The sequence below is a fragment of the Mercenaria mercenaria genome, chromosome 7, assembly GCF_021730395.1.
Source record: "Mercenaria mercenaria strain notata chromosome 7, MADL_Memer_1, whole genome shotgun sequence".
Classification (NCBI taxonomy): Eukaryota; Metazoa; Mollusca; class Bivalvia; order Venerida; family Veneridae; genus Mercenaria; species Mercenaria mercenaria.
In genome coordinates, this window is record NC_069367.1 from 72,856,020 (window position 1) to 72,928,108 (window position 72,089).

The window sequence follows — 72,089 nt, forward strand, 5'->3', positions numbered from 1 at the left end:
GTGCAGTGTGCTTCCAGGAAATCTACCCTTACCTTTTATCTGTTTTAGTAAAATATGTATCAGACTGCATTGGGTATGCAAAATCATTTGTGACGTACATTATTTACTAAATTGAATGATTCTGTTGCCTGTCCTCATTTGGGGCCATCAAACATATTCTTGCATCGCAGTCATATATAAGGGAAAATACACACACCTAATGACAGTTTTGGGTAATGTGGGGATGAAGATGAATAAGTATTTTTATATTGGATAAAATTAGCTTCCTTTAAAGGCAAAGAAAATCTCCTATATAAGTGACCCCACCTAAATGCCAGACATCTTAATCCCCAATATACAGGATCCTGCCTGGTCCAGTCTGATAAGGGTCCATAAAACCCTGTAGACTTGACATGTAGTCATAAATTTTATTGATATGTACAGATAATTGGTTATTTATATGTTTTGCATGTTATTGATTAAAATGCAGCTTTTTTTCAGAATATACACAAAATTATATTAATTGATAATATACTAATTGTAATTGCTCAGTCATGTTGAATTAAATTATAACTCTTACAGCACTTTTAGAAAACTCTCACCTTTATTTAACAAAAAATAAAATAATTATTTAAAACTGATTAAGAGAAATGACAAGTATTTTTATTCAATTATTATGATCCTGATCACTATGAAATGTGTTATGTGAACTGAGTTATAAGTAAACTTTATCAATGTCAGAAAATTCTGATTATAGTATGAGAACTGTGATTTTGGAATTTATCCCCTGTGTGGCCTAAATGCATTTTCTTTGATCAAAATAAAATCCGGCAATCAAGATATATCAATGTTTACTGATTTATTATTTACAAAAGGTGCCTGAATGCATTTTCTTTCTTTTTTTTAAAATAAAAATCAAGCAATAATGAGATATTATCGTAATAAAACTTGATTTATTAAAAAAAAATACTGTTGTATTTTATCACTTTGTTTGTTTAGCCCTAATTTAATCAGGCTTTCTAAACTTGTAATAAAGGTGAATACTGGTTTGATATAAAAGGTGAGAAATATCATATGCACAGTAGCTATACAGTAGCTTATTATGATAAACAGAAGCAAGTCTATCAATCGTCCAGTCTTGTATATTGGCTCTCACCGCCAATACGCAGACCATAGGCCACATACCTTGCATACCAGAATCAATGTCTTTAAGAGACCGTAATACTTTTATAAAGCGTAGATCTGATCAAAACTGGTTGAAATATGAACAGTTAAGACACAGAGCGTCAAATTAAAAGACCTTCTATTAGACATTATTTTCTGGAAAGATAACGTGAAGGGCCTAAATTCACGGACTTCTCGTCAGCTATAAAACCTTGTTTGTCAAACAATAGATCAAAAGAACAAATGGAATTATACAACAGAATGACAATGTATTGATCAAGATGTTTACAATGAACTAAATATCTCAATGTAAATATATCGTAAACATTGCGATAATTGAAAATACACCTATTGATGATCAGCATCCTAGTTTATTTACAACTAAACAGGAACACGAAAGTATTTCCACCTGTCACAGAAGATGATGTAAAAAATATAAAATGTTATTAAATGACAAGAACACTATAGGATCTGACACTCGTATACCTCCCAAAATGTTGCAATGTGCTGCTCTAACCATATGAATATATCAGAATGTTATGTGATGACACCTTCACAGAGAACCTTAAAGCAGCCCAAGTTGCACTAACTTTAAAAAAGAAGATGATTCTTTCGTAAAAAAGAATTACTGGCCCGTCAGCATTTTATCTTCCGTATCTAAACAATTTGTAAAAATCAACAATGATCAACTTTTATCTCATTTTTAGGGTATTTTCCATATTTTCCATGATTTCCTCGCTGCATTTAGACCTAACTATTAGGCGAAGGAGACCGTATGGCGGTTGTTTTAATGGAATTGTACATAACTTGCCACATGATCTTATAATCCTTGAATTGAGGGCACGGGTTATTTGAAAATACCTGTTTGCTGGAGACAGCTATTTTTCCTGCAGGTAACAAGGCTCAATCCTTGTTTCTCTTATTTAAAACATCTTAATGAATGATATATTTCAGTTCGTAGAAAAAATCCAATTACACAAATATGTAGATGACAATACTTAAACATGTAAAAACAGAAATATCACAGCTGAAAAATCCTTAAAAACAATGTTTGTCATACTAATACCAAATATGAATACTCTGTAAAACGTCTTTCGGTAGAATTTTATTTTATGTTGAATGCTCATAAAATCTGCATTGTAGAGGAAATGTGTTTTAAGAATGGTATTATTAATGGTTCCATATTTGTCCTTTTTGTCGTAATGCTCGGTGTAAGAATGTATGCAGCGTCTAGTTAGAAAAGATGTTCCACTGTCTTCTGTACACATAAGCCACTGCTTGACATTCCTTAGAAAAGGTGTTTGCCGACAGAAATCATTATCACTGGCTGTATATGCCTGCAGTTAGATAAAAAATGAGAATACTTTATTTTAAAACTCACAAAATACTTAGTTCCAAACTTTCGTTTCAGAAAAGAAGTTTTTAATGGGATAGCATAGATAGTGAGAATTTTATACATGTGTATTTTATTTTTTTCAATAAGTGCGTGATGTGTCGAGCTTCAGAAAATGACGCTTTTTACACAGTCAACCCATAGTCTCAAATCGAATAATTTTAATAGAGGTTATTAAATTTTGCAAAAATATATTAGTAGAATTTTAAACGGGTCACTCCGAACGTTCATCAGGACTTATACGTCCATATGCATTGATTAATTCATTCTTGTTATTTGTATGTAAATATTTTTAATAATATAATTTTACTTATTTGTACTCATTAACAGTGATCTAACATGATGCTTTCTTTTGAGATACTTGAAGCATAACAGGCACAGGTCTTTGATCAGACTGGGCCAGTCATCGTCGACTTCCTTACTCATTCGTTAAATGTCCTAGAAAGTCCAATGTGCATGACATAGTTCAACAGTATTTTGTTTATTATCATCCGCTGAATTTTACATGTAATCTGACCCATGTTCATGAAATCGGTTTGCACATATATATACCAACGAATTTAAATAATCAGTTCCGTTCTTTCCTTTATGGTAGTCCAAGTATTTACTACAGCTGTTAGTTTCTATACAACGTGAATTATGTCATGTGAAGTCCGATTTTTATAACGACCGAAAATAGATCTTCGTATGTTTCCACCACTCCTACGGAACCACACGAACATTAACGTGCGCGTTGATGTACCATGCGGGGAAATGGCAAAAGACCATTTGTCGAACTGTCGAACATTATTCCTAATGACACAAAATACAAAGATTTACAGTATAATGAATTCGTTATACAGTTAGTTTTTTGTATAATTATGGAACAAATTGTACAGAACAACAATAAAAAACATGGAACGACATTTTTCTATTTTAAGAAAAAAAAAAACAACTGAAACTCCAATGAAAATATGCCTAATTAGATTGTGTTCGACAATAACTTGTTTTTTCAAAAGTTACAATATTAAGGCTTTGCATTTGTACTGACATGGGATTGAATTAGAGAAACTCCTTATCTGACGCAAGTTTGACGCTAACAATATCGAGGCAAAATTTTAAGCGCTGGCTGTATGACAACGATCTTTATGAAGTATTGCAAACAAAAAACGAAAAAATTCGTGTAAAACGTAAAACAAAATGTAAGCTAAGAAAAACAAAAACAAAATTCAACAGGGAATGGCATGATGAAACAAAATTATACTTTTCTTCTGTTTGTGGTAAATTGTCTATATATGTCCGTGTGATCACAAAACGGTATTACCTTGGACTGCCCTTAAAGCTTCGTTTTCTTTTATTTTTTTCTTTGCTGAAATTTTCGAAACATGAATCACGTCCTGACTGCTGTCTTTTAGTGTGTCACTAAAACATGCAAGGATTTTATATTTGATAGTGTGGGATAGCATAGCTAGTGAGAATTTTATACATGTATATTTTACTTTTTTCAGTAAGTGCTTGATGTGTCGAGCTACAGAAAATAACGTTTTTACACAGTTAACCTATAGCCTCAAAAAGAATAATTTTAATAGAGGCTTATCAACTTTTGCAAATATTAATAAAATTTTAACCGGATCACTACGAACGTTCATCACCAACGGTCAGCAGCACTTATACATGCATATACATTAATTATTTCATTCTTGTTATTTGTATGTACATATTTTCAATAATATATTTACTTATTTTTATTCATTAACAATGATCTAGCATGATGCTTTCTTTTGAGATACTTGAATTTGTTTGTTATCCTTCGCTGAATATTACATGACCTACTTTCATGAAATCGGTATGCACATACATATACTGACGAATTTAAATCATTTTTTCTGTTTTTTTCGGCGTTATCTGAATAACATGGATTTTGATCTAGATTCTGTAGTAATCGGGACACGGGACAGGTGCGCGCTGAAAAGATAAACCATTTATTATGTCTTAAATGACATTGAATATCAGAAGGTACATATTAAATGGAAGATATTAAGTAGCTTTTTACCCAAAACTAAAATGATTTATTCTAATTTTAAAGTTTTTAGTAATTTATCACCGCAAGAGAAATCGAAAGTAAACTTCTCTCCCCGTTGCGTACCTCACTGGCAGATGAATGAGTAGTGGCTGGTTGTACATGTAACTGTAGAGTCAGTGTACCCAGTTTCGGACTTTACGCGGTTTCGCACACACGGTAAATTCATGTTCTTCGTGAAAATAAAGAAAATTTAACAATTCTTTGTTATTATTTCACGAAACTGAGTTATTCCCTACATAATTTGACACCAGGGGTCATCCAGACGAAAACAATAACAAAACCAATGGAGGCCAGTAGGTCAGCTGAAAAATCTTAAATTTCATGAACATACTGACTATGCAAACAACAACAATGTGCAAATTAAATTTAAAAATGACTATTCCATCATATATTACGTATGTATTTACCTATTACTTTACCGAAATAAAAAATATTTCAACATTTATTGAAGGTCTCACAATCTGCAAATGTTTGATTTTTTGCTTTAAGTTTTTTTTAAATTTAAACTGATAACTTAATCAAGTTATTAGAGTTCTGGGGGTCACTATTGATTTAGAAGGGTTTTATTTTCATTTCAGATATTCAACTGCTTTAGCCTTTTCCAGTCCAACTAATTGTATGTTGGTCGACATATTGTGCTAGTGGGTTACTTATGGAGGATTCTTACTCAACATGAAATTATTTCAGAATCAGCCCAGACGTCAAATCATTTTGGCCTTCTATCACTGAAAGGGTTTCTATTGATCGTTTAAATTTGCTGCTTAGTTGAAATATTTGAAAATGAATAATGTTTTCGTATATGCGTAAAATTATCCAAATCTTTCCGTTTAATTCTGATTTTTTTCATGCGCCAAACATTATTACCTCTACGCCGTTTGTCTTTCTAAAGACATTTCTCGTTTCCTTTACTGCAGTCCAAGTATTTACTGCAGAAGCACAAAACTAGATGATAGTTTCTATATAACGTTTATTATTTCATGTGAAGTCTGATTTTTATAGCGACACCGACACTGGATCACTCCTACGGAACCACACGAACATTAACGTGCGCGTTGATGTACTATGCGGGGAAATGGCAAAACTATCGAAAATTATTCCTAATGAGACAAAATACAAAGATTAACAGTATTATGAATTCGTTATACAGTTAGTTTTTGTATAATTATGGAACAAATTGTACGGAACAACAAAAAAAAACATTGAACGATATAAATGACATTTTTCTATTTTAAGAAAAAAACAACAGAAACTCCAATCAAAATATGCCAAATTAGATTTTGTTCGACAATAATTTCGGGAAAAGTGTATGATATCTTGTAGTACAGTAATTTACAAAAAGAAAACCCCAGAACAGTTGCCTATCGAGAAAAAAAAAACGTCTTGTAGCCGAAATATTTCGCATTGATGAAATAAAGTAACAAGAAAACCATGATTTTTTTCAAAAGTTGCAATATTAAGGCTTGGCATTTTTTTACTGACTGGGATTGAATTAGAGAAAATCCTTATCTGACGAAAGTTTGATGCTGACATTATCGTGGCAAAATTTTCAGCGCTGGCTGTATGACAACGATCTTTATGAAATATTAAAGACAGAAACAAAACAAAAACTAATGTAAAACGTAAAAGAAAATGTAAGCTAAGAAAAACTAAAAACAAAAACTATTTGTAAAATAATAAACAAGAATATTGAGGACGTGTCTCGTTGGGTAACGGTCAGCAATATAATCGATCTTCAGAACTAAGTAACAGTGTAGCGGCCTGTCAAATCAATAGCAATTAACAATAGCAAGTTGTGGGACAAACGCAAGTCAAAATTGCAAATGGTTAGATATGGAACATAGATATGACTACAGGCTCTATGCGATAGCCGTGATGGACGTGTACCAAGTAGACGAGGGTATCTCATATGCTAGATGCGGAAATACCAAATTTGGCGTTTGAATATGGTTATTTTTATTATTATTATCATTATTATACCGGATTTATATAGCGCCATTTTCATGATAAACACGTTCAAAGGAAGGCAAACGCAACAACTCAGGGCGCGAAATTCATCCCCTACTAGTGCAGACACAGAGCGATCTGACTAGAGAGGACAGAGCGAGATAAAGCAGCCCCCCAGAACAGAGAGAGAGAGAGAGAGAAAGAAATCCTTTTTAGATATAGGCCTGTCCGGCTAACTTGGTCTAGCTCTTTGCGAATAGACAGTCTGGTTTTGTAACGTGACTGGTGTATAGCCCCGATATACGCGAAGCCGTCGTTGCTGGGAAGAACCAGTTAGTTAGTTAGTTGCCTCTTAGTTAGGTGGGAGACACTCAAGAGCATCTCAGAAATTTCCGGTGCCTAGACCGGGATTCGAACCCCGGACCTCTTGATTGACAGTCAAGCGTGTTACCACTACACCACCAGACCACCTGATTCATGAGGCAGTGAGTTGTGCAGTATCCCTTTCGCTCACTATAACCTACTTCAGCTAAACGGTGCTATATCTTCATCATTTGAGTCTAAAAACTTTCAGAAAAGCTTGTAATCTTAACTGCGATCATCATTTTTGGATTTGGTAATGTGTTCAATAATTCATCAATAATCATTGCGCTAAAACCTTCTGTCCTGTAAACTTTCATTAAAATGATCAATGAGAGATCAGATTAACGATGATGATGGTTCTCCCTAGCTGCTACTAAATTTTGCACTCTCCTTTAAGCACTTTCATTTAAAATCTTTTATGAATAATGCAGCGGTGATTGCATTCTTAGCCTACTGCATGCAGGTGCTGCTGTGTATCCAAAGATTGATACGACCTTGACAACGAGACGTACGGTGGCCCAAGCTGAGGTTTATTAGGTATTATCTTACTTGTTATGTGGACAAGAAGCAGAGTGTAAACGAATCAGAACTACGAGACATATATTTATTGTAAGATCAATACCAAGTGTATTTTAATGTAGTATCAAGCATGCCCTGATATTGTATACTCGTACATAATGAAGAATCAATGAGAATATTGTCGGTGACACGAGCACTGAATTATGTACTACAAATTGTTCGAAGAACATCAGAATCGGACAACCTATCGCCGAGTAACACTACTATTTAACAGATTGATTGTGACACACAAAGATGTCGAATATCACTGTTGTCAAATTTTGTCACAGGTTCCTCTAGTAAAAGTATACATAATAATTTTCTAAAACGAAGACAAAGTCCAGGAAACGTAAAGCATTGTGCAATTCTCTAGAGCAAGTAAACGAACTAATTGTGATAAAAAGAAATCATATTGTCGTTGACGAAACTGAGGTGGTGGCACGTGGTTACGAAATATTTAACAATCAAAAATTGTCAACGGAACACCGCTATAAAACAGCTTCCAAAATGTTTAATACCCTAATTTCTGTCGGCTTTCTATGAAATCTCGCCATTTAGAACCAATTTAAGCTTGCTTTCATTTCCGGTGACTGTCACGTTATACTTGGGCTTGCTGTTAGATTCTCTTACGCAGATATCAACTGGAAAAGGTGTCAATATAATAAAACATTAATCATTCGGTTGACTACAAGGTCTCCAAAGCGTGATTCTTGTTACTTAAATTGCTGCACGTCTATAAAAGTGAATGAGTTGGAACTTACGGCGAATCGACACAAAAACGTCTGGCGTACAGGCATTTGATTTTGTTTTGAGACGAGTACCTCATACAAATGGCATCATTTTCTTAACCACCTTCTGCAGACTCTGTTGTTATACTATGATATCATACATTTTAACGTAATTCTATGATTGTCAAGATTGTGTATAATTAAAATATATTCAGTTAATACAAAAGGGCACTGATAGAAAGTGAAACTGTAATTTACTGATAAATTGCTATTTAACCAAATATACTTAGAAGAAATCAAATTAGATCTAACAAGTGTGACAAGGCTAAACAACAAAATATCGGTAAAACCAATGGATGCTCCCCGAAAGGTGATTATTGCATATTAAAAGAACAAAGATGGCATTCACTGACTGGGCACATATAGTTTACTGATGTTGAATAATCAAAAGGCAATATATCATTGAAAAATCAACTCACTATTAAGATAATGTGCGCACCTCCTCTTAAAAGTGAAGCCTCCCTTGAAGTTTCGCTGAATTTCAGCCAGTAGTTGCTGAGAAATACTCGTGACTAGGATAACACTATAGTTTACTACTGTTAAATATAATCAAAGACAATGGCTTAGTGAAAATCATCTGACCGGAACATGAAGATAATATGCACATCTCCGCTTGGGAGCGAAGATTCTTATGAAGTTTGATGAATTCCAGCAAGTGGTTGATGAGGAAAACTACGGACAAGAAATGGTACAATAGCATCCTAACGTTGAATATTCAAAGGGCAATAACTCAGTGAAAAATCTTCAGTCCGAAACATGAAGCCAATGTGCGTATCTCTTCTTCATAGTGAAGTTTCCTAAGGACGAACGGACGGACGGAAGGAGGGACGAAGCGGCAACGATATGCTTCTCCATCGTGCAGCATATTAAACACTACGTTATCATGTCCATACTACATTTTCAAACATTTTTCGAGTTCATAAGTTCTAAAATACTTCTTTAATTATTATCATATATACATGTAATAACAAATAATTCAGAGGACTTCTGAAAAAGATCTGTTATGTTATAGTAGTGTTAGCATTCGTTTAGATGTTAATATGTACAAATACTTTCCCTTGAAAATCCGAATGTCTTCAATGACTGAGTTATATATTCTGACCAGTGATGTCTATAGTATTTACCTTTGTAGAGATTTGCAGATTATAAAGGAGCTCAAGCTTAATACAATTGCAGAAGATGATATAGTTGAAATGTCCCTTAATCTATTAAATGAGATGTAATACTTGAAATTACATTGGAGCGAATGTACTTTAACTTAGCGGTGCTGATTAGCGGACAACTTGAAGAATTTACCAACACTGAGTTAAGTTGTTGCCAGTACCTAAATGAGGTCATCATGCAACTTTCGCAACTGTAGAGATATTTTGAATGAGCCTTTACATAGTATGATATTGTAACGTTATCTATTAAATGCTTGTGGAGCTGGAAACGAGACTATCCTATCATTACATCTTAACCACTTCGTAGGGTCTGCGTCAAACCGGATTAATTCCTTGTGAAATAATTCGACATAGTGAGGCAAAGACTTAACGTATGACTACCTCTGTCAATTAGTGGCATGAAACTGATTACAAGTATGTCAAGGCGGCGTGATATTTATCGCCATGTGTGTATCGTGAAATAGTGCTTCAACATTGGATATGATGAAAACAACGCAAATCCATTTTATTTCTTGTGTAATACTCCATGTATGACATTTGTCATATATGCACGTGGAGCTCTTTTATAGTTAATAAGCCTTCGGCCCGTGAAACTCTTATTCGGATGAAATTTATTCGGATATACAGAAACTTGATCGTCGACAAGGAATAACAAACATCCGTAAAGGCCGTATCACCGTTAAATGATTAATAAACAGACCAAGATGTTAAACAGTAAAACTGCCTAGACGAATATACACATTCCAAGTAATATGCTGTGCAAAATGATTCATTCATTTGCGCACAGTTGGGACTGTTCCGGTCCTGCGTGTAGAAAAATGGAACGTGACGACCAACTGTTAGGCGATCTAAAATTTACAAGAAGCACATAGTACAAGGGAAAGAATACATAACAGAACCGTATTTAAACATCATAGGTAAATACGTGGAAGAGAAGCTTGTGGTGCTACGGTAGCAGTTGGTAGGGTCAAAATTTGTCATTAGAGATAAAACCTTGAAGTAAAGTCTGTTTTGATGTTTGAAATATTTCTTGATGTGAATGTTTGATTGACAAATTTAAGAACTGTATGTTGCAAAAATTCTAGCAGATGCGAATGTAAGCTTAATGACATTATTTTCGTATAACTGCTTGAAATGCATATATACCGCTATCAGCATTCAGCTTCACGTGTACTGCCGAATATCAGTGAGATATCACACAGTTGAAAATACTGAAAAAAGTAATCAGTTGACAGGTATTTTGCTCAGTTCTGCAAGTAATACTTGAAACTGAGTACAGAATGCAAGCAGCCATTTGCCTCTATCTTTTCCTCTAAGATTTTAAGGCCGCTAGGAAAATGGCTAATTTGGGCTGAAATGTCATGTGTTTTCGCGGGCTAAAGTTCTCTCTCAGGTGGCTTGTGGATTGAAGAATATATGTTTTGTAAGAAGTTTACTATGTATTTTACTTCTTCTTCGAGTAAGATGTAAACAGTTGTCTTTTTATTTTAAGGTATGTATCTTTTAAGAAAACAGAAGCCGTCTGGCAGGGCAATATCCCTCGGACGTCCGATGTACCAGAAAAACCGGCATCTGCTACCTATGTTCTCGTGTAATATTTGCTCTGGCGTATAACCTTGTCATTGTGTTTACAAATATTTAGCAGCGGTTTTCCTATGTATTATTTCCAAAATAAACTTTTGTGTGTTTTGATAAGGCCAATTAATAAAATAATACTGTTTGATCTAGATTTATATAAACGTAATTTATCATTTAGTATCGTTTGGTATTAACCTTTCTTAAAGAGTGTTTCTGATATAGACTTATCTGTGTAATAATAATAATAATAATAATAATAATAATTTCATATGTACATTTCAAGGAGAAGACTTCTATAAGATACGTCTTTCATTCTTATCCTTTCCTTAATATCATGTTAACTTGTTGTTGTAAATATACATACTATGTTATGTACTCTTGGGAATTAATATGTTTAAACTACATTGTAAAACAGTTGTTTATTCTATTATACTTATATTCTCACAACAGTAATTAAAATATCAACTGCACATCTCATGGCTGACATTGTAACTAGCGATACTATATACGGTTATCTTAATTGTATCTTGGAAAGATATATGATCAACAACACGTGATCAGTCTAAGATTATGTCATTTTTTCACGGAAATGTTAATGGAGCCACTAAAAGCTTTGGCAAGAAAATGACATAAAGTTAATGGACCTATATTTATTAGCCGGATATATTCATGTTATCTATATATTACCGGGTATCAATGTGACAGTCCTGTCAGTAGATGGATGGCTCTAGATATTCATCCTCAAGGGGATAACCTTATTAGAACCTGCCACCTCAATGTATTCAGTTAGACAATTAAACACAAATATAACTAATGAACAAGCAAAACGTTTTCATGAATCCTAACATTCAGCGTTTGACCTGAAATTGTTCCAACAATGTTTTGTGATCCTCTATTGGTCCATACTGTTATGTTATCAGGCATCCCTGTAAAACGTGACAATACATAATATAAATCGAAGCAAAAATGTCTTTCTTCTTCGGCTTTCTCTTGAAAGGTGGATAAAAGCCGTTCAAACCATTTGACCCTTTTCTACTGGGAAAACTTAAGGGTTTGAATATGGGAGACGTGTATTTCTCAACGGAACCTCCTAAATCTAAAACTCTACAGCAGTGTATGTATGGATGTGTATATAAATTCTATGTACACGTGCACACACACACACACACAAACTAAAGCAAAAATGCAACGAGGATCAAAACAGAATAACTTGCTTTTTTTATTTCACGATTTGCAAAATTGATCCAAATTGTTGATCAATCGACGAAACAGTCGAATAAATTACATTTTACCAGTCTTTCCGTAATTGGACCCACTGCTATTTTATTGCCTGGCACTTTTGGATAATGGAGCCCATTCTACATAAGAATACTGTATCATTTTCGTTGAAGCTGGTCTAGGTGTTGTTGCCAGTGTATAGTCATATGGACTTTGTTAACTTTCATGCAATCAATCTAGAGTAGTTAGAAACATGATGTTTTTGGCATTTTGACCCTACTTGACCTTTTGACCCTTGGTCAGGACTGGTCAATGCCGGACAATTTAAAATCCACAGGTTTTAAACCAACTAAGAAGTTTTAAATACATATGATATAGATGAGTTTACAAAATAAAATATATTGTTTGAAAGAAAGAAGATTTACTGATAATATAAACCCCCATTATGTTATAACAAAAAATGGGAGAAAAATGATAAAAGCTACCTGTTCGTCTTGTGGGAAAATGAAAGCAAAATTTGTTAAAAGTACTATCAAAGCAGGTAATTTAGATATTCATAAAGCAATGTTACCTTTATTACCTAAAAAAGGTTTAACAATTCCAGGTTATAACTATTGTGGACCAGGAAATCCTTTAGATAACGGACCTCCTGTCAACGAACTGGATGCAGTATGTATGGACCATGACTTTTGCTATGACAGTGGTGTAAAAAAGAGTACATGTGATAAGCAAATGCTTTCCAATTTTTAAATAACCCCTAAATCCAAAAACATTTGGAGAAAAGATTGCAAAACATTTAGTTGTAAAACCAGCTATCAAAACGAATACAAACTTGGTGGGACAAAAACGAAAGTCAAAAAAACGGGAAAAGGGGTAGAGTATACCCCCGGAATCCCCATGGAGTGATGAATTAGCAGAAGAATTACACAAACCAATTAAAAGGAAATTTAGGAAACGAAGGGTAATAGTTAATTACATGATGAATATTTGGGTCAGCTGTTTTAAGTTGACATGCAAGCTTTTTCAAATACAATAAAGGAGTAAAGTACTTGTTAACCGTTATTGATATATTTAGTAAGTATGTTTGGGGTTATTCCATTAAAGAATAAAACTGGGGGAATCTGTTACTGAAGCTTTTGAAAAAATAATTTTAGAAGGACGATTACCAGTAAATTTATGGTGGGATGAAGGAAAAAAATTTTTTTAAATAAAAAGTTTGAATCATTTTTGAATAAAAATAAAATTAACATGTACCATACATTTAATGAAGGAAAGGCTGTAGTTATTGAAAGATTAAATAGAAGTTTAAAAAGAATAATGTGGAAATATTTTACAGCAAATAATATTTAAATACTTATTTAGATAATTTGCGGGATAGGGTTTGATAAATATAAAAAAACAAAACATTCTAGTATAAAAAATGACCCCAAACCGAAGCTAGTAAAAACTTAAAAAAAGGTATGTTTACTTTAATTTATACGGTGATTTAAAGATACCAAAGAGTAAAGCAAAATTAAAATTGGTGATCGAGTCCGCTTAAGAAAACTGAAAAGACTTTTTGAAAAAGGATATACACCAAACTGGACAGAGGAAATTTTTATAATTTAAAAAATTAATAATACAATCCCAGAACATACACTATTAAAGATTTAAATGATGAAATAATTCAAGGTTCATTTTATGAACAAGAATTTTTACCTACTACAAAAGAGGTTTTTAGAATAGAAAAAGTTATTAGACGAGACTATAAGAAAAAACAAGCTTTAGTAAAATGGAAAGGTTACAATGAAAAATTTAATAGTTGGGTACCATTTAGTAAATTTGGAAGAAATTTAATTTAGAAAAAAAAAAGTTTAATTATATAAATGAGTAATAAAAATCTAATTTCTAATAATAATGGAATAGAAACAATAGTTTAAATTTAAATTTTATTCATTTAACTAACTAGCTGCTGCTTACAGAAAAAGTTATAAATTTTGTGGGAGAGTAAGTACTGGATTATATTTTACAGCAGGTGTCTTGGTTGTTCAGCTGCATTAGCACTGTTCCAGCTATTCCAATTATTTGTAGCAGTTGCTGGTGCTGTTCCATCAGTAATTACCAATTTACTAACAGACTAAAACTTGACGACAAGAAATTTATTTAAAAGCACATCATCACAAAATAAAACAACTTATAACAAAAGCACGGATTGGAAAAGTAAATAAAGAAGATCCAAATAAAGTTATTCAGGATATTTTTACAATACTATTAGAAATGCAGAAAAAAAAAAATTATTCAACACCTCTTGAAATGCATAGAAGGAATTTAAACTTAACGGATAAAAAAAAGCAAAAAAGAAGAGTTGTATTAAAAGATTATTAAAGATTATTAAAGATTATTAAAAGATTTTTTCTATAAGTATTCTATATAAATGAGAAAAATTATATCAGTTGAAGGTAATATTGCTCAGGAAAAAGTACGTTTAGATATTATTAAAGAATATAATCCTAATTTTAATATATTCCAGAACCAATTCACGAATGGCAAAATGTTATGGATCCACGTGCAACCGAAGTTCCAGTTTCGAAAGTTATAATTTAAAATAATCTTTTTGAATTGCTGCTCAAGAACCTTCCAAATATTTATTTCCTTTTCAGCTAACACTTTAAACAGTCATATAAAATGTTATCTTCTGCTAAACAGTTTGATGGTGTTTCTGTTCTTGAACGTTGTTATTTAAACTAACAGTAACGTTTTTACAAAACAACATCACGACAACGGTGTTATAAATGACCCCGGTGGGCAGTTACCAATCTTTTCTTAATGTCATATTATTAAACCATATGGAAAAAACCCAATTGATGGATTTGTTTATGTTAAAACCGACCCAGAAATATGTTTTTAAAAGACTTCAAAAAAGAAATAGAACGGAAGAAAACAAATTTGGGTTTTAGATTATTTAGAAAAACTACACAAATTACACGAAGAATGGTTTTTAAACAGAATGTTTCAAGAAGGTATTAAATTTTAACAGTTGATAACAATTTAGAAAAAATGACTTTAAACTCTTATTAAAAAGATATAGATAATATAAACAAATTTCTCAAATCAATATAATTTCATTAGGGGGCTTTTTTAAAAAGTTTTTTTTTCTATAAGTATATTATATATAGATGGTTAATAGAAAGGTAGATAAATGATTATGCCAAAATTATCTAGCACTTTAGGAAGAAATAATGAATCCAGACAAAAATTCATATAAGAAAGTTTTTAAAAAAGAAGAAATGTTATTAAATCAAAACTTGATCAAATAGTTAGCGATGAATATAAAAATCACGTTATTGATAAATTACAAAATGTTATAGACCCCTTATCTTTTAAAAAATAATTTATTTGAATGGAACTGTGGTTGTCTATTAACTGAAAAGAAAATGCTGAAAGATTTTGTGATTGTCCCAGACCAAATAATATTAGAAAAAACCCCTAAAAAAGTTATTGTAACCGACTGTGATACTAATGAAGAAAAAACATATAAAAGCAATTAGCAGCGTCTAAAGCCCTTTGGTATTAATTCGGGGTTTTAATAACAATGTGCTGCAAAGGAGAAAACCGAGTAAAATGTGGAATATCAAAAACTAATGGAAAAAGATATAAGTTTAAAATTTTAATTCTTTTTAAAGATAATTTAAAACTTTATTTATTTTATTATTTTTTAATTATTTTTTTAATTATTTTTTTAATCCTTTTTTGCTTAACAAATTTTTTTTTCTAAATATAAATATAGATGGAAATCGAGAGATTACAAAACAATATTATAAGAAATTTGAAATTACAATTACGTATAGACAAGATCCAAAGAATCAATTATATTTAACTATAAACGACTCTTATGAAATACTTAAATCTGAATTTAAAAACTTTAAAAGTATAAAAAATAAACGTTGTTTTAAAAATAACTTTTGTAAAAAAGGGAAAATTAAACTGATACAATATAAAAAATCAGCTTATTTTCATCAAAGGCTTTAGAAATTATTAACACAAATGAAATAAAAAAAATTTACGTCAAGCTTTTGGGTGAAATAATAAATAGAATTGGTAATTGGATTTCTGAAGGAAGCGGGTGGAGAATAGAGTCAGTTGATGCTCATTATATAAATAGATATAAGTATATCCATTGGCTGCTTCAAATTATTTAGAATTACCAAAACCATTACAACATCCAATGAAAGGATTAATAAATATAAAGAATGATGATAACGAATGTTTTAGATGGTGTCATTTAGCTTACAAATTTCCTGTTGAAAAAAAAACTCAAAAAGTTTCAAAATATAAAAATCATATAAACGATCTTGATTATACTGGAATTAAATTCCTGTAACATTAAATCAAATACCTAAAATAGAAGTTTTAAATGAAATATCATTTAATATTTTTGGTTATGAAGAACCTACAGGTATTTATCCATTGTACATATCAAAATATCAATACGAAGAACACTGTGACATGTTGCTAATTACTAATGATAAAATAACTGATGATGACTGTAAGAGAACTAAAGCCACTGTAGTCCAACATTATGTTTGGATAAAAGACTTTTAAAAGATTAATGTTTAAAAAAAACAAAACATGCAAATAAAAAACACTTCTGTAAAAGCTGTCTGCAACATTTTTTTTCAAGAAAGAATATTAAATGAACATATTCCAAATTGTTTAGCTATTAATGGTATCCAAGGTGTAAAAATGCCAAAAGAGGGAAGTAAAGTACAATTTAAAAATTATCAAAAAGGTTTTTGCATACCTTTTGTAATTTGTGCTGACTTTGAATCAATAACTAAAAAAGTTTTAACTGCTTTACCATCAACTGAATCTTCATTTACTGAACCATATCAAAATCATATAGATTGTGGTTACGGCTATAGAGTTGTATGTTGTTATGATAACAGTTATACTAAACCAACCCCGATTTAATAGAGGTCCTAATGCAGTTTATAAGTTTATTGAAAAAATGCTTGAGGAAGAGGATATTGTAAAGAAAATATTTAAAGAAATTTTTTTAAAAAAGATTTGAGAATGTCTACAAAAGATGAAAGTGAATTTAAAAAACAAAAGTTTTGTCATATCTGTGAAAAAGAATATATAGAAAGGTGAAGTGCCAGTACCCTGATCATTGTCATATAACAGGAAATTCAGAGGAAATTTCTCATCAGAAGTAATATAATTTTAGACAACACACAAAATTTCCTGTTATTTTTCATAATCTAAGAGGTTATGACGGTCTTTTTTTTATGCAACAAAAAGGAAAATTCAAAAAAGAAATTAATGTTATTCCTAACAATATGGAAAGATATATGGCATTTAAAGATTTCTGACTTGGTCTTTATTGATTCATTCCAGTTTATGTCTCAATCATTGATAACTTAGTAAAAAATATTCCAGAATTTGAATACACTTCAACTGAATTTGATTACATAGAAAATTTTTAAAAACAAAAGGTGTTTATCCATATGATTACATGGATTCATTTAAAAATTCAAAGAAAACAAAATTACCTTCTAAAAAAAGATTTTATTCAATTTTAAAAAGAAACCACATATCTGACAACGAATATGAACATGCTAAAAATATCTGGAAAAAATTTTAAAAATTAAAAAAGGGAGAAATCATGATTATATTAAAAACTGACGTATTACTTTTAGCTGATGTATTCGAAAGTTTTAGAAAATTATGTTTGGAGTACTACAAATTAGATCCTTTTCATTATTTTAGTAGTCCTGGGTTAGCTTGGGATGCAATGTTAAAAATGACTGGAATTAAATTAGATTAATAACAATATTGATAGTATCTTTTTATTGAAAAAGGACTGAGAGGAGGAATAAGTTATATTTCAAACAGATACAGTAAAGCAAACAAATAAATATATGAAAGATTATGAAACCTAAATTGACAGCAAATCATTATGTACTCGACCCCAATAACCATTACGGTGGGGCCATGTGTCAACCTTTACCCTCTGGAAACTTTAAATTTATATCCGAAAAACAATTCAAGAAATTAATTGCAAAAGGTTTAAAAATAACTTTATAGTTGAATTTGATCTTGAATATCCAAAGAATTACATAAAACCCACAACGATAAACCTTTAGCTCTGAAAAAATTAAAATACCCGACGAATGGCTTTCCAATTATAGTAAAAATTTAAACCCAAAATTGAAATAGGGAAAATAATGTAAAAAATTAGTTCCAACTTTAATGAAAAACAAAAAATTTTGTTGTTCTTATAAAATCTTGAACTATATACACAATTAGGGTTAAAAGTAACAAAAATACACAAAATATTAACTTTTGACGAAAGTCCTTTGGTTAAAAAGTATATTGATTTTAAAACTCAAAAAAGATCTAAAGCAAAAAAATTTATTTTAAAAGGACTTTTTTAAATTAATGAACAACTCTGTATTCGGTAAGACGTGGAGAATTACGCAAGAGGATTAATATTAAATTACTCATGATGAAAACCTTTTATTAAAATATATAGCCAAACCTTCATTTGTTAGTTCAACGATGTTTACAAGAATTTGTTTGGAATTCATAGAATAAAAGAAAGTTTTTATTAAAAAGACCTTGTTATGTTGGAATGTGCATTGAGATTTATCAAAATATTTAATGTATGATTTCATTATAATTACATTAAGGAAAAGTACGAGGGTAAATTTTAAATTACAATTCACTGACACTGATTCATTATGTTATGAAATAAAAACCAAAGATGCATATGAGGATTTTTATAAGGACAAAGATTATTTGATAATAGTGATTAGATTGTAATTCAAAATTTTTTCGCAATAATAAAAAAGTAATTGGAAAAATTTTAAAAATGAAGCTGCCGGCATTCCCATTGTTGAATTGTCGGGTTAAGAAGTAAATTATTCATATTTATTAGAAAAAGAAGTTAATATTAAAAAATGTAAAGGAATTAAAAAACTTGTTGTTAAGAAAACAATAGTTCATAAAAATTATAAAGATACTTTGTTTAATTCAACCCAAACTAATCACACCTTTAAAGCTATTCGTTCTGATAAATACAATCTTTCCAGTTATGTTATAAATAAAACATCTTTCTCATGTTATGACGATAAAAGATATATTCTTGATAATGGTATTGATACATTAGCTTATTCTTAAATTAATTCTTAAATAAGCTCTTAAATTAACTCTTAAATTAACTCTTCAATTATAGAACCATAAATTGTTAACTGAATATTCTTAACATTTAAAGAATTAATAGAAATAACATCATTTATTTTAAATTTATTAGCATAATTAATAGAAATAGATTCATTTTTTCTGTTATTTTTTACATCGTAACTTTGAAGAATTACATTTTCTTTATTTTTTAGTTGTAATTTAGCTTCTCCTTTATCTAATTTAATTGCATCAACAAGAATAATTAAAATGCAATTAAAACTAATTCTTACATTATTGCCATTTTGAACTAAACCAAGACTAGCATTTACAGTTTTCCATTGAAATAATCCACTATCAGTATCTTGGGTATAACATGTTAAAAACAATGGAGGTTTTCTTATTAATTGTCTTTCTATTTGTCTTTCTATTTTATTTACTTTTTCATTTATATTATTAAATATTCCCATTATATTAGTTATTCCAGTTAAATAAAAACACAGTTTTAATAAGTTTTAATTAAACCGGAAGAAAAATTTAATGTCCTTATTGGTTTAAATAATTTTAATAGTTTGTTCATTTTGTTTTTACATTATTAATTTTTAGTATTTTTACAATAAATCATACAACGGTATTTTATCTTGTAACATTTTAATGAAAAATAAACAATAATATCCGCAAAGCATACTTTTTTGTCTTGATATTGAACATTGTTGTATTTACATTTGGTATATACTTAATTACTTCTTTCGGCGGAGGAAGTCCAAATGGATCGAAATACAAAGCATTTCTCAGAAACCTCTGGTTTTATCGAAGTAATATTATTTAAGTAACAAACCCAATGTGTTCCAGTCCAGGGAGAGTCATCTAAAATTTATTATTCCACACTCGTCCTTTACTTTTAATTTTAGTAAATTATTTCTACTAAACACACCCCTAAAGTTTTTAATTTTTAATTGTTTTACCCATTGTTCAATTTCAAAGTTAGAAATTGGTTTGTTTATAAATTTTATTTTTTTTTTTACTATAGGAATTCGTCTGTAAGGTCTTTTCTGAGAATCAATCTGTAGACCAAAACCTTTGGTTCCTGGGGAATTTATAATTCCACCCTGGCCATGTCCCTTACCACTTAACAAAGATGTAATCAAAGGTATTCCTAGACTAGCAGCCAACATACCTAAAAAACCGCCATTTTGTTTTTTGTTTTTGTGTTAATTTAATCACTCCAGATCCTACTAGTTGCTTTCATTGATTAGGTGTAAGATATGATGATATCATTTTTTTCCTATCATTGCTACGAAAGTCTTCCCCCGGGGAGAAGAGAGGACCCCTTTGGTCCGACAACCTTCCCAGTAATTTCTGACCCCAGACTGGCCATCCAAAAAAGGGGCCCAATGCCTAGAGGGCTAATATTTTTGGAGCTTTTTTTGCTCCATTGTTTTTCCAAAAAACCACCAAAGCTCCAAAAAAAAGTGTTAATACATCCAAACCAACAACATAACTTATTTTTATCTAAAATTAAAAAACGACTAAATCTTTTGTAAAATCACCGAGTTTTTTTATATCTTTAACTGTTTCAGAACTTAATACATTTTTTGTTCCATTTAATTTTCAAGAAAAAATTTTTTTATTAACATTTCATTTTTGTTCGGTAAGAGTAAATTTCTTTTTAAAAATTTGATTTACTACCCAATACCTTTTTTTTTTAATTCTTCATTATTATTCCTCATCAATCAAACCCACAAATTTAACTCCAACTCATTAACCAATTTCTTCGGGATTCAGGACAAACTCATAACCTTGCCCTCAATTTTATTTTTTAAATTTTTCATAGACTTTTTTTGATAGGAAACCCAATTTTCGTTAAATTTTTTAAATTTTTTCTGAATAAATTTGAATTTTTTATTATTGTTATATCTTTTATTAAAAAAATCAATCAAATCATTATCACTTCAGTTTTAATTACTTTTTTTCCCTTCTTTGACCTTAGAAATTAATTTGTTGTGACCAAAAGTTTTTTTAATTAATAATTAAATTACCATATTTCCCCTTTTGGTGAAATTTTTAAAAGGGGGAATGATTCTTTTTTCCCTTTTTCCCCTATACTTTTTTCCTTGTTTAAAAAATATAAATGTTTACGTCCTATTTTTTTTAAAATTTTTCCCGACTTGCTAAATTTTTCCCTTTTTGCTTCAGATCAAATTTTTTTTTTTTGTTTTTCTTTCTAGTTATTGCCCCCAATTTCTTCCCAAATTTTTTTATCCTTTGATGCCTTTTCTATGATATTTTCATTCCTAGTCTTTTTTCATCGATTTTTAATTTGCTGTGAAAAAAAAAAACCATTTCTTGCGTGTATAATATTGTTTTTAAATCTAAAAGATCAAAATAAATATTTTTATTAAAATTAACGTAAATTCTTTGGTCTGCCCCCCAATTTTTTTTCCCAAATTTTCTTCGATTCTTCAGGAAATTCTCTTCCCTTAAAACTCATCATCTTCATCATCCAAACCCATATGATCTTTCGGGGGTAAAATCGAGGGGTTTTTGAAAGCTTTTCCAACCCTTTTAGTTTTTCCTTCTTGTATCTTACACAAACTTTTCTGGAATTTAATGCCAGTTGTTTTTTTTAATTTCCCATAATGTTTTTTAACGACTTATAATTTTCTTTTTGACTTTCTATTCCTTCATAATTGGCTTAAAATTTAGTATACATACCCCGATTTAGTTTTTTAATTTTTCTCTCATTATTTCTTCTCAAAGGGGCTCCATTTTTTTGCCCGACAAAATTTTTTTTTATTCTTATTTCATTAATTTTGATTGCATTTATAAAATAACATAAGATAATTAAATAACAAAAATTAAGATAAGTATTAATATTATAATGGAAAATTCCCAAATTATGATACAGAAGTGAAAAACCCAATAACTTACACAATTTTATCCTTTTGCCAATTCATGTTTTAAAATTTTTAAATAGTGGATCGCCTGATCGGGAAAAAAATACTTAAATATACCCCGAAAACCTCTTATTTTTATGTTTTAAATTATACTTATATCTAAAAACCTGAAAAATCAAATATCAAGTTTTAAATTAACCAATTAAGTAAAAATTCAAAAAAAATAAAAAAAATCCAATGAAATACTTGAATATTCGTGATCCCAACCAAATTAAACCCTTGTGAGAACTTGAATCAAAAAACAAAAAGTAAAAATTTTTGAGTTTTTTGTAGGAAATAAAAAAGTTCAAAATGAAATAACAAAATATTTTATTAAAGGGACGCACAAAAACTGTTTGTTTTTTATTTAAGTCTCTTAAAAAAACCCCAAAAATATCCGTTTTAACTGTTCACATTTTTTTTAAATTTAAAAAGTCCAGTAAACGAGAAAATGATATATTTGTATAAACAAAATTTAAACCCAAATCTTTTGCAAGCAAAAAATAAAAAAATTATTTCTTATATTTTGACAAACCCAAAAGTTTTTTTAAAAAAATTACGGTAATAAAAAATTATAAATGGATTTTAAATAATAAGAACAAATAAGGAACCGGGCAATAAGTAAATTTAAATTTGATTTTGATTTAAAGTGTTTATGCTACTAAAAACAATTTAAAAAAAATTTAAAAAGGAAGGGAATCGATCTTCAAAAAAATAAGGAACTTGATAACACAATAAACAACATTGATAGGGGAGGTAATGAAATAATCAACCGGGTGATCCAATAAACCAAACGTGCAGTTTCAGACTTTTTATGTTTAAAAAAGTTCAAAGTGTAAAGATAACAAATCTGAAGACATCAAATCTAAAAAACAACATTAAAAAGAAGTAAAGAATATTAAAGAATTAAAAAAAATTTTAAAAAAAGAATTCATTTTTTAAATATTAAATTTACAAGTAAATTGAAAAGAAAATAAAAGCATGGTTGTTTCTATTAAAGAACTTGAAGAGAAATCTGATTTGACGACAAAAACCTAAAAGAAAAATTTTTGTTCGATTTTTTTAAAAACATTTTTCACTAAAATTTCAAAAATTTAAAAGATAGTATGATTAAACTAAGAACTAAAGAAAAGATTATTGAGGCTGGAAAAGTTACAAAATATGATCAGTTAAAATCAAACAAAATAAATAACTAAATACTGAAACTGAAAATAAGCATAAAAATTTATTAGAATTAAATTTTTAAAAAAACTTTCAGAATAAAATCTAAAATGGAAAAGGCAGCTTCACAAAGAGTGATGATATGACCAGCATTAGATAACCTTAAAAAAAAGCTCAATTCAAAATAGAGACTTAAAAAACAATTCGAGTTTGGATTAGACTTTTACAACCGTTATAATTTTAAAAATTTCAGCTTAAGTAAATTTTTACAAGAAAATTACAAATGATATTAATAATTTAATGCTAAAGTTGAAAAACATAAAAATGAACTGGGGTTTTTATTGAAAAATCAGTTTAAAAAAGGAAATCAATCACTGCTAAAGCTAAAACAATTAAAACAATTAATGATCACTAGAAATTTTAAGAAAAAATTCAAAACTGATATACTTTGAACAGGTCACAATTAAAGTACGCAGACTTTAATAAACTTTCAGGGTTTATTTTAAAAAGATATTAAAGAAATTTAAAGATAAATTTTTTGATAAAATAAAAAAATAATAAATGATCTGGGCTCTGTAGTTGAAATACAGCTAAACAAGGGGAAAACGATCACTGCTAACACCCAAGTAATTTCTACAAACCCAAAAATTACAAAAATAAAAAAAACTTTCTAAAACAAAAAACACAATTAGCTAAACAAAAAGGCTTTTGACAAATTTTCTGCTTTTGAATTGCTACAAAAAAACGACCCTTATGAATTAGCTGAAATAATTCTTCAACTTAAAAAAAAAAGAAAAAAAAATAAAGGGAAAAATTGGAAAAAGAAAAAGAAAAAGTAAAACAAAGTGTTTCTTTTTTAATATAACATTTTATGAAAAAAATCCAATGTTTGGATAAAAATTTTTTTTTAATACATAAAAAGAAAAAATATTTAACCGTCAGGTATCTGGGTAATTCAAATAGAAGATATTGGCCGGGCTAGCTATTTGAACACTTCAATTTAAAATCTGGGAAATTTCCGTAGATTTTTAAAAATTTTAACACATAAAACCCAAAAATATAAAAAAACTGTACCAGATGTGCTTTTGAGGGGGGTTTTATAGTCGAAAAAACCGAATTTTTATAATAATATTAAAATTTTTTTTAAAGGGGGGCCCAAACCCAAGGTGAACCGAAAACCGTTAAAACCCAAAATCAATTTTTTTATTTAGGTGTGGAAGATAATGAAGACCATTTCTTATAATTTTTATAAGTAAATTAAACCGCTGAGGACTTTTCACTGTCTTTATACTATTATAAAAAAAAAATAAGATTATTTAACACAAGGGAAAGTTTACATTCATCCTTAGACGATTCAACATCTACAGAATAACTTTACGCTTTGACTGAAGTTACACAGATTCTACATTTCGGATGAACCTATATTTATATAGAAACATACTTTTTTAGTTAATCTTTATTTTTTTTTTAAAAAATTTTTTATTATGTTTTTATTAACTGGAATAATTAATATAATGGGAAAAACTCAACCACTCCAAAGCGTATTTCAATCATGCATACCATGCATACTCAACGGTTTAGTGATTTTTTATAACAAAAAGTATTTTGATATTTAAACATGCAAACCTATGCATACTCAAACGTTGAGTGATTTTATTGTTTGTACTTAAAACTTTTAATACTTGTTTAAAAAGTTTTTAAAAAAATGCAAAAGCCGTGTTCTGTACATTATTTAACCCCGACGCCCGGTAGAATTTATTACGTGCACACCCGACCCGGGGGAACCATTATCTTTTCCCAAGAGACCTCACGTAGGGTCACCATACAGCGGTTTTTTCCCAAATCATCAAACCTGCCCGGTTTTGCAGCCAGAATCACCTTCAACCCCATTGTTGTTCCTCCCGAAACCTTCAAAAGAACAAGAACGAAGTAAGGCAATTCTGCTATTACAACAGACGGAAAAATTCTTTATGTCACAAAAAGTCAATGTCATAACCAGGGTGTAACCGAAAAAAACAAGGCGACCCAACACAAAACCCTACTGCAGCACCTTAAACAACAAGGAACGCAATCGACTTCCGAACAAAACGTAACACAAACGACTCAATGATATAAAAGTTTAAACCGGTTTATATATGTAAATTCTTTATTTTAATATTTATGTTTTAAATTATCATAATTTTTTTTTTCATGTGTTTAATTTATTCAATACTTTTTGTTTTTTAAAAAATAAAAACTCCTAAAGTAATTTTATTTTTCCAAAATTTTAAAAAAATTTGTATGAATTTCAAAGGGGATATTACTTGTTTTTTTTAATTTTAATTATTAAAAAGGGGGGAGATTTGTAAATAACCTACCTTGGGTTTTAATTTTTTATATTTGCATTTGGTTTTTCCCCGGGCTGTGTTTTTTTTAGTTTGAAATTTTCTTGTTTTTATGGAAATCATTATGTATTCATTGTATTGGTACATTTTTTGCATTTCTAATTTTTTTAACAGTTGTTTTATCTATGTAGAAGGATTTCAAAACAAGAAATAAAAAAGGATTTAAAAAAGAAAATAAATTAGTCTAAAAACAACCACATTAATTTTACTTCCTGTATTAATTAGGTCAAACTTATTCTACATTTTGTTCCCCGGGGAGTGTTTTAAAGTTTTTAAGTGGAAACTTTTTTTAAAAAAAGACATATGTTTTCTTCATTTTAAATCATCTTTAATTAAATCACTTTATTTAAAACAAGGGTTTTTTCTGGGGTTAAAACCTGTGGGTTTTAAATTGTCCGGGATTGACCAGTCCGACCAAGGGGCAAAAGGTCAATGGGGGCAAAAAGCCAAAAAAATCAGTTTCTAACTACTATCTATTTTTTGTACCCCTGCGAAAAAAAGTTAATATACGGGAGTGTATGGATTCCGTAAATTACCAAAATACGGGAAGAAATACGGGGAAAAAAAAACACGGGGGGGGTACGGGGTCGTAATTTGAAAGTCCGTAACAAAAAAATACGGATTTCTTATACTATAAAATACGGAAATTTTTATATCATACCCCGCATTTATTTAAAACGGGAAATTTTAAAAAAGGGATTTTGCCGTAACAACACCGAATTTCCCCTATATTTTGGGGTACGGGAATAATTAAATCGTGATTTCGGAAATACGGGATGAATATTTCCCGTATATGCTTCGTATACAACTTCGTATATTTCCTGTATATGCCAGAAATACGGGATATAAATAATTTGTATATTACGAAAATACGGGACGTATATATTTCCCGTATATGTTTCGTATGCAACCCGGTATATTTCCCGTACATTCTGGAAATACGGGATTTAAATAATTTGTATATTTCGAAAATGCGGGACTTATATTTCCCGTATATTCTTCGTATATAACTCCGTATATACATGTATGCTGGAAATACGGGATTTAAACAATTCGTATATTTCGAAAATACGGGACGTACATTTCCCGTATACACAGGAAAAAGTGTCTCATGCTCAAGGCGTATGCTTTTTTATGGCGTATGAAATGCATGCGCCATTCTTACGCTTTCCATGTGAAAATTTTTGCGCATGAAATCCATACGCCAAAAAAAACGTATGCATTTCATACGTTTTTTGGCGTACGCAATTTTTTGGCGCATGGATTGCATACGCTAACCTTTTCCGGCGTACGCATTTTGCATGCCACCAAAAAGCGTACGCTGCGCATATGCAATAAACTTACTGAAAGTCTTGCGCTTTCCATATGCCTTATAGCATAAGACTATTGGATTTAAGTTCTTTCTGAATAAGTTTTTCTTTAATTGATAAATTTAGGCCTATAACATATTGATAATTCATGAAATTAGTGTTTATTTCTGATTATTCATTTTTATGTTGGATCTGCAGATGTGTTGTCTTCCAACCTTGATAATTATCACTATCAGAAAATTGTTTTTTCTACAAAAAAAATCAATATTTCATGTTTTTGTTCAATGAAACTTTCTGCTTTCCAACTTTCTGCTGCCTGTGAACTTCTGATGCTATTTCACCTTTCTCTAAGTCAAAAGTCTGTCTGATATCAGACAACAAAGTTATTAATCAAAGGGAGATTAATATGCCTTTGATTTCAATTTTTTTTTGTTTAAGGGTAGGCAGTTCATCAAGTCACTACTGATTAGCACACATATTTATGTATTCTAATACACCGCGTTTACTGGGTAAATATAAGAACATTTAAAGAACAGCTAGATCACATTCAAATTCAATTTATTCATTTTTATTTTAATCACAAACCACACACACAGACAAAAACTATCAGTGTGAGAATGATTTTGTCCGAGACCACTATTTCCTTAGATTGTTTGTTTGGAAGAAATTTTAAAATTTTAAAATGAGTTCTTTTTTCTTAAAATGTTTCTTATATCTTTATGATTTTTATAATGCCTAAAATTCGTAATAAATTCAATGTCTATGCAATACTATGTATAAAATAATACTAGAAATAAAATTAATGCCTTGTGTCATGCAATTTTCTATACCGGCTGAACCTTCCATGTTCAAAATGCATGTAGAAGCTGTTCCAGAAGATTTGCATGTTTATAATACGTGGCTTATCAGTTACCAAATTTATGGTCGTCTGAACAGAGATTTCCATAATGCATAATTTGAACAATCTTGGTAGAGGACCACCTCTTAATGCCACATACCAAATATCAAAGGCCTAGGTCTTGAGGTTTCAGACAAGAAGATCTTTCCCCCCATACACGTCTTTGTAAAACTTGTTACTCCCTGTTAGGGCATTTTTTCACCCAAATGACATAATTTGAACAATCTTGGTAGAGGACCAAAAGGTTATACTAGATACCAAATATCAAAGGCCTAGGTCTTGTAGTTTTAGATAAGAAGATTTGTAAATTTTTTCCTATACAAGTCCATGTATAAGTTGTGACCCCGCTGCGGGCGGGGCCTCTTTTCACCCCAGGGGCATAATTTAAACAACCATTATAGAGGACTATTAGGTAAGGATACATACCAAATATCAAAGGCCCAGGACTTGTAGTTTCAGATAAGAAGATATTTAAAAAAATTTCCAACCAAAGTCCATGTAAAACTTTTGACCCACTGGGCGGGGCCTCTTTTGATCTGAGAGGCATAACTTGAACAATCTTGGTAGAGAGCCACTAGGTCATGCTACATACCAAATATCAAAGGCCTAGGCACTGTATTTTCAGACAAGAAGACTTTTAAAGGTTTCAATAAAAAATCTATTTTTAGCTCATGTGACCTAGGTGTACAACAGACCGGAACCATTTGAACAACTTTGAGAGGACCACCTAAGGATCAATCCTGTGAGGTCTGGTCAAAACCCAGTCTATGGTTTAGGAGGAGATGTCGAAAGAAATTGTTGACAACGGACAAACGCATGCACATACGACAGACACTGAGCATTCACAACAGCTCACCCTGAGCACTTACTGCTCAGGTGAGCTAAAAAAAATATACTCTGATTATATTTTCCATATCAAATGCACATTTGATCAAATTCATGTACAACCTTTAAAGACATTCACTGAAACTTTCAACACAAATTGAAATTATTTATAATAAAGCAATTATAGTTGCTATGTTTGATTCTCTTAATTTTCGTCTCGATGGTCTCTTGTTCAACCTTCTTAACCTTGTCCTCTTCAATTGTTCTGCAATTTCCAGTCAAACAGTCATGGAAGACTTGAACACTAGATACGACTGATGTAGCATCTACATATATACTTTCCTCCCCCCGTTCAATAGTAATGCATCCCAAAACCTTCTCTTCTCTGACAGTTCCTTTTATTATTTTGATCTTATTTATTCCACCAGCTGTATTCTCTAAAATGATTCCTTCGATGAATTCTCCATAGCATTCCTGTAAGTAACCATAATGCTCCCATAGGTTTTTAACATTTTTGCAGGGAAATAACATTAATCACCAAGTACTTTTTCATAAAGTACATGTACATTTGGATTATTACAGAAATGTGAGGTTTGTCGTCAGTTTTGTGCCTTTACCTCCGAAATACAATATTAATGCACTTGAAAGACATCTTGTATTTTTTTTCTATTTATGCAAGTCTGTCACGTATACTTTTCCTATTCAGATGTGTTTGTTATCTGGAATGGTTTTCAAATATCTCCATTTATTATTGAAATTTTGGGTTCAACAGTACACTAACCTCATTTTCAGTCGTATATTTAAGCCATTGTCCATTGTTGATTAGCTCACCGTTTTTGGCTGTCACAGCTGTTCCTTTGACTACATTGTAGTTTCCATCCAGACCTGAAGTAAATAAAAGTTATTTTTTTTATATTTAAAAGAAGCGTTTTGCATAGAAAATATGTTTAATGCATCACATATTTCTGATACCATTGCTCACTCGTTTTTATCAACATTGAAATTATAAATGGAAACTAGAGCTATCACTGAAAGTGATTAATACCCCCACCAGGTACTGGATACAGGAAGGTTTTTTCTTTTCTTTTATTTTTTTAAGTTTGAATCGGATCCATTTAGTAATAACAGAGATATAGTGAAAATGCATCAAAATTAACCTTAAATTCTAAGTGAAAGGGGGCATAATTCAAATAAAGTTGGTGTCAGAGTTATGCACCTTGTGTCACATGATGTGGTTGATAAGGTGGAACATCTATTTTAAGTTTGAATCAAATCCATTTAGTATTAAGTGAGACATAGTGAAAATGCATCAAAATTAACCTTAAATTCTCAGTAAAAGGGGGCATAATTCATGTGAAGTTGGTGTCAGAGTTATGCACCTTGTGTCATTTGACGTGGTTGATAAGGTGGAACATCTATTGTAAGTTTGAATCAAATCCATTCATTAATAACTGAGATATAGTGAAAATACATCAAAATTAACCTTAAATTCTAAGTAAAAAGGGGCATAACTCATGAAAAGTTGGTGTCAGAGTTATGCACCTTCGGTCACATGATGTGGTTGATAAGGTGAAACATCTACTTTAAGTTTGAATCAAATCCATTTAGTAATAACTGAGATATAGTGAAATGCATCCAAATTTACCTCAAATTCTAAGTAAAAGGGGGCATAACTCATGAAAAGTTGGTGTCAGAGTTATGCACCTTGTGTGACATGATGTGGTTGATAAAATGGAACATCTATTTTAAGTTTGAATCAAATCCATTTAGTAATAACTGAGATATAGTGAAAATGCATCAAAATTAACCTTAAATTCTAAGTGAAAGGGGGCATAACTTATGAAAAGTTGGTGTCAGAGTTATGCATCTTGTGTCACATGATGTGGTTGATAAGGTGGATCATTTATTTTAAGTTTGAATCAAATCCATTTAGTAATAACTGAGATAATACATTTCGCGACGGGACGGGACGCGACAAAACTGACTCCTATATACCCCCCAACCCCAAAAAAAATTTTGGTGGGGGTATAATAATATACAGGGATCACACAATTTTGTCTTGATGACAATCCAGGACCTTCAAGCCGACCTAGCCTTTGTTCGCATTTTTTTCCTGTACCATTCTCATCAATCTAAAGGTTATAACAGAATTTCAAGATCTTTCTTTTACATATCCATTGACTTACAGATGCAATTAAAAGGTTCTAACAATATGTTCGATAAATTTCTTTCTAAAATATGCCCTTTCTAAAATTACTTTGCTCAACTGAATCAAAGGGGAAAAAAATGTTTGCACAAAATGTTGTCCTTTTTGAAAAATCTAAATCAACTTTAGTGAAATTATTGATGAAATTACATGTACAACTGACATGGTTGCAATTTTACAAATTAAAGGACTTTTCCTGGATAATTTCGCTGTAAAAGTGTGATGATTGTATAAATCAGCATATTCATTTAGAGTAAGTTATTTTGCAAAAGTAAAAGTAACAGAGGAAAGGATCTCGGTTATACAAAATAGTAAGATAAATACTGTGTTATTAGATAGCCAGAAATTGTCAAAAATGCTTTGCCACTTTTCGGCATTTTTAAAATGTAATATTTTAGAAAATAACATTGAATTTTGACACATGCTATATGACCACAGCAACAAAATAATACAGCAAAAAATCTTGAAAAATTATTTTCAGTCATCTTGTCAAACTACCTCATTAGAGTCCGTTTAATTAATAACTGAAATTAGAAGAGAAATAGATCTTGAAGACAGCTATTCAAATGTGCTCTTACTTCGAATGACTTAAAGGAATAGTTCGTCAAAGGGACAAAACGAGATGGATTAAATAACAGATACTCAAAGAACTGAGTTGTGGAAATGTAGTAAACGTGTAGCTTGCTACCGAGTTGCAATGTATCTAACTCGTCAAGGGGGTTAACAACTGGGCGTTTTCCTTTCCTTCTTTCGAGCTTGGAAATCGTTCCTGCCTGTCTCGGTTTCGAGTCTGCTTGATCTCCGAGGAATTTTGCTACTTTTGATCCTTTCCTGCCAAACATATGCTGCACACTTTCACTCGCCTGTGTCCTGTAAAATTTATTTACAATATCTAAATTAACAATTTATGTCAAGTTGTTGTTCATGTGTCATAAGAAGAAACTTATCTACTTGAAATTTTGTTTTGTTTTGTTTTGTTTTGGGTTTAACGCCGTTTTTCAACAGTATTTCAGTCATGTAACGGTGGGCAGTTAACCTAACCAGTGTTCCTGGATTCTGTACCTGTTCTCCGCAAGTAACTGCCAACTTCCCCACATGAATCAGAGGTGGAGGACGAATGATTTCAGACACAATGTCTTCTATCAAATTGTCACGGAGAACATACGCCCTGCCCGGGGATCGAACTCATGACCCCGCGTTCCGTAGACCGACGCTCTTACCTACTGAGCTAAGCGGGCGGTCTACCTCAAACTGACATATTATATGAATTAATCAACATAAATGGAATTTATGAAATGGAGTTTAGTTGCTTGCAAGTTTTTTATTTGATTTGACCTGATGACCTAGTTTTTGACCCCAAATGACCCATATTAAAAGCTGACCTAGATGCCATCAAGACAAACATTCTGATTAAATCTCATGAGTTCCAAACTTAAAATGTGGTCTCTATAGTGTATAAAATATTTCCCTTTAACCCGACTTGGTGACCTAGTTTTTGACCCCTCCTGATCCAGATTCGCAACTGACCTAAAGATCATCAAGAATAAGATTCTGGCCAGGTTTCATGAAGACAAGGTCATAAGTGTGGCCTCTAGTGTGATCAAGCTTTTCTTTATACTTGACGTGGTGACCTAGGTTTTGACCCCTCCTTACCAAGATTCAAACCTGACTTGGAAGTCATCATGGCAAACATTCTGACCAATTCTCGTGAGTTTCAAACTTTAAACTGTGGCCTGTAAAGTGTTAACAAGCTTTTCTTTATATTTGACCTGGTGACCTAGTTTTTGACCCCACGTGACCCAGACTTGAACTTGACTTGGAAGTCATCAAGACCAATTCTCATGAGTTTCAAACTTAAACTGTGGTCTCTAGTGTGGTAACAAGCTTTCCCTTTGATTTGACCAGATGACCTAGTTTTTGACCCCACATGACCCATATTCGAACTAGGCCTTACGATCATCAAGTTTAACATTCTGACCAAGTTTCATGAAGATATGGTCATAAATGTTGCCTCTAGCATATTACCGAACTTTTCTTTATATTTGATCTGGTGACCTTGTTTCTGAACCCACATAACCCAGATTTCAACTTGACCTAGAGGTCATCGAGACAAACATTCTGATCTATGCTCATGAGTTTCAAACTTAAACTTTGGTCTCTAGAGTGTTTACCAGCTGTTCTTTTGATTTGACCTAATGACCTAGTTTTTGACCCCAGATGACCAAATATCAAACTTTTCCAAGATTTTATTGAAAGTAACATTCTGACCAAGTTTCATTAAGATTTGGCAAAAACTGTGATGTCAAGAGTGTTAACAAGCTTTTCCTTGGATCTGACCTGGTGACCTAGATTTTGACCCTAGATATCCCTATACTGAACTCGTCTAAGATTTTAATGGAGGGTAACATTCTGACCAAGTTTCATTAAGACTGGGCCAAAATTGTGACCTCTAGAGTGTTAATAGTAAAATTGTAGAAAGACGGACAAAGGGCGATCACAAAAGCTCACCCTGTCACTATATGACAGGTAAGCTAAAACATGAGTGAAGACTCCCCCCAATTCTGGTGAACCATGAATCTGGTCTATATCATAGGCATATGATGTCGGGACCCTATCTGTTGCTCCCCACTCCTGCTACGCCAACCTGGCAATTTCATTACTAATATCAAACAAATGTCCGTAATACATAGAATAAAGTTATTTCACTTGTTTGGTATCAAATTGATTACAGTGCTATTTCACCAGAAATAGTGAGTCCCATCCTACTTTAGTTTTACATATACCAAATCCGATTGTACAGTATTCTATATTCTTGCATACCAGACGGAGATTTCCGGTATTTTTACCGGTGCTGGAAAACTCCATCTTACACCCCAGGGTGTAAGATGACGCTCGTGCTTTAAATGACGTATTACGAACTATATATACGTAGAAGATTTATACAGTTATTTAAGGAATAAAAATCCATTACCTTGACAGTACCTCTTTGTTCCCGATACTATATTTCTCGATTCAAAACACTTTATTTTATCAAAAATTCATAATGTTACGCTGCAACTGATAAAACAAAATCGGAACTAAACATTGTTATTTGTCTTTGAAACGTCATGACGTCTTTCCTGTTTACGAACGTTATTTTCCCGCACTTTGTTTAAAAACGCTGCTCTAAGAAATAGTTCTAAAAAGACACCGTTCGATTGGTTTTATCTTTATTATTATTTTGATATCGGTATGCAAGAAAAAGATTCTGTCACAGGTTGTATGTGCAGATGGGAATATCCGGCTCTCTGGTAACTGTTTAAAGGTGGATAATCAGATTTTGGCCATGTAACGGATTTGTTCGAAACTTTAGCATCTGATCATTTACACTCATTTATGTTCACTTAACACTTAATACAAATTAGATTTTCACTGGAGGTATTTTTAAAATTTCATTTTCCTATCCTGGTTGCCAAACCAAGATAGAGTTATTTTATCATAAGTATAAATTTGATAAACATACTTTGCCTAAGGAAATGTATAAATATTAGACATATTGTAATATATTTGTAACATATTTGCATTAAAAATTATGTATTTAGATGGAATTCATTAGAAACGCAAGTTTGAAAAATTATTATTACCTCCCTTTGCCTATCTTGGTTGCGCAACCAAGATAGATTGGAAATAAATGAATTCAGAAGCTACACACAGCTTTTAAACTTGCATTTTGGTTCAGATTGTTCAATAGTTGATATGTCTATCAAATGCAAATGTAAAACTAGACATTGTATCGAAATAAAAAGAAATACCCAGCTTTTTATATACTTTCATATTAAAGGGGAGTAATTACAAAATTTTATAAAAATAATAAAATATACATTTCAAATAGGAATCTAACTCTATGTTATCAGTCTTTTTGTTCCTTAAATAATTCTCTACCAGAATATACAAAAAGTAAAAAATGTCATTAAATGTTATTTAAATGTGATTGACCACCTTTAAGCGGTAACGAGGCTCCAACCTTGTTACCGCCTAAACAGTACACTCGAGACTGGAAATTCCCATGTGCACCTACAACCAGTGAAAGAATCTTATATGCTTTACAGTTTCATTTACTATTACAATGTGCTCAGTACTAAAGTGTGAAAAAATAAAATAGTAAAAACATTTGAGCTGAATCATCAAGACTACATGCCATCTTCCATTATTAGCCAAAATGAATCTGCCACTCATAACATGATTAAGCATCGCTGATTTTGCAAATTGCAAAGCTAGATCCCCGCTCCTCGCTTTTTGATTCTGGTTGAATATCTCATCTCGCACTTGCCCATGCTTCTTCTCAAACCCATCCTCACAATACGCCTTCGGAGGTCCATGGTTGCTTATGTCATCCACCTAAATATATCTCAGAACATTAGTGGGTCTCGTTGACATATTGGCCCATAGGGCCAGGTCCTTTCATATATTTCTTTATATTATGTGTTTATGTTTTCTACATGTAAATTTGATAAAATATGAGTGAACTTCAAACAGTGAACATGCCTTTGTTGGGATTGGCATTGAATGGTTTCTTAATCATATTTTGTACTCTCCATTTCAACACCATCTTGTATTTTTAGTTTGCAGTGTCCTTTTGTTTGACATAGGAGTGTCAACTATATTTCCGAAATAAAAATCAAATCGATATCATGATTTCTAGAGTGTGTGCTTAAGGCTTTCCCTGACCATTTTTATGCCCCCGGCATCTACTGATGTGGGAAGCATATAATGATCCACCTGTGAGTTCGTCAGCTTGTCCGTACGAGGTTAACCAAAGTGTACCATTTCGTCTACCATCAATACCCCATACATTGAAACTCATGCAGATGTTACCTCTGACCATTACCCGTCTTACAATATCACTACACCTCACTTTGACCTTTTCCTAATATTGTACTTAGCACACTTTATAGTGTTAGGGTTAACCTTAGGGAGGCATACTGTGACCCACCTGTCTGTCAAGAAAAGGCTTTCCAGACTTTGAAGTCTAGTTTAATGGGTCCGCCTCAAAAATCTACAAAAAGATGATGCAATACCTGCAATCGGGGGCATCAAGCGTTTATTGAATGCAACTCCTTGTTTTTAACTTAAAAAGATAAGTTTTTACCCTATTAAAATCATCTAATGCTACACCGGGAAATGTCATTGAAAACTCATTATGCATTCTTGTCAGTTTTTGCAGGATGTGCTTTCTCTTACTAGTAGGGTGACAATCGAGTCAAAAGGGCTATATTTTTAAAGTTACCTGGACCCCACACCCTGTACAACAAGATAAGTTATATACCAAAATGTTTGTAATACACTGAAGGTTCAGAAACTACCGGCATAAATTGGCATAAGTGGTGGCATTCTGAGAAATCCAAGATGGCGTCCAAGATGGCCGCCAAAAATTAAAAATATCATTTTTTTGCAATTTTGTGGATCCCTATATTGCACTTAATGATTTTAATTAATTTTTATGTCTTAAATATGCAAGAATACACATTGATATGACCATTTATTGGTAAATTTCGTGATTTTCCATTAATATTGCCAAAATAATAGACAAAATGTTCCCATAAAATGGTAAAATTTAGGGTATGGGATGGCGTTTTTAACAGCAGAACAAAGGTCTGTTTATGAAATTTGAATAGATTTGTTCATGGAAATCAAATGTAACCTTCAGGTAATAAAAATAGCTGCATGACATAAGAAAATAGGTTAAATACTTGAATCCATAAGCTTTCATAAGTGGGTTGGGTAATTTTGCACGCTTTTTAGATATAAATGCGTACACCAGTACATTTTATATTTTTACACAGAAAATGGTCCAATATAAGGCTAAATTTCATTCATATAGGTGGCAATTGGACTTAATGACCTAAAAGTAACAAAACATATTGTATTAAACAAAATTCATTCATATTTATTCATTTTGGATAGAAAACAGATATTAAATATGCTTTTAAAAGCTTTTTATAAACGGATGGATGTGACAGGAAAGGCCGCACCGGCGACAGTAACCATCAGAACAAATCAACACCCTTTACAATATTTGCAAATTTATTTACATAAGATGATTATTAACAATGCATAGATGATATGAAAAAAAAAACAAAAAAAAAAACTGATTATAAGAAAAAAAAATCAAAGTTCAGTATCTCCGGATACAAAAGATCTTACAGTTCCATTCTAAAGTGACGTGTCACAGTTCTTTAATTTAATTGCGAACTTTAAGTAGCACAAACAATATCAAAACGTATCTTGAAATAAAGTCCCTTTAAACCGTGAATACGTTGATTCCGTATTGGCTCCCTATGGTGGTAGGTGATTGCATCCCTGAGCTGACTTCAGAGGATAACAAAAATCAGCGTCTTTGCGGTTTACGGCACAACCATGGGACGAAAGCTCTGCGCTGGGAATATCACATCCAGGCGAGTGAAGACAAGTGAACTTCGGGCATTGTACTTCCGGGTTATGACATCACCAGGTAAAATTGTCTGGCGGAAGAAGCTAAAATATATAACATATGGTAAGCACCATAGCAAAACAAATAAGTCAGGGCATAAAACTGCTCCTTTTGGTACACCATACCTCCGTAGGCTCCCATAAATAATACGTGCTACTTATACAAAACATATGTGCTACTAAGTTCAGACGTCACATGATTAGAATACGTAACTAATTACTTACATTATTACAAAAATTACTTACTTAAAAGACTAAAGTTAAAGTATGAAAAAGATATGAAAAGTTTATGATGAAAATTATAGTAATGGAAATGATAAACTGCAGCCATTATTTACAACTACAAATTAACAAAATTCAATGTAAATCAAACGTTATATGATAGTTGGTATCCATATAATATCAAATGCCATACACTACAACGGACATTAGATGTGCTATAGACTGGCACACAATTTCATATTACAATAATATATTACATACATCGTACTAAACTTGCCATACAGATTTATACATAACAATACAATGCAGTAATGGCGTTCCATAATTAACAAAATGTTTGACGTAAGTTTTTGAAACAGTGCTTTACAATTATCATGTTACAAATTTAACATCTTATATAAATGAAACATTTTAGATTCCTCTTTCTAAATAATTTACAAAAGTCTGAAAAATTTAATAAATTATCCTGACATACCGAAACTAGCCAAAATCATGTGCCGAAAAGTAAATGTTACAGAATTCTGTAGAATGAACAAAAATTTACCAAATAAAAATCGTAATACAAAAATCTAACAAATAAATTTCTTACCTCGATCGAGCATAAATTTCTAGCAAGAAAATAATTCAGACATAGATTCGTCTATAATGTCGAAGGTGGTGTGCGCAAGGCATAACTAGTCCAGTCTATTTAAAGGGTAATGTCCCGCCAAATACTAAATTTCATGGGATTCACGGCCTATGCGTAAACTCTTGACTATTTGTATTTCCACGGGATTCACGATATAGCCGGGGAATCTAACTACTTTGGCGCGGATTTAAATTGACAATTTGAGGCCCATTATAGTGGTTTTGGGGATAAAAACACGAATTACTGAAGTTTATAAAATATCAACTTTCTTATTACTGAACAAAATTTAATGAAATTTACATGGAAATTTAAGTTATGAAATACAGAAAAATATGAGAGGTACTTCATGCGTGAAATCTGACATTTACCTAAATAACTCAAAAATTTACAAAAAGATGATGCAATACCTGCATTTACACTACAGATAAAATAAGGCCCGTATGTCAATTTGTGACACACGTCCCCCCTTAAAAAGAAAATTTATAATTTTCTTAAATTAAAGCAAAATGACATACTGAAAATAGCAAACACAAAAGAAAACACACTCTGTTACTATCTGTACATCATACAATATAGCCACCTGTCTACACTCTACTTAAATAATCTGCACCTACATTTTCTCTACCAGGAATTGCTCTAATACTGATCCCATATGGCTGTAAGTCCAATGCCCATCTCATCAGCCTGGAGTTGCTAAGTTTCGCTTTATTCAAATAAGTGAACGGCTGATGATCTGTCTCTAATACAAAGTCTTTACCGAACAAATACCGGTGAAACTTAGCTACTGTCCATACTATTGCTAAACACTCCTTCTCTATCACTGAGTACTTTTGCTCCCTAGGTAGCAATTTCCTACTAGCATACGCTACAGGTATGGCTTCCGGATATCTAGTAGCATAATCTACCATAGTCAAAATGTACCTGTTTTTCCTATCAGTCATAGGTTCGATCGGACCAACGATGTCGACAGCAACTCTCTTAAACGGAGTATCAATCAAAGGCATTTTTCCTAACGGAACTTTACTTACTCTACCCTTAGCTATAGTACGTTGACAAATACTACATGACTGACAGTACCTCCTAACCTCTGCCATTACTCCTGGCCAGTAAAATTCGCCTAATACCCTATCACTAGTTTTCCTTACACCTAAATGCCCTGACAGTAACGAAACATGTGCAACTTTCATCACAGTTTCTCTAAGACATTTAGGTACAATCGCCCTAGTTTCTACTGCTGACGCTAAACTACTAAACTGAGGTTCTACAGCTCCCTCTACATTACCAATTATAGCATCATTGGTAGGATTATCTACAACCAACGCCTCTACTGTACCCTTGAAATACGGACAAATAATATCTATTCTAGCTACATCTAGCCTATGTTCACTCCCATCTATGTACTTACATCTACGGGTTTTCTCTAAAAACTGACTTGCTTCTACTAAGTCCCGTTTCACTATCACACATGTACAACCTGTATCCCGCATAGCGATTACATCCCTACCATTACAAGTACCGGGTTTTGTAGGACATGTACTTACACTAAGCATACCTAGCCCGCCCGCTTAGCTCAATAGGTAAGAGCGTTAGTCTACGGATCTCGGGGTCGCGAGTTCGATCCTCGGGCGGGGCGTATGTTCTCCGTGACTATTTGATAAACGACATTGTGTCTGATATCATTAGTCCTCCACCTCTGATTCATGTGGGGAAGTTGGCAGTTACTTGCGGAGAACAGGTTTGTACTGGTACAGAATCCAGGAACACTGGTTAGGTTAACTGCCCGCCGTTACATGACTGAAATACTGTTGAAAAACGGCGTTAAACCCAAAACAAACAAACAAAACTAAGCATACCTAACTCCTCAACATCACTGAGTTCTATAATACTATTTCCACTCTCTGACCTACTTGACTTACTCCTATCTCTATCTCTATTTCTTCCTCTACCTCTACTCCTAGATCGGTCACGGCCTCTACCTTTATTTCTATTTTCCTTACTATTTCTATTCTCCCCTTTACTACTTTCCTGTTCTACCTCTACCTCTACCTCTGCTGCTGCATTAGCACTGTTACCGTATTTTCTGCTCCTACAGTAATATGAACTATACCCTATTCGACCACAATTAGTACACTTCAGTACACCAAAGGGTTGATAACCTCTACCTCTATTTGCAACATTGCTACTACCTCTATTACTAGTGCCTAAATTACGACTACTAGGATACTGTCTCTGAGGTATTTCATATGGTTTATGGCTTCGGTCCTTATTGGTTCGATTCACGACATACTTGGGACCTCCACGAGTCTTTGCAAACAAATCTGCATCTTCTGCTACATCCTTAGCTTTAACTAACCTCTTACTACTCAAATTCTGGTATAGTTCTCTATTACATACATCTATAAATTGGTCCCTAAGTATAAAATCTAATAATCCTTCGTACGTTTTCTCTACCTTACTCAATCTAAGCCAACCATCTAAATATCTACTTATTCTGGCTAGAAACATCACAAAGGTCTCATTATCCCGAGGCCTTTCAGTTCTAAACTTTTTCTTATAGCCATCGTCAGTGAGTTCGAACTGACGTAGCAAAGCGGCTTTCAGTTTATCATAATCCTTCCTATCTTCCAACGGAAGCCTATCAAAAACCTTTCTTGCCGTACCCTTTAGAAGGAACGGTAAGTTAAGTGACCATATCTCTTTATCCCAATCCTGCGCAACAGCGTACGTTTCGTACACATTCAAATACGCATCCATGGAATCAATTTTCTCATCAAAGGGAGACATCTTAACCTTTACCTTTTTCTTACTCATCTTTTCTAAGTCTGTCTTAAACTTATGCTCTGTTTCTAATTTCCTACTTTCTGCTTCCTTCCTCCTTCTCTGTTTCTAACTTCCTAGCTAACATTAACTTCTCCTTTTCCATTTCTAACTTATCCTGTTCTAACTTACGTCCGCATTCTAACTTATCTAATTCTAACTTACGTTCATACTCTATCTTTTCTTTCTGCAACCTAATTTCTAACTCTAATCTTTCCCTATCTCTTTCTCTCTCTGCTTCTAACCTATCTTTCTCTGCCTCTAATCTACTATGTCGTTCCTCACGTTCCCTAGCCTGCTCTTCCTTAACAAAGTTACGTAACTCCTCTCCTTCATAACCTAACTCCTTTCCTACCTTCGTTAACTCTACTACACTAGTCATGTTTAAATGAGTACACTACGTTAACACTATATAACACTACGCACTACAGCTACTATAACAACCTGAGACACTAAATAAACAATCGTGAGGGGAATACTAGACTACACTAGTTTACATGAAGGCTCTAACAGTCACCACTGGAGCCAAAACAAAATAATTTACTCTACGTATATACTACACAAAACGTCCTCACTAAAATAATACACTAAGTTGCGCAACAGTACTATGTGTCAATCAAGGTTGCATAGTCAACAATCAACAATGTACAGTGATAGTAGGCTGTAACAATACCCTAGCCTTATCAAATATCAATCAACTATAACTAGTGTTATTAACAAAGCGCGATAACTGTGGCCTTTATTTACTAATTCCGGATTAACCCATAACAATGAAACAGGGAATCAGGTGGACACATTATATGACAAATATCTTATATCGCAAAACCAATGCAAGTTGCGGCGTGGTCTAGTGGTTAACACGTATGATTTGTAAGCTAACGGTGCTGGTTCGAATACAGGACGAGCTACGTTTTTTTTTCCAACATGTTTTTTACCTGGAGAAGGAATTCATGTAAAACTATTTATATCATGATTTTCTCGTGCACTTATACCGAGTACCTATTGAAATTTTTCAGAGGATCTCTTATTAGAATAGACATTGAATCTATATACATTGCAATAATAATTAAACAAATACATAAATAAAAAGAATGAAAGAAAAATACAAACGACGATATAAGCAAAAACCTGCAAAATAGAATAAGTAAAATCATTTAAAAAAGAAGGGCTCGAGCCTACACCATACAAACATAAAAAGAATAGATGTCCGACACACTATCCACTAGACTACAAATCTGTTCTGGAATTAATAAAGGATCGTATTTAGAGTTAAGAATACTACAATATACAAACTAGAAAATGCTTTTGTAAAAAAGCGCATGTCTCCCCCAATGCAAAGTCCTATAGGCAAGAAGTTAATAGGGGTCTGTTAAACACAGACACACATGGAAGGTAAGAAACAATTGTTAATCATAGACACGCACTGAAGGTAAGAAACAATTCTTAAACACAGTAAAACATAGAAGGTAAGAGACAATTGTTAATCACAGACACACAAGGAAGTTAAAAAACATTTGTTAATCACAGACAAACATGGAAGTTAAAAAACAGTTGTTAAACACAGACACACATTGAAGTTAAAAAACAGTTGTTAATCACAGAAAAACATGGAAGTTAAAAACACTTGTTAAACACAGACACACATGGAAGTTAAAAAAAAGTTGTTAATCACAGACACACATGGAAGTTAAGAAACAGTTGTTAAACACAGACACACATGGAAGTTAAAAAAAAAAGTTGTTAATCACAGACACACATGGAAGTTAAGAAACAATTGTTAAACACAGACACACATGGAAGGTAAGAGACTGTTGTTAATCAAAAACACACATGGAAGTTAAAAAACAGTTGTTAATCAAAAGCACACATGGAAGTTAAAAAAACAGTTGTTAAACACAGACACACATGGAAGTTAAAAAAAAGTTGTTAATCGCAGACACACATGGAAGTTAAGAAACAATCGTTAATCACAGACATGGAAGTTAAGAGACAATTGTTAAACACAGACACACATAGAAGGTAAGAAACAATCGTTAATCACAGACACACATGGAAGGTAAGAGACAATTGTTAAACACAGACACACATGAAAGGTAAGAACAATTGTTAATCACAGACAAACACGGAAGGTAAGAGACAATTGTTAAACACAGACACACATAGAAGGTAAGAAACAATCGTTAATCACAGACACACATGGAAGGTAAGAGACAATTGTTAAACACAGACACACATGGAAGGTAAGGAACAATTGTTAATCACAGACACACATTGAAGGTAATGGGGAAATTGTTAAAACAGACACAAATGGAAGGTAAGAAACATCGTTAATTCACAGACACACATGGAAGGTATGAGACAATTGTTAAACACATGACACAAATGGATGGTAAGAAACAATTGTTAATCACTGACACAAATGGAAGGTAAGAGACAATTCTTAAACACAGTAAAACATGGAAGGTACGAGACAATTGTTAATCACAGACACACAAGGAAGTTAAAAAACATTTGTTAATCACAGACAAACATGGAAGTTAAAAAGCAGTTGTTAAACACAGACACACATTGAAGTTAAAAAACAGTTGTTAAACACAGACATACATGGAAGTTAAAAAACAGTTGTTAAACACAGACAGACATGGAAGTTAAGAAACAATTGTTAAACACAGACACACATGGAAGATAAGAGACTACTGTTAAACACAGACACACATGGAAGTTAAGAAACAATTGTTAATCACAGGACACACATGGAAGTTAAAAAACAGTTGTTAATCACAAACACACATGGAAGTTAAAAAATAGTTGCTAATCACGGACACACATGGAAGTTAAAAAAAGTTGTTAAACATAGACACACATGGAAGTTAAAAAAAAAAGTTGTTAATCACAGACACACGTGGAAGTTAAGAAACAATTGTTAAACACAGACACACATGGAAGGAAAGAGACTACTGTTAAACACAGACACACATGGAAGTTAAGAAACAATTGTTAATCACAGGACACACATTGAAGTTAGGAAACAATTGTAAATCACGTACACACATGGAAGTTAAGAAACAATTGTTAATCACAGACGCACATGGAAGTTAGGAAATAGTTGTTAAACACAGACACACGAGGAAGTTAAGAAACAATTGTTAAACACAGACAAACATTGAAGGTAAGAGACAATTATTTGCCACAGACACACTTGGAAGTGACGAGACAATTGTTAAAAACACAGACACACATGGAAGGTAAGAAACAATTGTTAATCACATACACACATGGACGTTAAGAAACAATTGTTAATCACAGACACACATGGAAGTTAGGAAACAGTTGCTAAACACAGACATACGAGGAAGTTAGGAAACAGTTGTTAAACACATAAAATCATTGAAGGTAAGAGACAATTTTTTTTAACAGACACACTTGGAAGTTAAGAGACAATTGTTAAACACAGACACACATGGAAGGTAAGAAACAATTGTTAATCACAGACACACACGGAAGGTAAGAAACAATTGTAAATCTCAGACACACATGGAAGGTAAGAAACAATTGTTAAACTAAGACACACATGGAAGTTAAGAAACAATTGCTAATGACAGACACACATGGAAGTTAAGAAACAAATGTTAATCACATTCACACAAGGAAGGTAAGAGACAATTGTTAAACACAGAGAAACACGGAAGGTAATAGACACGTTTGATACACAGACAAATGTGGAAGGAAAGAGAGTCGACTACTATTAGATACACCCAAACATGGATGCTAAGAGACAGCTGTTATACACAGACACAAATGGAAGTTAAAAGACAATTGTTAAACACAGGAAAACATGGAAGGTAAGAGACAATTGTTAAATACAGACACACATGGAAGGTAAGACACTACTGTTAGACATACATGGAAGGTAAGAGACTTTTAATAAACACAGACACACATGGAAGGTAAGAGACTTTTGATAAACACAGACACACATGGAAGGTAAAAGACTTTTGATAAACACAGACACACACGGAAGGTAAGAGACTTTTGATAAACACAGACACACATGGAAGGTAAGAGACTTTTGATAAACACAGACACACATAGAAGGTAAGAGACAATTGTTAAACACAGACAAACATGGAAGGTAATAGACATTTGTGATGCACAGACAAACGTGGAAGGAAAGAGACTATTGTTAGATACAAGCAAACATGGAAGGTAAGAGACAATTGTTAAACACAGACAAACATGGGAGGTAAGTTACTTTTTGTGTGTACATAGGTACATGAAAGGTATGTAAATGGTACGGTATGACATCAATAATCCAGAAAACACATACAAGATATTTAGTCCAGTGGTCACTTATTACATTGAATACCAGACTTTTGGATCCCACTGTATTATTATTGATGAAACATTGTCTTTCAGAGGAGGTTTATGTACGTTAGGGAGAGAGAAGGTACAGGGCAGAGGGAGAACGCTAGTTTCTCGCAAGAAATGAAAACGTTTTGGAAGTCAGTGAGTAAAATCAAATACTTTGAATCATTTTTATATTGACTTACACAATCAACAAAGCCTGAGACTTTGATGCTGATCACAAGTTATAAGATTTTTATCAAGTGATATTGAAAACTTTTCCATGCATTTCAAATTAGTCGTCGAGTTTTGGAAAAGCCATTCTTACAAGTTATTTTGAATTATCATGATGGTCATATATTGTTGATAATACATTGTTATAAGTGACAAAGTCTAAGACAATGGTCCATATCTAGATCACATTTGAATATGTCAGGACATAGACCGGTCTGTGGGACCACTGTTTCACAAATAGCTAATATTTGCATTTTATTGAACTGCATAAAGTTTGAAAAGTATAACTATTTTACTTTATCTTACTATAACATATACTGAAAGTGATTCCATTGCAATCGTCCAAAGCATTTTGTTGCAGGTCGAGGAGGAGCAGACAGAGGAGAAGTGGAGGGGGATGGAGGAGAGTGACAGTCGGAGGGTTGCACGAGCACGTGCAGCCATCCGAGACAGGGAGACTTGAATTTTTTTGTAAAAATAGAAATATAGAAGAAATACATTGAACATAAGATTTTGGGTGTTATTTGATATTTATTTATTTAACTACTAAAACAGCAGTTGTCAATTAATTACATAATTCTCATGGAATCAATTTGCATATAATCAGTACTGGAAACTGCAAGCAAGGAGAAATAGTTTTAACATTCTGATACTGTCAGTTTAGCTTTTGTGATCAATTTTTATCTCCTCTGCAACAATGATTCCAGCAACATTTGAACAGGAGTGAAGAAACTTATCTTGGCCATAATTTAACGGGAAGTTAGGGAATATAGATCAAATGCTAAATACAGTATAAACTTGCATTTAGTGGTCACCTCTATTTAGCAGCCAACCTATCATTAGCAGCCAATTACTTATTTCCAAAAGTTGATTTTAGCCTGCATTATGTAACCACTTTTCCTGCTTCCCTTGGCTAGCTGCTTAAGGCATGTTTGGCTGTATACACAATGTCCAACAAACAAGTAGACAGCATTATTTGCTAAACCACACACTAAGTATACATACTTTGTATACATATTGTTTTCCAAGTGTATGCTAAGCACAAATGAAAATGAAAATAGCATACTTTGGCTGTAAATATTGTCAAAGCATACGAAAATCATACTCTTAAAAAATATTTTTACAAATATAATTTTTGTATACGAGGCGTATAAGAAGCTTATGATAAGTAGGTGTGAGAATATTAATCACAAATCGTATAAATGGCGTCTGCCATAAAATCAGGACGTAAGAAAAGCGCACGCTAAAGTTGAATTTTATCTTCTATAATCTATTGTATATGAGGCGTATGAGAATCCTATGGAAAAAAAGAGTCGTATGATTTTCAAGCGCAAATCATATGAATGGCGTAAGACAAAAAATCAGGGCGTATGAAAAGCGTAAGACATGCGCCCGCATTTCATACGCAAGTTGGCGTATGGCGGGCGTACGTGGTGCTCAACATACGTAATGCGGGTGCTTTTTGGCGTATGAAATGTGTACGCTTTTCGTGCAAAAAGCGTAAGCGACACTTTTCCTGTGTATGCTTCGTATACAACTCCGTAATACTATATTGCCAGTATATGTCGGAAATATGATTTAAAAAATTGCATATTTCGAAAGTACGGGGGTTATATTTCCCGTATATGCTTCGTATACAACCCCGTATATATTCCTATGCCAGAAATACGGGGTTTGAACTTAAACGTCTTCGTGGAAAATACAGGCTGTATATTTTTCGGATACAACACCGTATATTTTTCATATATACATAGAATTGTAGCTTTGGTTAAAATAAGCATTTTTTTTGTGAAAGATTGATTATTCGGAGACTTTCAACACATACATATAAGTGCATTTAGTACCTGCTGGTGGAAGAGTCGAACTGTTGATATTCTCAAAGCAAGGCTCATAATTAAGTAAAAAAGAAACGTTTTAGGTTGTTTGGGTTAGAAGCCAGTCTTGCATTTCGTTTTCGACAAGTACATACTTTGACTTAGTGTTAAATTTTCTTGTCCTCTTGGATTATGGAGTCCATTTAATATAAGTGTACTTAAGCCGGTGCTGGAGAGCATGAAGAGTGTTGTGTTGCATAATGAACAGACCCAGTCGAAACGGACCTGCAGTTATTTAGTTTGCTTTCGTTCTATGCTTCAAAGGGCTCTTGTTTTACAGTTTTTATTACTGACAAAATTGAGGACGTTACTTCATTAATACAGAAACGTTTTCGCTAATTCTGCATGATTTCTATTATTTTCATTAGTTTGAATCATTAATATTCCATTAACATTTGTCAGGCTGAGCTTTATAAATGCAAATCCACTTTCCCTTTATAAAGAATATATCTTTTAGACAGTTGAGTGTAATGAACAAAATCGGATCAATGATCATTGCTAATATCATTTCTTCGTAGTTTTGTACAAAACTCATTGTAAAGCAAGATGCCAGTCAACCTAAAATTATCCAGTCGATAGGGTAAATTTTTGTTGGGTGAGCAGGGTGAACAAAACAATTTCTGAAAGTTCCGTCCAAACGTATTTCAATCTATATAATTGTATTTCGTAACTGTTAGGTTGTAAGTAACAATATTGAATTATATGTCGATATCCTAGCATGTGACGGCGGATGGAGACCTCTCTGTGTCATTCAGGGTATTATATTCCGGTGTGATTGAGCACCTTGGTAGAACTCTGATGTTCCGTTGCTGGACGACTCACGCATGCCCAAGCTCACATAGGTGAGAGGCGGCATTCTTTTTAACGTTAATCGCCAGTAATAATTTATTCTTGAAGATCCCAACATACATGTGTTTATGACTACCGAATAGCGCTAAATGAGAAGCTTAGTTATATCATGGTGTCATGTATAGTAAATACAAATGTTCATGTATTATACAAGTTCCAGCAGTTTTATTTTCTCAATTAATAAATCATTTATGCCTATGCTTTTGAATTTTATCATTTCAGTCAATGTCATTTCAATGTAAAACTCATATATTATGCTTCACCAGCGGTATCTGTAGTATCGCCAACTGTGTCAGCGTACTCATGGATTCAAAGTCCAAAGTAAAAACGAAAAACACATTTTAAGCCTGCATAAGATACAGTTATTATTTATTTTATTTTTACGTGTATACAACACATTGATTGTCTATTCGATGAAATATGTTGTACCAAATTTGAAAAAAAAAACAATACGCAACAGACCCTATTTCTCATAAAAATATATTAATACACAAAAAGCTATGCAAAAGTTGACAATGTTTTGAATAGAATACTAAAAGAATATTAGCCAGGGAGCCAAAAGTGCGAAAAGTGCCTAGAAACAGGATTTACCTGTCCGGTCATGCTATAGTCAGTTTCTATACATATTATAAAATTGGAAAGTCTCGCGGATCAGAAAAATCGGGCCTGCAAAACAAACGCTCTTGCGAAATTTGAGAATATTAAGGGGAGAGAACTCTGTATATTTGCACTTTTTTAAGATTCAAAACGCTTTTTTACTAACAAAACATGGCATTATGTTTCTAAAATCAGTTCAAATATATATATTTCAACATTGCTTTTACGCATAAGGCTTATGCTTGAAAAATACGCAAAGTGTACTCATTTTATGTACATTTTATTATAAGATTTGGCACCTAAAATACCAGAGAATAAAATAAAAATATTTAACCTAAAATTTACAGTATGAAGAAGTAACCTTTAAAATGGTCTTATTTTTCAAAGTCATTTATTAATACCGCTGCGAAACAGTCTTTTAGAATAAAAAGTCATCTTCATACTCTAGTTCAGGTTTGGCTAAGAAATACGCAAATCCGGGGTATTTTATGTACCCCACCCACTTTATATAATGCAAAAAATGTGTAATATAAATATTCGACCAACAACCAAGAAGATATATTCTTTTTATCACGTATACAATATAATCTATATTTTTGACCATATAAAGCTGGGTGAGGGGTATTTACAAGATTTTAAACAGAAAAAGTTGGTAGGAAAAGCTATGTATTTTACAACCGATAATTAGAATAAACAACCCGTTATTAAATAAGAGCAACACTAATGGAAGTCGACGAAAACTTTTCTTGCAAACTATTCATTTGGAAAGTAATTTATTTAAATACTCTTTTGTGCAATCTAGTTCGGTTTTGGCTAAGAAATACGCTAATACAGGGTATTTTATGTACCCCACCCACTTTATATAATGCAAAAAAAATGTATAATAGAAATATGTGACAAAAATTAATGAGATATCTTCTTTTTATCACGTTTACAATATAATCTATGTTTTTGACAATATAAAGCTGGATGATGGGTATTTAAAAGATTTTAAGTAGAAAAAGGGGGTACCTCACCCACTTTATATATATTTGTATAATGCAAAAAACTCATAATAAAAATATTCGACCAAAATAAAGGAGATATATACTTTTTATCACGCATACAATGAAATGCATATTCTTGACTATTTAAAGATGGATGAGGGGTAATTAAAAGATTTTAATAGAAAATAGGGGTATGAAAATGATGTCTTTTACAACCGATAATTAGTTAACAACCTGTTATTTACCATTTGATAAATACGAGCAAGACTAATGAAAGGGATGAAACCTTTACTTGCAAACTATTCATCTGAAAAGAAATTCATTTTAATACTCTTTCGTGCAATCTAGTTTAGGGTTGGCGACAAAAAGCGCAAATCCGTGGTATTTTATGCACCCCACCCACTTAATATAATGAAAAAAAAAGTATAATAAAAATATTCGATCATCAATCAAGGAGAGATATTCTTTTTGTCACGTATACAATATAATCTATATTTTGACAACTTAAAGATGGATTCGGAGTATTTAAGAGATTTTAGATTAAAAACAGTAGCCAATAATTAGAATTGACAACCTGTTCGTTGTGATGTGATAAAATGAAAGCAACACTACCGAAAAGTACTTAAACCTTTACATTCAAACTTTTACTATCTCATTTGAATTATTAGTAACTATCATTTGCAAGTTTGTCAAATCCAAAAAAAACAGAAGTAATTTATTCACCAACCCACCTTGAATAAGGCAAATGATTATACCATAGGGGCAAAAATAGCGAAAATGCACGGAAACGATGTTGCTAGTCCGATGTTCTCTTCAGATGATTATAGTTAAATGCTGATTTATTTGGAAAGGTCGTGACTGCAAAACTTAACAAACTGCTAAATGAAAAGTCAAAGGCAGTTACTCTTCACTAATTTTAAAACATATCTTAGAATTATTATTAAGGTGATTTGCACTAAATATGAGCCGCGCCATAAGAAAACCAACATAGTGCATTTGCGAACAGCATCGATCCAGACCAGACTGCACAGTCTGGTCAGGACCCATGCTATTCGCTAACGGTTTCTCTTATTGCAATAGACTTTAAAAGCGAACAGCATGGGTCCTGACCAGACTGTGCAGATGCGCAGGCTGGTCTGGATCGATGTTGGTAGCAAATGCACTATGATTTTTTTTCTGGATCTATACTGGTCACAAATACACTACGTTTGTTTTCTCATGGTGCGGCTCGTATAATGATGGAACTTATCTGAAGTTATATAAAATATGATATAAAGAAGGGGTGTTTGTAAAAAACATATGCCCCCATGATGGTTTGTTGAAGGCAAAGGGGAGTGTAAGTTCTAATTTTATAACATTGACCTTGACCTTATTAACATCTTCTAAAGACTACATACATTACATTTTAAGGGGATCGACAGACAAAACTTTCCTTATTTACTAAGTGGTAATCATATTAGACTTGAACTAGGTAGTTGTGACCTTCTTCCTTGATCAATTGTCGCAAAAGAATATTGCTCATTTACTGACCGCAGAAAATAATTCTTTTAAATTCAATAAAAGCTGATTTTTAACGTCATTGAGCGGAAACCAGACTTTATTCTGTAAAGGCACGAATGGAAAATGCTTAAGATAATATATCTGCGCCAAATCTAATATAAAATACACTGTATCCTGCTGGTGTAATGCAATGCCTCAGAAGTGTCGCAGAATAAAACACAGTCTGTTTGACACAGAATTAGATAAATTTGATTAATACTAGTGTATAAGTTGCGGAAAGGACATATTGAACTGTTGCAGTCTAAAATCACATATTTAAAGTTAATACAATATAACGTATTACCATTTACACTGCCAGTACAAGTTATAGTACGAGATAAAATCATTTTTGTGGTGTAGCCGTAAAGTTTAAATTGATACAAGTATTTCTATATACAGATCGGAAAAATAGTTACGCATGATATTAGGAAGTCTGGTAACCTAGTTTTTGACCTCACATAATCTAGTTTCAAACTTGGCCTAAAGATTATCAAGTTTGCAAGTTTGTGTCAGATCAAAGCATAAATGAAACCTCTTTAAGGCTAAAAGGTCAATCAAATCAGTTTTCGAACTGAACCGAGATCGTATCTTGACGACTTAAGTCGTAAGTGTGGATAAAGTCAAACGTAAAATGTCTTTTCTAGCTTGTTCATAATGTAACAATTAACAAATTTTGGCACTTTCGGGGTTCAAATAGGGGTCGTTATTCTGGAACATATGATTTGATCTGATGAAGTCATCATGGAATGCAAGATTTATTGCTGTTAAAGACATTTCGCAGGTTTGTTTCAAATCAAACTATAAGTGAAGTGCCTGTGTGCAGGCTGTCTAGCATACCCTGACAAAAAATTAGGGCTAATTTTAGGGCAATTTGTACAAAAAAATAGGGCTAAAATTAGGAATTTGGTACAATTTTAAGGAAATTTTAGGGCTAAATTTAGGAATTTTCAAATTAAAATATGGACTTTAAAGACCATGTAATGTGCTTACCTTTATGTGATTGACATAAAAGTAACTCACAAATAGTGCTTTATTTACAGAAAAGATGTCTACCACTGGTAAACTGCTTTGAACTGTGCTAAACTGTTTTTTTCTGAATAAGAAGAACTTTTAAACAACATTTAAAACATTTTCTCTTTTTGATCATTGCAAAAAAGTTAAAAAATTAGGAATTTTTGTGACAAAATAGGGCCTTTTTAGGAATTTCCTTTGATTTTTTTAAAAAAATAGGAATTTTAGCCGAATTGAAAAAAAATAGGAAAAAGTAGGAATTTTAAGGACGCTAGACAGCCTGTGTGTGGCTACAAAAGCCAACATGGCAAATTTTGGCCCTTTAAGGGGCCACCACTCTAGAACACATTATGGGATCTCGTCAGTTTTTGACAGGAACCGAGATATTATGCCAATAGAAATTATGTGCAAGTTTGATTAAAATCAATTGCAAAATGTAATCTCTACCCTGTTCACAAGCCAAAACAGAAACTTATATATTGACGTTACCGATAAAGAACCAACGCAATCTACAGATGTTAAAATGATTGCACTGACCTGTATTATCACGATTATTAAGACGATCCTTTTTCGTTGCTACTATGACTCATTATCCAACATGAATTGTATTGCATCATATTGATTTGTTAACATTACCAAAATAACAGACCGTTCACTTATTAGAAGTACAAAATCACAGCTGACCTAAGAACCGGACTAAACGGAATGCAATCAAGCAATACTTATTATTGTTGTCTAGAGATACAAAACAACACTTTGACCTCGCCGCTTTTAACTGAGAAACACCAGGATAAGAAACAATTTTAAGTGATAATTTATTTGTAAAATCTTCAAAATTACTCGTTGTTCGATAGCAGCGAACAACTTGAATTTACACCAAACAAAAAACATTATGCCAAGAACAAATTGTGATGCACTTATAGGACAAAACATCCTAATTATAATAAAAAAGACTATGAAGGAGGCGAATAACTTGTTTGTCATAGTCCAGTTCATCTTCATCTGCTTATTTATTCAGTCAATCTTTTTTTCAGTCTGATTTAAAAAAAAAATACATGTATCCCTAGATATTTCCCCACACTTAAGAAACAAAGAGTGGTCTAAACAAAAGTAAATATAATAAGTATATACACTAAATATATGCCAGTGTTTATTTGTAAGCAGATACTAATGGTTCTCAATTTGTTCATGCAAATCAGGTATGATTACAGTCATGAAAATACAAAAAAAAAAAGATTATTCTATAGTGGGTCTTCTAGGCAGCCCTTCTATTCTTCAATTTTCATTGATATTATATTAAGATTTTAGTCCCCCTTATTGAATCGGCCTGTTGTAAAACTTTACATATAAAAATTATATTGTTATCGTTCCCTTTCATCATTTTAGCCTCAGTTTGATATGTTTGTAACGACACTTTGTAAAAATCTTAAATATTTAAAGCAATAATGACAATGAAAATGTCGAATGGAGCCCATGGATAAAACGTCTGGGAGTGACTTACTTGAAATCTGACTCTTTGACACCCTACTAGTAAACTGCAGTTTTATCTCCAATGTGTTGTGTATAGCCTGTACATGTTTTCTAATTTTTATCAGATACCTGCAAAAACTTTAGTATGTGGTTGTATTTCTTTTAGATGTTAATTTGATTTAGACGACAAACTTCATTTTATAAATGACCATAAAATAAAGGGCTTGTGTATTTTTATAAAAATCAAAACAAAGAAGGATTTTGGTTTGTTTTACATGATTGGACATGTACATGTACTAACATTTTGTTTACCAACGAAAAATAAAAAGAAGTAGTCAAAACAGAAGTAGAGCAACATACATGAATCGTGTCTCTGGTTAGTGATTTATGAACCTAGGTGACAGGCTGTATATTTCGGAAATTGACGAGGTGCAAGAGAAGTATATGTCTATATAGTTATATACGTTCAAAACATACATGTATATAATTTGTAAGGGTTTTCAATATAGCTTGATATACTGTAAAAGCAGAAATTTTCGCGAGGGTTTAATTTTCGCTATATTCGCGAGGCCCTACATGATACATCTGGCGAAAATTAATCCTCGCGTAAATATTCACCATTAGTATAATTCAAATTCAAATATGATACCTTTTTTACAATTTCAGGAATATTAAACCTCGCGAACATACTCAAATTTAAAATTCGCGAAATTTTGACCAAGTGAAAAAATAAATTTGACAGTACAAGGGCATTCTCCAGATTTGTTTCATTCACTTTTCAAGAACTGCGAGTTGTTGCAGACAGTATTGTTTACAAAACCATCAGTTCCTTCAATCATAGTATAATCACGCTCTATTGCATATCATATGTATGCAAGATTGTATTAGTATTATACGTTTTACACTTGATAGATTTTGTTTGCTACCATTTGCTATGTGTTGACTGCGTAGTATAAAAAGATTCATGATTTTATCTCAAAAATCTCAGGCCCGGGCCGAGGGGGTCCGTGCCCTTTCCCCCCCCCCCCCCCCCCCCCCGTTGGCTGAGAAGTGACCTATACACATCAAAGATGCACTCAACTGTTTTGGTAAAGGAATAATATTTTCTCAAAATGTAGACTCAGAAACGCACCAGAGGCCACCATTCCTATATTTCAAATAGCCTGAGCCTGACTCCCCCCACCAAGAGGGAAGTAATCCCTCAATTTCCTCAAAATTTAAACCTAAAAATGCACCAGAGGCCACCAATTCGTACCTGTATTTAAAAAAAATGTCCACTAGGCCATCATTTCATACTGTATTTCAAACATTTGAAGCGGGGGAGGGGGAGACCCTCCTAACCCCACTAATATGACAGAAGCCCCACTTTCCCCCATGCCTTCCAGTTCTCGGTGCTATGCGCATCATCGGAAGCGACTTCATTCTAAACTGGTCCCCCCAGTCAAATATTTCTGGATCCGGGCCTGTATCTGGTAACCATCATACGTTTCATCTCGTGAGCTAAGTCGTCCCCCCAGTCAAATATTTTTGGATCCGGGCCTGTATCTGGTAACAATCATACGTTTCATCTCGTGAGCTAAGTCTAAATGTACCTAAATATCCATTTAAGATAGATAATCGCTTGTGCAGCCTTCGTGGCCATGTGGTTAATGCCACTCACTTCGAATTTTTTGCCCCCCACCTCCTTGGAGTTTATCATTCTACATGTAAGCAATCCATCCAGTGTCCTTGGTTCTACCCAAGTGCCTGCCGGGAGCATCTTAGGTTTTCATCCACTACAAAAAAGCCACATGTCGCCACATGTATGATATGACCTACAATGTGTCACACCTAACAAGAAATAATTATAGATTTGTTTAATTTCTATACATGTTAGCGCACTAATGACATATGGACCTTATTAAATCATTTTACAGAACATATCAGTGGCCTCGACGACTAATTTCTACAAGAACCTGCAATTTCGAAAACAATCATATAAATGAAACAAATGTGGAGACATTTACTTTAAAACATTTAACAATTAGATCTATTGTTCAACATTGGTATCCTTTGGTCCTTGCATATATAGTATATAGATATTTATAATCTGTCTGAAACAGCTGCTACAATTAGTGAAATGGCGTCTGAGTTCCGCTTAAGTCGTGACAGGAGGGCACTAGCGATTTTGCATGTTTTGATATTTCTTCTCATCCGAATCTGATTCTGTGCGTTCTTTGCCTCTCATATTTAATTGCTAATGAAAGCGAATACATCAGAGATGTACTCGAAGGATTTGAACTGATTATAGTGCTTAGATGCATATTAAATGTAACCATTGGGAAACACATATTAACATATGCGATCCGGGAAAATTCAATTAAAGTGATAAATAGAGGCAATTTAATTAAATTTTCGAGAAGCTTTCTATTTTATCATGGGTTTTATGATTTTCCGTTTTTGGCGTTATGTTTTTACAGTGGTTGAGCACAAATCATAAAAGAACATAAAGGACTAAGTTCTTCAGATACTCATTAATGTTAATAATATGAACACAATATAAAAGCTTGGGGAAGAAGTGAGACTAAAAAACAAAGAAAAATATCAAACAGGGAATGCCACGCACCAAAAACGCAGCCTCCCCAAAACGAAACCCCCAGCACGCAGACGCGCGCTCCACACACACATACACACACACAAACTGGGTTATTTAAAAGGGCAGAAAGTTACATAGTGGGAGGAAGGAGATAACGTTACATGGCAACAAACATAACATATAAAACTGTAAGGAGAAGAAACAAGTTGGAAAGGGGTCATCGCCTTCCATTTGTAAAGGGCTGAAATACATGTATCTACAACGTACCTTTTTCAAACCCCACCTGTTTTCAAACCCTAAACTTATACTCTGTTATTTTTTTTACCATTAGGTCATGAATGATATCGGTACTGGCACTCGAAGGTACTTGGTATAAAAGATACCTGATACAGGTGTCAAAATTAAAAATGCATTTAATTAAATGTAAAGGGATGTGCAAAAATGGTGTTTTTCATTATTACTTTTCGCATGCTTCACATATATCCATAACATATAATTTCTGTTTTATGTAAAGGAATATCTTTCCTGGAAGAAGTTACTTACTGTCTTCCCTTCAAGTCATATATAAGTTACGTGACATTATCAAAATGTATTTGTGCAATTTCATTTAAATGTGTTATCTGGCTTATATAAATTCAGTAAAATTTGACAAAAAAAAAAATGCGGAAAGTGTGACTAAAAAGTTTTATAACTCAAGTTTAGTGGACTTACCATTATTGAAGATTCGAATAAAATCTTGTGAACAGTCCTGTCATTTTGTTTAAATCGAGAAAATATGTTTCTAATGTGTTTAGATACTTGGCCTAATTAAAGTACTACTTAAGAATAATAGTTTTCAGATTTTATTCTTAATTTTCCTATCATTCCACATTTTATCTGGCTTTGAGAAATAACTTTTAATTAACTATAAAAAGTGATGACTGAACTTAAAAAGTTCAGAAACTTAAAAGACTCTTACATCATTAAAACAATAATTACATGCTGCTTTTTTTCAGGTGGTTTGAAAACAGGTTATTGAATCTGTCGCCATGTTGAAAATACACGTGTTTGAAATTGGTTATTTATTTCTAAAGATGTATTGTTTAATTTATTAATTTATTTTTTTAAATGTCCACTTGACTTGGTAACAGTTTTATCATGACCTGTAAATTTTATTAATTGTAGTACTTTCACCAAATTCCTTAATGGTTTGAATGCTTGTTTTGTTTGTTTGTTTTGGGTTTAACGCCGTTTTTCAACAGTATTTCAGTCATGTAACGGCGGGCAGTTAACCTAACCAGTGTTCCTGGATTCTGTACCAGTACAAACCTGTTCTCCGCAAGTAACTGCCAACTTCCCCGCATGAATCAGAGATGGAGGACTAATGATTTCAGACACAAATTCGATGGTACGTTTGGGTATGCTAATCTCACACTTAACATATTTTCAATTTGTTAAACGGGAAAGCGTACATGAAAACTCCAAGCAGTGACAAATCATATATATAATAGAGTCAATCCGAAGTATATAAATGTACCCAATAACTTTCAATTTAGGTCCTTATTTGTTAACAGAAACTTAAGATGTAAAATAGTAATTCACTACTGCAATTTAATCAGTGCTCTAAAATCAAAAACCGATTAAGTATCATATATCTAGACTCGAAACGTGTCGAACTATTTTTCCGTTTTTGATTTCTGCTCTCTTGGCAACATCACAATATGAGGAACATTACATCACAATATGAGGAACATCACAATATATGAGGAACATCACAATATGAGGAACATCACATCACAATATGAGGAATATCACCATATATGAGGAACATCACAATATGAGGAATAACAATCTTACTGTTGTATTTTACATGATAAGTTAATAACTAGTAATCTTTAGTATTGCAATTAACCATTTAACTGATTAACAGTCACGATGTGAAAATATGCGAGGACGGAGAGATTTGTCTCGCCAGAGGAATGATTTGGTACCGCATTTCAGAGTACAGCATAAACATATGGTAATGTGGTTCTTTTGCGAATGAATGTTATAATATAGTTGAAATGTTTATTGATATTTAGCTCACCTGTCACGAAGTGACAAGGTGAGCTTTTGTGATCGCGTGGCGTCCGTCGTCCGTGTGTCCGTCCGTGCGTGTGTCCGTAAACTTTTGCTTGTGACCACTCTAGAGGTCACATTTTTCATGGGATCTGTATAAAGGTTGGTCAGAATGTTCATATTGATGATTTCTAGGTCAAGTTCGAAACTGGGTCAAGTGCGGTCGAAAACTAGGTCAGTAGGTCTAAAATAGAAACACCTTGTGACCTCTCTAGAGGCCATACTTTTCAATGGATCTTCATAAAAATTGGTTAGAATGTTTACCTTGATATCTAGGTCAGGTTCGAAACTGGGTTACGTGCCTTCAAAAACTAGGTCAGCAGGTCAAATAATAGAAAAACCTTGTGACCTCTCTAGAGGCCATAATTTTCATGGGATCTGTATGAAAGTTGGTTTGAATGTTTATCTTAATTATATCTAGGTCAAGTTCGAAACTTGGTCAACTGCGGTCAAAAACTAGGTCAGTAGGTCTAAAAATAGAAAAACCTTGTGACCTCTCTAGAAGCCATACTTTTGAATGGATTTTCATGAAAATTGGTCAAAATGTTCAACTTGATGATATCTTGGTCAAGTTCGAAACTGGGTCATATACCGTCAAATACTAGGTCAGTAGGAAAACCGTGTGACCTCTCTAGAGGCCATATTTTTTATGGGATCTGTATGAAAGTTGGTCTGAATATTCATCTTGATGATATCTAGGTCAAGTTTGAAACTGGGTCAACTGTGGTCAAAAACTAGGTCAGCAGGTCTAAAAATAGAAAAACCTTATGACCACTCTAGAGGCCATATTTTTCAATGGATCTTCATGAAAATTTATCTGAATGCTCACCTTGATGATATCTAGATAAAATTTGAAACTGGGTCACATGTGGTCAAAACTAGGTCAGTAGGTATAAAAATAGAAAATCCTTGTGATCACTCTAGAGGCCATACTCTTCATGAGATCTTCATGAAGATTGGTGAGAATGTTCACCTTGATAATATCTAGGTCAAGTTTAAAACTGGGTCATGTGCCTTCAAAAACTAGGTCATTAGGTCAAATAATAGAAAAACCTTGTGACCTCTCTAGACGCCATATTTTTCAATGGATCTTCAAGAAAATTGGGTCATGTGGAGACAGGTGAGCGATTCAGGACCATCATGGTCCTCTTGTTTTAATTCAGCGAATTCATGATTTTCGGCGAAATTATATCGTACGGGTTCATCGTACGGGTGCATGGACAATCAATTACATGCACTGATATACAAGCTATGGTGAATAGTAAAAATATAAACAGATGAGTTAAACTGATTCTAGTTTAAATGATACTTTTCATAGACAATTCATACTTTTAAATCTAGCTTTTTCTTTCAAGTTTGAGTTGTCGCTCACTACTAGATATCTATCTTTAGCTTTGTATATCTTCAATACCATGTAAACACGATTAAGTGCAATTTTACAAGAAACTAAATACATGTATCACTGTTTTTGGCACAGGCGTTTGGAAGGTACCAACACACTAAAAAATTTGCGAAATTAACGAAACGCAAATGTTAAAAAAAATTCTACAGTTTGATTGTAAATGCATTTCATCCATATACACGTAAATAATGCCCTACCTAGTGAATTGAGAAGATGCCTGAAAATATTTCCCAGTATGATAAAATCATTTCGTGTCTAAAAAAACAAAGACAAATATCAAACTGGAAATGCCACGTACCAAAAACGCAGCCTCCCCAAAACGAAACGCACAGCACGCAGACCACAAACACACACACATATACACGAGCAAACACACAAAGCCAACACGCTAGGACAAAACGAACAAACAAAGGAACACAGTGGGGCATCGCCTTGGTACAGTCAGTGGCAAAAAACACCACTGGGGAGCTTAAACCGGTTTATGGTGCGCACCCAACCTTACTCTTACCCCCGCCATGTTCCAGTTGCAAAGACACGGGACAGTGTAAATAAAAGTAATCCCCTCCAGGTGAATCTCTAACACACGTAAAGGAAACAAAAAAGCATGACATGTAAAACATAAAAATGCTCGTCTATTAATATATAAAAAGCAAACCTTTAGAACCAAGAACGTATGTACTCAATGCCTTTTCAGAAGACAGAGCAACAAGAGAAACACCCTAAACACCTATGTATTAATCAACGGTTATTTAGGTGTATTTCTTCCATGCACAGATGATGTGGCGCAACTTGACGTTCATTTTATTTGTGATCAAATAAATAACAATTTACGGGTATAATAGTGGGACTCCCTTTAACTATTCAGAAGTGTTTAATGTCTTTACGAAAGCTTCCTTGGTGTTACATTATTTAATAGTTTATAATATGTCTTGTAGTCATACGGTATATTTCCAAATTGTGTCCACAAACTTTCTTAGCACTTGTAATATAAGCAAGGTATCCCGGGCTCGCGACTGGCTGCACAGTTTTGTCATCCGGTGATTTATCGCCCATCGTTAGACCGAGACGCTAAGCACCCGACTCCTGTAATTGCTTTATTTATACAGCAACCACTGCAAATCGAAGGCGAGACAAAATGTGTCACAAGAAAGAAATTGATTACTACATTCGGGTGAAGATGTATATGCACCTTGTTACCTCAGCCGACAGAGCACTGACCCAGCCAGAGAGGTGTCCCGAGCTCGAGTCCCATACATTCTCATCCTGTGACAGTTAAATTTTGTAACATTTAAATGGTGTCTCCTTAGAATGTGAACCCACCCTGTAGGTAGAGCGTCGGTCTACGGATCGCGGGGTCGTGAGTTCGATCTTCGGGCGGGGCGTATGTTCTCCGTGACTATTTGATAAACGACACTGTGTCTGAAATCATTAGTCCTCCACCTCTGATTTATGTGGGGAAGTTGGCAGTTACTTGCGGAGAACAGGTTTGTACTGGTACAGAATCCAGGAACACTGGTTAGGTTAACTGCCCGCCGTTACACGACTGAAATACTGTTGACAGCCCGCCCGCTTAGCTCAGCAGGTAAGAGCGTTGGTCTACAGATCGCGGGGGCGTGAATTCGATCCTCGGGCGGGGCGTATATTCTCCGTGACTATTTGATCAACGACATTGTGTCTGAAATCATTAGTCCTCCACCTCTGATTTATGTGGGGAAGTTGGCAGTTACTTACGGAGAACAGGTTTGTACTGGTACAGAATCAAGGAACACTGGTTAGGTTAACAGCCCGCCGTTACATGACTGAAATACTGTTGAAAAACGGCGTTAAAAAACAAAGACAAATATCAAATAGGGAATGCCACGCATCAAAAACGCAGCCTCCCCAAAACGAAACCTACAGCACGCAGACGTGCACACCACCCGCACACACACATATACACGCAAGGCCAATACACCACAAACACACACACACATACACGCACACACACAAAGCCAACACATTAGGAGAAAACGAACAAACAAAGGAACACAGTGGGGCACCGCCTTGGAACGGTCAGTGGCAAAAACACCACTGGGGAGCTTAAACCGGTTTATGGTGCGCACCCAACCTCACTCTTACCCCCCCCCCCCCCCACCATGTTCCAAAGACACGGGACAGTGTAAATAAAAGTAATCCCCTCCAGGTGAATCTCTAACACACGTAATGGAAACAAAAAGGCATGACATGTAAAACACAAAAATGCTCGTGTATAAATATATAAAAAGCAAACCTTTAGAACCAAAAACGTATGTACTCAATGCCTTTTCAGAAGACAGGGCAACAAGAGAAACACCCTTAAGGGCCCGACGAAACAGGCCAGAAGACAGATATCAAAACAGTTCAGTCCTGGTAGGATTTAAAAACTGCTTATCATAGAGTCCTCCCCCTCTTCCGTCAGACACAATCAAAGAGGAAAGCGTAGTGTCCTTCTGTAAACGTGTTGAACACTAAACATGCGGTACGTCTTAAAACAGTTGGGTCGTAACCTCCTTTAATAAAACGTTTTATAATTTTACCAAATACATTTGGAAAATTACCATGACCAAAGATCTTACGAAGTTTGTAAACCACATCCCCATAAAAAACGGGTTTAGAAATACCTTCTCGCATAAGTGTCTTTAAATTACTATTGAAATTTAAAACTAAATCAGAATTACGATTGTAAAATTTAGCAAAATATTTACGCAATTTGTAATAACGGTAGCCTTGCTGAAGAAGTTTACTTGTAATATATTGATTACGTTCATTGAAATGCTTGACGTGACTGGCAAACGGAATTAATTGAGAAATATATACCCCGTAAGATGTAGCCTGAGGTACATCCCATTCCAAATGGGGAAAATTTACAATACTAAAATTAAAATCATCCCTCTTGTCATAAATTTTGGTATGTATAATATTGTCATAAATTGTATAAACCCAAAAACAAAAAAAAACAAGACGTTAATTGGTCATTTGTGTGTGTGTCTATGGGTTCAATCAAACCGAGCCTGCAACATTTTCGTTTTTGTCGAGTTGAGCGACCTGTGAAGTTTCTACTTTTCTCTATTTTAACGTCTTTTTCAGTCATATAAACGATGGTGTCTACTTGTTGCAGTGAACACAATGCCCAACTTTATAGTGCTGCCTCACAACATTTATTAGTGCAAGGACTCTGCTCGACACCAATATAAGCTTTTAAATTACTGCAGTGCTTTAGTTAACCTCCTATCTTCCACTAAACCTCAGTTATCAATTAGCAATAATTGTAATAACTTAATAGAGCATAAAACACGATTTCAAGGGAAGCCAATGACCATAAAATCAAATACATGTATATACATACCTCAGTTAAATGTATTTCACGTTAACCAAGACTGATGTTTCTGAAAATGAATATTCTTATTCTTCAAATGAACACGGATTTTTTTAAGGAGAAAAGGTTTGGATTCAGTGTTGTTATATTTTCTGGTCCTTTAGGATCATGCAGTCACATGTAAGTTGTTGGTATTCCCATGGGAACAAATTGTGCACCCCTTGTCGCAGATTTGTTTTTATATTGTTATGAAAGAGACTTTATGTTGAGCCTTTCTCCAGATACGCAGGCAGATATTATAACTGCATGTAATAATACATCACGCTATCTGGATGATATTCTTAATATGGATAATCCGTTTTTTGGTCAATTGGTGGGTACTATTTATCCTAGGGAGCTTCAGTTAATTAAAACTAACAATTCGGATACTGATGCTTCGTTTTTAGATTTACATCTCTCTATTTATGACAATATTATACATACCAACATTTATGACAAGAGGAATGATTTTAACTTTAGTATTGTAAATTTTCCCCATTTGGATGGGGATGTACCTCAGGCTACATCTTATGGGGTATATATTTCTCAATTAATTCGGTTTGCCAGAGCGTGTAGTCATGTCAAGCATTTCAATGAACGTAATCAATATATTACAAGTAAACTTCTTCAGCAAGGCTACCGTTATTACAAATTGCGTAAATATTTTGCTAAATTTTACTATCGTAATTCTGATTTAGTTTTAAAATTCAATAGTAATTTAAAGACACTTATGCGAGAAGGTATTTCTAAACCCGTTTTTATGGGGATGTGGTTTACAAACTTCGTAAGATCTTGGGTCATGGTAATTTTCCAAATGTATTTGGTAAAATTATAAAACGTTTTATTAAAAGAGGTTACGACCTAACTGTTTTGAGACATACCGCATGTTTAGTGTTCAACCCGTTTACAGATGGACACTACGCTTCCCTCTTTGATTGTGTCTGACGGAAGAGGGGGAGGACTCTATGATAAGCAGTTTTTAAATCCTACCAGGACTGAACTGTTTTGATATCTGTCTTCTGGCCTGTTTCGTCGGGCCCTTAAGGGTGTTTCTCTTGTTGCTCTGTCTTCTGAAAAGGCATTGAGTACATACGTTTTTGGTTCTAAAGGTTTGCTTTTTATATTTTTATACACGAGCATTTTTGTGTTTTACATGCCATGCCTTTTTGTTTCCATTACGTGTGTTAGAGATTCACCTGGAGGGGATTACTTTTATTTACACTGTCCCGTGTCTTTGGAACATGGTGGGGGTAAGAGTGAGGTTGGGTGCGCACCATAAACCGGTTTAAGCTCCCCAGTGGTGTTTTTGCCACTGACCGTTCCAAGGCGGTGCCCCACTGTGTTCCTTTGTTTGTTCGTTTTGTCCTCTTGTGTAGACTTTGTGTGTATGTGTGTGTTCCTTTGTTCATTTTGTCCTCGTGTGTTGGTTTTGTGTGTGTGCACGTGTATGTGTGTGTGTTTGTGGTGTGCACGTCTGCGTGCTGTAGGTTTCGTTTTGGGGAGGCTGCGATTTTGGTACGTGGCATTCCCTGTTTGATATTTGTCTGTTTTTTAGAATTATGACGTACATTTGTTTTATTATCATTTTATTCAACAATGTCATTTTTTGAAATTCAGGAGACAAAATGTTTTGGAAGCAAAATCATAATTTGTATACTGCCTGTACAATTTTACTTTGTTTTGTTAATGGTTTAAGTTTCTTTAATCTGACTGTCTGGAATTTATAGCAGAGGACATACGTTTTACTGATTCTGGTAAAAAGCATTTATTATAATAGCAGATGTCTCGTATGTACAATATACTATACTTTTAAGTCTTAGAGTGAGGTTGGGTGCGCACCATAAACCGGTTTGTGCTCCCCAGTGGTGTTTTTGCCACTGACCGTTCCAAGGCGGTGCCCGACTGTGTGCTTTTATTTGTGTGTATTGTCCTCGTGTGTTTGCTTTGTATGTGAGTGTGTATGTTAGTAGTGTGCACATCTGCGTGCTGTGGGTTTCGTTTTGGGGAGGCTGCGTGTTTGGAACGTGGCATTCCCTGTTTGATATTTATCCTTGATTTTTCACACGGTCCTCGAGAAACGGATGTTACATGTTCTCAATACATATTGCTAAAATGTATAAATGCTATGAAGAATAGTGAGTGAATTGGGTTTTACGGCGAATCGACAGAAAAATGGTCATATATCGCCCAGACTATGAAGAATATTAAATACTCTTGCGATAATTGAGGTTTCACTCATATAACTGAAATAAATATCTACAGTCCACTGATGGAAGAGTTAGATAAACAATACACTTAAAAGTGCACTTCTCCAGTTTATGTTCTCATTTGTAATGGATCATATGGTTTTACATCATATTGACAAATGTCATAACATTAAATATTTTATAGAAACATTCTCATAATCAAGAGAAGAGTATTTGAAATATTTGTGTTTTGCCTACACTTCAGAAATAAAATATTCATGAAACGCATCACCATTACGCTACTCAAATGAATAATATCCTGTATTTGGTATTAAAGAGAAAATGCTCTTGCAAACCGTTTAGGTATAACTCACTTTTTAATGTCTGGCTTTCTATGCGCATAACAGAATAAAACTTGAAAGTTATCTGTAAGGTAGTAGCTGTGCATGTCAATTTCGAACCGGTCAGATAGAACATATTTTGCTTCTTGTAATTTGACATAATGACGTAGAATACCGCCTCGGTAGCCTAGTGGTAGAGCGTCCGCTTCGAGTGCGGGAGGTCGTGGGTTCGATCCCCGGCCGCGTCATATCAGAAAAACAAAGACAAATATCAAAAAGGGAATGCCACGTACCAAAATCGCAGCCTCCTCAAAACGAAACCTACAGCACGCAGACGTGCACACCACAAACACACACACACACACAAAGCCAACACACGAGGACAAAACGAACAAACAAAGGAACACACACACATACACAAAGCCTACACACATACACAAAGCCTACACAAGAGGACAATACGAACAAACAAAGGAACACAGTCGGGCACCGCCTTAAAACGGTCAGTGGCAAAAACACCACTGGGGAGATTAAACCGGTTTATAGTGCGCACCCAACCTCACTCTTACCCCCACCATGGTCCAAAGACACGGGGCAGTGTAAATAAAAGTAATCTCCTCGAGGTGAATCTCTAACATACGTAATGGAAACAAAAAGGCATGGCAAGTAAAACACAAAAATGCTTGTGTATAAAAATATAAAAAGCAAACCTTTAGAACCAAAAACGCATGTACTCAATGCCTTTTCAGAAGACAGAGCAACAAGAGAAAAAATGGTACTAGCAGCTTCCTCGCTTGGCGCTGAGCATTAATGGGATAGTGCTAGGACTGGTCAGCCCGGTGTCAGTATAATGTGTCTAGGGCGTGATTGTTGAAAAAGACGTCAAACCCGAACAACACGCACACGCGCGCGCATCTTTTAAACTGCATTATCTTTTAAAGTATTACATTGCTCACAGATACTTAAAATCTTACTAGATCTCATAACACCTGGGTTGTTTACTAGTATATTTAAAAAACAAAGACAAATATCAAACAGGGAATGCCACGTACCAAAATCGCAGCCTCCCCAAAACGAAACCTACAGCACGCAGACGTGCACACCACAAACACACACACACAAAGCCAACACACGAGGACAAAACGAACAAACAAAGGAACACAGTGGGGCACCGCCTTGGAACGGTCAGTGGCAAAAACACCACTGGGGAGCTTAAACCGGTTTATGGTGTGCACCCAACCTCACTCTTACCCCACCATGCTCCAAAGACACGGGACAGTGTAAATAAAAATAATCCCTTCCACGTGAATCTTTAACACACGTAATGGAAACAAAAAGGCAAGGCACGTAAAACACAAAAATGCTCGTGTATAAATATATAAAAAGCAAACCTTCAGAACCAAAAACGTATGTACTCAATGCCTTTTCAGAATACAGAGCAACAAGAGAAACACCCTTAAGGGTCCGACGAAACAGGCAAGAAGACAGGTATCAAAACAGTTCAGTCCTTGTAGGATTTAAAAACTGCTTATCATAGAGTCCTCCCCCTCTTCAGTCAGACACAATCAAAGAGGGAAGCGTAGTGTCCAACTGTAAATGGGTTGAACACTAAACATGCGGTATATGCGTTTTTGGAACGTGGCTTTCCCTGTCTGATATTATTCCTTGTTTTGATGACTTCTAGGTAAAGTTTGAATCTGAGTTATATGGGGTCAAAAACTAGGTCAGCCAGTCAAATCAAAGGAAAAGCTTGTTAACTCGCTATACTCCACATTTATGAATGGTGGAATGGTTCTCCAGTTATTTATAGGAAATGAAGTTTGACAGACGGACGGATAGGGCAAAACATTATGTATGTATATAGAGACATAATGACTGTAAAAAATAAAAAACATATAAATCGGTACTATCTAATTACATGTAATAGAATAGCAAAAAGTGGAAATTTCGCAGGTCGCTCAACACGACAAAAACGAAAATGTTGCAGGCTCGGTTTGATTGAGCCTGTTCATGGACGTTAGTGGAAATGCATTCTACCGTCCACGCCCTCTAGCCCCGGGTTGAGCAGAACTCAACATTTACACATGCTAAAAGTACAAAAAGCAATTTAAAGACATCCGCAGATGTATTCAAACGGCGGTGAACATGGAACCTTCAATGATACACGTGTTGAGGCGTGTAATTCCATGAAGAGCGGCATTTGGTCCCCAGATAAAGTAAAGGGTTTGCCCTAAACGATAAAACAATGGAATCTATTTTAAATATTAAATATATAACATTCCAACACATCCATATTTCAAATTTTTGAAAGAACAAAACAACCACATGGTAACATGAAGGAATTATATCACGGTGGCACAGCCCGAGTGATGTAATTTTACACATCTGAACGACAAGCAATGATTGAATTCTCATTGTCTGAGGTGTATTGTTTCGATGCTAACACGATATCAAGGATCATCATCTACATCCTTGACGACATGTACCAAATATTTGCTAGTTTTATGTGGTTTTCTTTTCCAGCGAGCCGTCACGTTTGACCTTATGACGCCATAATTGTGGCGAACAAAAAAACAAAGACAAATATCAAACAGGGAATGCCACGCACAAAAACGCAGCCTCCTCAAAACAAAACCCACAGCACGCAGACGCGTGCACCACACACACACACACACACACACACAGCCAACACATTAGGAAAAACGAACAAACAAAGGAACACGCACAAAGCCAACACATCAGGACAAAACGAACAAACAAAGGAACACAGTAGGGCACCGCCTTGGAACGGTCAGTGGCAAAACCACCACTGGGGAGCTTAAACCGGTTTATGGTGCGCACCCAACCTCACTCTTACCCCCACCATGTTCCAAAGACACGGGACAGTGTAAATAAAAGTAATCCCTTCCAGGTGAATCTCTTACACACGTAATGGAAACAAAAAGGCATGGCATTTAAAACACAAAAATGCTCGTGTATAAATATATAAAAAGCAAACCTTAAGAACCAAAAACGTATGTACTCAATGCCTTTTCAGAAGACAGAGCAACAAGAGAAACACCCTTAAGGGCCCGACGAAACAGGCCAGAAGACAAATATCAAAACAGTTCAGTCCTGGTAGGATTTAAAAACTGCTTATCACAGAGTCCTCCCCCTCTTCAGTCAGACACAAAGAGGGAAGCGTAGTGTCCAACTGTAAACGGGTTGAACACTAAACATGCGGTATGTCTCAAAACAGTTGGGTCGTAAATCTTTTAATAAAACGTTTTATAATTTTACCAAATACATTTGGAAAATTACCATGACCCAATATCTTACGAAGTTTGTAAACCACTAAACATTTTTGCTGCACAGAAACAACAGTTTCAATCTTCTTTTAAAATAGGAAAATAAATCGGGTCGTGTTGGAATACTAGTATCCGTTTGTAACAAATTTAATCTATACATTTCAAAAAAGGACAAAATGTGGAGGCGCGCGCGTCTTTGCAAATGTCATATTATTAATTATTTCATAAAATCGGTAAGATTGACAAGCAAACTTAAGTTACTCAAGTAAAATGTTGTTTATATAAATTTAACGTTTAACCATGTTGTTTACGGGATATATAAAAACGCATTGAATCGTGCTGTTGTAACTGTTTGATTATAGTAATATTACTGAAAGTAAGTGTTTTACTTAGTTTTAGGAAAAATACATTAATCCGGATAAGAGTCTAATAAAAGTACATTACCTCATCTTAAAATACGCAATTAGTTTGTCATCAGTTGGAAAACCTGTTAACCGACTAGATTGATTAAGAGCAGAATCAACTTTTGTATTAGCTATATCCAAAGTAGCTATAAACATGTTTTACACAGATATTTTAGTATTGTCAACAGTAAACGAAAACTTCATTTATTTTTGAGGTATGTCTATTTTGCAATTTATGCCACATGCAGGCTTAAGGATTTTTGCACGCTCATTTTTTCCAAGATGCAACTTAGCTCAGCCCAGAATCCCTTCTACGTTTAAGAACATTTCTCTTCCGGTTTCTTTGCTTTTTACGATTTCTTTTGTTTATCTGACAAGAATTCTATACCCCAATATTTGACTCTGTATCATTCGTATCTAAAGGCTCATTTTGTATTGAAGAACGAAAGTCATCCCCATTTAATTCTAACTCTTGAACCCCACTCACAAGCTGTTAGTTACCAGAACCTTAACCAAAATCTGATTCCTCAGAAGATTCAACATTGTCCCCAGCAGATTTATAATTGTCACCAGAACCCATATCATGACAATTTGCAGACACAATACGGCCTTCTACAGAGTTATCATTATCCCCAGAACCTATATCTTGACCATTTTCACACACAGTACATTTATCACGGCTCTTTACAGATTTATCATTATCCACAGATCCTATATTTTGATAATTTTCAGACACAGTACATTTATCACGGCCCTCTAGAAGATTTATCATTATTATCAGGACCTATATCTTGACCATTTTCAAAGACAGTACATTCTGTTTCTCTGCGTTTTTGGAACGTGGCTTTCCCTGTTGGATATTCATCCTTGCTAAGATCAAACATATTAAAAAAAAAACTTGAACTGTCATTTATTGATTGAATCTCTTCTGTTTGTAAAATATCATCACTATTGCGTTTACACTTGATACAGACAGATCAGTGTCATCATTTAGCATATACAATTGACATGTAATCTCACCTTCAATGACATCCTATCAAAGCTGTTATCGGACAAATTATCAGATTCTGATGTCAATGACGATGAAACAGAAACCTGTACTAGTGAAATTTCAAACTGCACATTACTAACATTGCTGAGAGGTGTCTCACAAAAAGACACACAACACTAGCACTTGTATGTAAGTTAAAGTGGCATATCCATTTGGAACTTCCTTGAATGTGTATCAAAGAGATATATTTTAAAATTTCTTCTAATTAAAGAACAATAGCTGGGATTGGATTGGCCTATAGTAACAATACAAGATGAAGCTTCCTTTTTGAATGCAAGGCCAATAGCACTTTCAAGAGTAACACATGGCTCATAATCAATTGTTCGATTTATTAAACAAGTTGATACCATTTATGATGAAACTACTGTACAATTTACAGTTTTGATGAAGGTCCTCCAACATCAAACAAGAGCACCGCCATGCGAAGCAATATATGACCTTTAATGTGGTAAACATTTGTGCCAAGTTTCTTTAAAATCCTTCAAGCAGTGCAGAAGTTACAGAGCGGACACGAAACAAAGTCATATGACCTTTTACCCCTAAATGTGACCTTGCCCGTAAAGCGCGCTATCCAAAACATGCAGTCTGCACGTAGTCCCGATGCGGTGAATGTGTCCAGTTTCTTCGAAATCCTTCAAGGGGTTCAAGAGTTACAGAGCGGACACGAAATTGATAACGGACGGACAGACAGGCGGCGTCATACCATAATACCACAGTACACGGCAGAAATCACCAATGCATCACACAGATCTAGCAGATCTTTTTTCTTTGCTTCCGAAATTTGTATTTTCTCAGTGTATTTTCGAGAAAGATCTTGACCGAGCACTGATGGTCGACCCCGCAATGACCTATACACATTGATTCTTCTGACCTCGCTAAAATCATAATTATTTAATGTGAACTTCTTCAGGAAAATCTTTGGACACTTTTAATACTTTCACTTTCAGCCAGCTAACCTAATTGTTGTCAATATTAGTTTTGAAGTTTTTATTGTTGTTCTTGGTGTGACACTCATCGCATTGGACCAACTGTGTATGGTTTGTTTCTACGTGCCATGTGGATCACTGTATCCCACTGATCAGGTATGAAAATTTAAGTGCATTTTTTTTTTTGCATGTTCGATGGAAGAATGCCCTACATCGCATTCCATCTGCGTGTGAGCCGTCTCAAAAAACTTTTGTTCAATTACTTTTACATGTGGATGCCGGTTTACTGTGTAAAGTAACCCTCCAGAAAGGTATTG

General features: G+C 33.6%; 1 protein-coding gene and 1 non-coding gene across 2 annotated transcripts; both read right to left on the bottom strand.

The window, feature by feature from the left end:
* Nucleotides 1-6,935: 6,935 nt before the first annotated feature.
* On the bottom strand, nt 6,936-7,010 carry Trnad-guc (transfer RNA aspartic acid (anticodon GUC)). The gene has a single exon. It is a non-coding gene; the product is annotated as a tRNA-Asp (tRNA).
* Nucleotides 7,011-28,779: 21,769 nt separating this feature from the next.
* LOC123558680 (uncharacterized) lies at nt 28,780-36,276 on the bottom strand. Its single transcript, XM_053547275.1, has 5 exons — nt 36,220-36,276; nt 35,269-35,468; nt 31,780-31,961; nt 29,667-29,770; nt 28,780-29,359 (listed from the first exon to the last, which is right to left on the bottom strand). Exons 1-5 carry the CDS (start codon nt 36,274-36,276, stop codon nt 29,033-29,035), a joined length of 870 nt encoding a protein of 289 aa, XP_053403250.1. The 3' UTR covers nt 28,780-29,032.
* Between the last annotated feature and the right edge of the window lie 35,813 nt (nt 36,277-72,089).

Coding starts and splice junctions, on each gene's coding strand:
- LOC123558680 (XM_053547275.1), bottom strand. CDS start 36,276: ATGCATAATGAGTTTTCAATGACATTTCCCGGTGTAGCATTAGATGAT. Junction 29,771..31,779: donor GTTAGATACATTGCAACTCG/GTAGCAAGCTAC, acceptor TATTTACTTCAG/GTCTGGATGGAAACTACAAT. Junction 29,360..29,666: donor AATATACGACTGAAAATGAG/GTTAGTGTACTG, acceptor GGTTACTTACAG/GAATGCTATGGAGAATTCAT.